This window comes from Lipophrys pholis, assembly GCF_963383615.2.
Source record: "Lipophrys pholis genome assembly, chromosome: 5".
Lineage (NCBI taxonomy): Eukaryota > Metazoa > Chordata > Actinopteri > Blenniiformes > Blenniidae > Lipophrys > Lipophrys pholis.
The window spans coordinates 6,349,556-6,419,379 of record NC_137628.1 but is presented as its reverse complement, the minus strand read 5'-3'; the positions used below and the strand labels follow the sequence as shown (position 1 = coordinate 6,419,379).

Sequence of the window (69,824 nt, the reverse complement as noted above, 5' to 3'; positions counted from 1 at the left end):
CACTGAGCTCTGCTGTTACGCTGCTATTGTTTTATTTGATTTTTTGCACAGAGGCGTGACGAACCGGTGTCATAACAGACAATGGGACAAAGTCAGGCTCTGACCCCAAAACTAATTTGCCAGCTTACGCTCTTTTACCAAGTGGCAGCTTCACAATCACTCGGTTTGTTTACACCTTGTTCTTTTCTTTATTTGTTGTGTTCTTCCTCATCTTGAACTCATTGGATTATAAAAGGTTTGACAGACTTTTGTTTTGACCTGCATACTTTTCTACTTTAAGCAGATAGCTTTTCGATGTCATAGATGTCTCAAACCTTAACGTGCTCTCTACATCTCTTTCATCTGGTAAATAGCTCATTTGTATTTCACACAAAGTTGCTTCTTGTGTCTGCTTTTGATTTGGTTGAAGTGTCGTTGCCATAGATTTGCGCCACAACAGACTGTGTCTGGTTTCGGAGGGGTCAGAGGTTTTAGCTGAGTAGCCGTAAGCAGCAACAATACATGTGAAACTCGACACAGCTACGCACCATTTGTGTGTGATTACCTTGATTTCCTTGGGCAACTCCTGTCGGCAGCTCCTTACCCACACAATCCAATGCTCAATATAAAGAAATCCTCAAGGAAATCTGATGCCTTCATACTTTTTCTTTTGACACTATTATCTGATAGTTTCTTCATTCAAGTTGTGTTTTCAGGTAGTGAACGTCGTCTCGAGCATGTTTAAAAAACGCATTGGTTAGAGTGTGTGAATCGTTCAACATCTCTCTCATGCAGGACGTTGTATTACCAGATGTATTGTGTTAGTGGAAATACACACCCACAGGTCACAAAATGGTTCACATGTCATGGAGGTGAAAGTAACACATTACAAATGTGATCAAGTCATATTTTGTTGAAAAACAGTGTCATAATAACGTTTAAATATAAACAGAAAATGTTGACATTTTCACAACAACCAAAGAATTACACTGAAAATTACTACAATCTCAGCCTTGAGCAAATTTGAATGAAACCCTCTGAAAAATACAGTGAAATGTCTGAATAAGTTCTCCTATGGCTGTTGCATTATGGATGTTTTTACAAACTCGCCCTGACAGCATGACTTTGAGGCTAATGCCAGTTATCTTTCATGGCAACATCACCGATATCTCGGCTGGGTTCTCAGTGTTGTGCTGTCAACTCTTAAGAAATGAGTTATAGAAAAAAAAAATCTGTTTTCTTTTAAATGTTTGCAATTTCCCCGGTGGTTTGGCCGTCCGGGTTGGAGCCTCTTGCGGGCCAGTTTTGGCCCACAGGCCTTATGTTTGACACCCCTGGTATTTATCAAAAGAACTTGCCAAGAAGCTGATCAAAAGTCCAAAGTTTGCAGACAAAGTTGTCATAACCAACATTAGCTAATGAACACAGGAAAAAAGATCACACTTTTAGAGTCAATTCATATAAATACTTTATTACTAGATATGAAAACACTGCAGTTTTTGTGGCGAGCTACCGATTTTAGCGTAGCTTTTTTCACACAGTTGCATCAGCCTCTTTTGAGATTTCTGACTTCCCACTTCCCTAATAGAAACTCCAGTTGGCAGCATTCCGATCAGTTGCAGCTTGCCAATAGAGGGCGTCAAGGCCCCCAACACAAGAAGCAGAAAAACAAAATTATGAAATAGATTAATAATCTGTAATAATGTCGAAATATGTTTATGCCAACAAACTAACAATGAGCACGGAAACTCTATGCGCTTCATTTTCTATAGATAATCTTCAATCAAAGAGAGGATTTCTTGATTTCTCTCTCTCTCTCTCTCTCTCTGGAGTGTGTGTGTGTGTGTGTGTGTGTGTGTGTGTGTGTGTGTGTGTGTGTGTGTGTGTGTGTGTGTGTGTGTGTGTGTGTGTGTGTGTGTGTGTGTGTGTGTGTGTGTGTGTGTGTGTGTGTGTGTGTGTGTGTGTGTGTGTGTGTGTGTGTGTGTGTGTGTGTGTGTGTGTGTGTGTGTGTGTGCGCGTGTGTGAGCTGCCTTGGGAGCTCCAGAGATCATCCAGAGGAGGTGCAGTTTAGTCGCAGATTCACCAATTAGTACTGAGCATCAAATAAGTGACTGACATGTAATTAAACCAATCGCCATTGTTTGGTGTCTGAGACTTAGGGCACTTTTTAAATTGGCCATAGCCAGACCTGCTTGGTGATTTGCTTAAAGTTAGTTTTGGTTTGTTCTTGTGTGTTCCTACCAGATGTCGAGATGTGGCCATGGAGAAAACAAGCAGTGAGTCCCTATTTATTAAATCTGTAACGTCTCCTCTAATTTACCCATTTTAAAGGAGAAATTTGTCTCAGAAGCTTCAGGTCAGGTTCAACTTTCTCCATTGTAGTTAGTTTCAAATGAACACAAACCGTAATGTGTACAGAATTTTGCAAATGTGAGCAGGTTAAATATTTAGATATGTTTAGATATGCTCAGATTTGTTAATGACTGAAAATTATGAGCTTAAAGCTCTGCACTGTTTATTTTGCAAGTCTAAAATATTTTTAAAGATAGATTGATGCTTAAAAATATGCCTGACGTTGGCTTTAGTTTTCCCTAAACTCACTGCAACTGTCATTTCAAGTAAACCACCACCGAAACAGATTCATTTTCTAAAAGAGACTAAATAAGCATCTGCTTGTATTTGTTGACAAGTGTGTTTAGAGAGTCATCTTAAATACGTGCTCTCTATTCACGAGCTGTTTAAAAGAACAATAATTGTCATCACTGGGGGCCTCTCGGTCTAAAAAAAAGACAAGATTGTTGTGATGTGGTTTATAAATGCACAGTATTTAAATCAAGGTCACAGATTTATTTTGCAAAACGGTTAAAAAAGCAACTCTTACCAAAATATTCTTATAGCTGTTTTTCCAGCAGTGCTTGTATTCCACCTCAATCTCTGAAAGTAATGGTTTTTGGGACTTTGACCGGTATACTCGTTCTATAACCTCAGGGAGAAACGTTGCATTGGACGAAGCCCCTCTCTGCTCTCCCAAATCAGAATCTATGATGAACCAAATCAGAGACTGAGGTAGCATCCTGGTCTGACCTGTTCAGGACTAAAATACAATCTGGTAATTAATTACCTTAGCATAATGGACAGAAGATACACAGACAGACAGCATATGTGTGCAGACACAAACACAATTAGTACTCGGTAAATTATCTGCTTTCTGGGCAGTGAAATGCCCTGAAGCCATGTGACCGCTGAGACAAATATAAAAGCGGAAGATGCAGACACTGTGGAAGCTGTTTCACTATGAGTCAGACTAGAAATAAGGAGAAAACAAAAGACACAAAAGGACAATATAATTATTGACCTCAGTGCATTTGAAATTGGAGTGAAATTTTAGGTGCTTTTTTTATAAAGCATTGTTTATTTACACGTCAAATTGGATTCTGTATTTTTGTCCTCACGGATAAGCAGGCGGCAGATTCACTGTGGGAGTATTTTTAAACCTGACCGATCCAATGCCCGATGTTAAATCGGGGTGATGAAGTCAAATGCTAAAGTTGAAATGTCATTCAGTATAAATGTCAACACTTGAAAAAAACATTTTGGACCATTCACTCCATCACTCAGGAACGTCTTTTGTGTCTGTCCTCACAGGGAGCGCTCCGACTTGCCCTCCGCACTGTTCAGATAAAACTTGTTTTTGTGATCTTTCCCATCTCAGCCCTTTCAGGTTTTTTTTTTTTTTTTGTTTGTTTGTTTGTGACAAGCAGTGGAGTAAAAATGCGGTTGAATAAAGTGGTTGTTACCCTGAGGCCTCTGATGTTCCTGCTCCTTCTGCTGCACCTCGCGTCCATTTCCTTTCTGCTCCTTATGCAATGTTGAGAAGTCGACCATGTTGTTGTTTTTTTATTGTTCTACAAGGCTACCAAGTAGTTGGCTCAGTGAAGAGGAATGGGAACATGAGACAGTAGTATTTATTTGGTAACTTATAGTCATTTAATTAACAATGTATGCTTGATTGTAATTGAGTAAGTGTCTGAAATTGTCAGTCTTATATTTTAAATGCAGTGCGATGTGGATTTAAGAAACTTGCCGTTAAGTCTGACGACACAGTGTCGCTCTCCAGTGAATTGGAGGTAACACCCACAACCGCACGCTTAATTAAGCAGGAGAAACGATGTTGTCCTGGACGCCATCAGCGTACGTCATCCAGTGCCTTCAGGAAGTAAAAGAAGTGAATCATGAATCGAGTAGTTCGAGCAACATTTTTTCGGATCGCCACTTAATTTTCTCGTTGTTTTCAAAACGTTGCCGTCCAAACACAAAACATTTCTGAAATTAAAATGCAAAAAATTGGGTATTTTCACTAGAAACATGACCGGACTTTAAAAGCAAAGTTACAAAAGCACTTGTGCCATACATATTGCGTCGTATAGAGAAACTATACTGTCAGCAGTTACTTTAGCAGTTAGTTTAATAAAGGGTTAAATTGAGTAATAATTCAAGATATTACTTTACTTTTGTTGTGAAAAAGCACTGTCGTATGTTGTTTATGTATTGCACAATGGCTCAAATTATATCAGGAAAAACGACAAGATGTTCAAATAAAATCCATCAATAACATGCTCAGACGCAGTTCCCACCTTTCCTTCTTTGAAACTTTCCCACACACCTGGCTGGGAACCACTGCAGTCGAGGAACGTCCAGGATTCAACCTTTGGAAAATCTAAGAGTCTAAAACAGAAAAGTGTCGACAATGTGAAGCACAAGTGTTACCATTTTTTACCAATGCCAGAAATTGTTCACAAAACAACATCTGTTTCGGTGTTTAGAGACACCGTTTAGCGATGTAATTTGTAACTGCGATCAATTTACTGTTGGTTTGGAAGAAATGCAAAATTCACCAAATGTAGTCAATTATTGGAGGATTACACAGTGATTTCTCGATGTAACTGTTGAATTCTAATAAGCCTGCGTAGCTTGGAAACTGTTTGGGTGGAGGAAGTGGAAGAGCAATTTGTCATGATTTGGAAATGAAAGATCCAGGCAGCATGTGTTCTGAATAAACACAATGAGGTTTACAGCTCGAACACCAATTAGCCATAGCGTCATGACTAGTGATGTGAAAAATGCTGATTATCTCTTCACCGTGATGCTTGTTTGTGGGAGGGATGCATTAAGCAGCAAATGAACATTTTTTTCGTCAAGGTTGATGTCTTAGAAGTAGGAAAATATGTGAGAGTCGGGGCCTGAGTGTGTTGGCTCAGAGATAAATGGTGGGATGACCGGATCAGAGGATTTCCAAATGTTCAGCTCTTGTCGGGCGTTCCCTTGGTCTGGTGGAGTGGCCAACAGACGAGCTCAGTCTGCTGCACAAGTTAATGCTGGTTCTCATAGAAAGGCTGGTGGGTATTTGGGCTGCACACTATTGGGTGAAAATAGTCTTTATGAATAGTTTCAGTCTGGTTTGCGTCCTCAGCACAGCATAGAAACAGCCCTCATTGAATTCACCAAAGACCTCGTGACTGCAGCTGACTCCAGATCTTTATCCATCCTCCTTGATCTGAGTGCAGCCGTTCAATTCATACCTCTCTGGTTGCAAATCTTTTACATTCCAGCCTCTCCCCTCTCCTCTGGTGTCCCCCAGGGCTCTCTACTAGGCTCCATCCACTTCATTGACTCCCTTGGCCATGTTTTCCATAAATGCAATACACAATTTCAGTACTGTGCGGATGGCGCTCATCTCTACCTTTCCACCAAACAAACCTCCACCCTCCCACCCACCTTCCTCTAAAACTGCCTGCAGGACATTAAATCCTGGTTTTCCCTGAACTTCATCAAACTCAACAGTGACGAAACAGAGGTTCTTCTCATTGGCTCACAGTCCATCCTCACTGAAGTTAATAGGTTTTCCCTCAACAGCTCCTGTGTTTCTCCATCCTCTAAGGTGAAGAGTCTGGGTGTCATCAATAACTTGACCTGGTCAGAATACTTCCACCTTCACCCCTCCCTCTCCCCCAGCCGTACCCCCACACTGGTCCATGTTCTGGTCACCTCCAGGATTAAGTTAATTCCCTTCTGTCTAGTCTCCCTCTCAAATCATTCCATAAACACCAACTGGTTCAACAGCATCATCACCAGAACATCTTCCATCCACCACATGATTCCAGTTCTTCATAAACTCCACTGGCTCCCAATTCAGCAATGCATTCACTTCAAAATTCTTCTGATTTTGCTCCTCCAGACCTCACTGACTGCTTTGGGATGTGTTATTAACCTACTTTATGTAGGTTCTTTGAATAGCGGCGTAACGCAGAGCCGCTTCAGGTAGAAACCGGCAAATCAACCTGTGCCGTCTTGAGTGCTTTAGCACATTGTTGACTAATTAAACTGCTCGATGTGATGTCAGAATTAGCCAAGTTCCTCTTTCCACACATTTTCCTCTCGTCTCGTCAATTGAAACAGACGCCTCAAAAAATCGGACTCACACCGCGATCATGATAAATCTCTAATATATTGTGCCACCCTAGTTATCTTATAACATGACTAATTGATTGGTTGATCTGCACTGATGAGCAATGAGTCAAGCTGTAATAAATATTATAAGAGTTATATTGAATGCTTGCCAAGTGCCTCGTGTGTACTCTCACATGGCCTTATAAAACAAAAGCCCTTCCACACATCCTAGCATTTAACACGTCACTTAACCTCACTTCAACCTGAATTTCCCTTCAAGACGTGTCCACGGGCTGAAGACTTTGACAAGGCCATAATTACTCAATAAACAGACACCAAGATCATCGGCCCTGCTCGCCGTTAAGGCGAGCTTTGTTGGTCACATTTCCTCAGGGAGAGGGGAAAAAAAAAACCCAACATAAGAACACTTTAAAAGTCAGCAAAGGAGGAGAGTGAATGAGGAAAAGCCCCGAAGGCAAATGGCAGGAAACATCAGTGCCGTTAGACGGAGCTACTTTAGCTGTCATGCAAGAGTATGTGAACGCACCAGTGAACGCACACAGTCAGCATCACTGCACACACACAAATAGCCACAGTGGTGGTGGTGGTGATGCCAAGCTGCTTTTTTCTTTTATTGAAATTAGCTTTGTTGTATTAACATCATGTCATTTACTCAGAACAGCACTATCAGGGCTTTCTATCATATCAGGGAATTAGTATTTCAGTATGATATTTAAAAAAAAGAGAGATAAAGAGGTTACATCGAGTATTGTAGGATGGATATTAATGATTATTAAGCTTTTATACTTTCGGCATTGGCTAATAAAGACCTCATTAATAATTTCTATATAATAGTTTAAGAAATGTCCAAATGGAAAAACAAACAAACCGAAAAAAATTAATAAAATGTACGTACTGCTCTGTTGATTAGCTTCAAAGTCATGCTGTCAGGGTGAGTTTGTAAAATCATGTATAATGCAACAGTTATAGGAGAAGTTTTTTCGACAATTCACAGCAACAGAAGGTTTCATTAAAAATTATTATTTTTTTTTTAAATATCGACATTTTCATCACGTAAAAACTATACATTTAAAAGTTATAATGACACTATTTTACCAGTTCAACCCACTCAAGAGGAAATTTCCCTGTTTGTGGCCCCTGGACTAAAATCAGTTTGACACCCTTGCCCTAACATTTATGTTACAGTAGCTAAATTAGTAAAAATCTACCTCATCGTGTTTTTGATGCTTTGACAATCACTCGGGTTCACACAATATTAACAATTGAGTGATGTTCCCTTACATTAAAGTCACTCAGCTGACCGCAAAATTCATGAATAATTAGGCAAATGATGATAAATCAGCAAGCAGCTTACCGGCGTCGCGTTGAACAGGCAAGTCCGTGAGCATGTTGAAAGGCGTGACTTAAAAACTGTGATCTCTCCATCAACCGTGCATCATCTGACTCATTGGTTGTGATCTGACACACTTTTCTGCACCCGGTCAGACACCTGAGACGATAACGCGCACACACACACACACACACACACACACACACACACACACACACACACACACACACACACACACACACACACACACACACACACACACACACACACACACACACACACAGAGTTTTGGATAAGGTTTTATTTCTGCCTGTTTCTCTGGTTAAATGGAAATTAACTCAGGCTTCACATGGCTGCTGGAGAAGCCGCTGACCTTAATGCCGTGCAATCTGCTGTGCAGCTAGAAGTCAACCGACAAGTCAACCCAAGTGGTGTAAATTCTCCCGAGATATTTGGTTTGTCAGAGCTGATTAGACCCAGAGAGGCAGAAGCAGACACTCGGGCATAACACGTGGTGGCGTTGAGTGGAGCCGCTGGCCTCCGCCTGTTTACTGGCCAACGTTTCAGGGAGCGGAGACCTCCAACGGATGGAGACGATGCTTGATTTCTCCCACACAAGTGTCTCTCTCTCTCTCTCTCTCTCTCTTTCTCTCTCTCTTTCTCTCTCCCTCTCTCTCCTAATCTCATTGTCTGTAATGACACTTTCTGTTTCATTTCTCAGCCAAATCTCATAATCTGGCAGTTTTGTTGGTTGGTGCAAGCAAGCGTTAATCTTCAGTGTGAACCTGTTTCTTGTGTGTGTGTGTGTGTGTGTGTGTGTGTGTGTGTGTGTGTGTGTGTGTGTGTGTGTGTGTGTGTCCACAAGCACATTTTCACTAACGGCTGCATGTTTGGGACACGATGACTCGTTTACATCCAGTAAAAGGGAAAAGAGGGTGGGCCGCCCCCCCCCGTACCAATGTGTGTTGCAGGGAGACACTATAGAGCTTTTTGTCACAGCTCATCATCCTGCAAGATCACACAACACGATGTGACAGCACGCAGTGCAGCGCAGCAAGTGGTGCTGGGACTTTAATTGATGTTAAAACCACAAGTACTTGAAGCGGTGATGGCTGACGAGCACTGAGGACACGAGCGCTTGAAAACAAGGACACTCAAACGCAGGAAGATTTATTGGAGACAATGCAAATCTGACCTCATGTGTGTCCACAGCTTATCTTGAGAGTTTCTCGAAGGAAAACATGATTATTTTATGATAGTTTGACGTTTGTCAGCAGTGACGCTCATTGATTGTGACACTATCAGCAGCAGTAACATTTATCATGCTAAAAATGGCAAGCAGTAGTGACTCTCATGTTATGAGCCTAAAGTGACGATGAGCCGTCGTGACATATTCAACAAAATGTGAGCTGGTCCCATGATTTTATTAAAGTATTTTGAAAAAATAATAATGTGTCAATGGACCTTAACTCGGGATGTCAAATGTAAGACCCATGGACCAAAACCGGACTGCAAGAGGCTCTAATCTGACCCACCAAACAACCAAGCAAATTGCAAACATTTCAAAGAAAATATATATATGTATATTTTTTAAACAAACTTTTTAAGAATAGCGTACACAACACCACACTGAGACCCAAGGTGAGATTTTGCTAATGCTGTCATGAAGGTTAGTTACCTTGTTGCTATCAAACTAACCTCTGTGTGAGTTTGTAAAAACATGCATAATGGTACAGTTATAGGAGATGTTTTTTGGACATGTTATTGTATTTTTCACCAGAAAATTGACTTTATGTTAAGATTTAAATATTTTTTTAATAGTAATTGTTAAATGGTCAACATTTTCAGAATGTATACTATGCGCCACAACAAAAAATGAAAGGTTATTGTGCCACTAGTTTAGGGATAATCATTTTGTTGTAATCAAAGTTATATATAAATTTATTCATAAATAATGACATCCTCCTCCCTTGACCAGACAAAAATGAAATAGTTGAATTGTGTTAATTTTGTTGTTCTAACTACGTATGTAGAGATTCTTTTTACACGATGGGTACTCAACTATTACGAGGAAGGTTTGGAAATGACGGTGTCAAAATCTTCCGCCGATTGGAGAAACTGGAGAAAAAGCGAGCCCGCTTCAAGAACCACCTTAAATACAACCTCCGGTGCAGAGACAAGGACACAACACCGAAGAGCCTCAACATCAAAAATGAAAGCTTATCACTTATTGTTGGTGTTAAAATCATGAAAAAATCATGTTAGATGTACGAGGTGGTGAACCGGACTGTTATGAATCTTAGCTTAATGTTTCAAAGCAGCGATACAGTGCAGCAAATCCACTTGACAGTTTGCTCTCCATGGCAAGCAACAACATTAAGTCATTACCCCAGCACTTCACTCTTATTCCTCTGAGCCTTCAAACTAGTTAAAGCCAAATCCTCTGCATATGACCTTCTCTAATCTTGTATTGGACCAAAGTGATCCTCTGTTAGCTTAGTGCATTGAGCTTATTACATGAAGATGAACTCACTCACGCTGGGTTAAGTCAATCGAAGAGGAAACACATAGGTGCACTGAGGGGAAATTAGCATAGCTTTAGCTTAGCCTACCATAGCTTAGCCTGGCAGCTATTGAAAAATGCTCTTTTAGGCTGACAACAAAGCTAATATTAGCTTAGCATTAGCGTTAGCAAACAGGGGGCTTAATCAGGCTGCTGGGCTGTCAGAACGTATAACCGCATGCTTCTGAGGTTCCCTTTGGAGTTATAATCCCGGGTCTCGGCAGGCGATGACCTCATGGGCTGGACTGGTGCCTGTGGGAGGATTGGGTAAACTGTGTGTGTCTAGCGTGGAGGTTTTGTGTGTGTGTGTGTGTGTGTGTGTGTGTGTGTGTGTGTGTGTGTGTGTGTGTGTGTGTGTGTGTGTGTGTGTGTGTGTGTGTGTGTGTGTGTGTGTGTGTGTGTGTGTGTGTGTGTGTGTGTGTGTGTTTAATATGGCTGATTGTTTTATCAAGGCAGAAGACACAAAGAGACCACTACAGTGGCGATTTGAACTTTGCAAACATGCTCGGGCAGAGAACTCCAGCTGTTTTGTTTGGGCATTTTTGTGCAGTATCTCCTGGAGATCCAGTGTGTGTAGGCCCCGGGATATGAGAGCAATGATATTTCAATTGTCTCCATGCCACATCGCATTAACGGCATGGAGCGTTTTTCCCCGTGGCTACGAGATAATTGAAAAGGTTAACCTGTCAGTTTTATCTTATGTTATTTGTCTTTGCTCAGACTAAAATAGTGGTTAAGGACATCTGTGGCTGCCAAGATGGCACGCTCACTGGAGCCCTCTATGACCAAAGGGCCATCTCGTACACTCAGAAATGATGACAGTGCTGCTACAAAGCCAAACGAGGATTTTACTTCAGGGAGAGGGCAACGTTAACCCTGTCAGACAGGGAAGAAAAAAATAAAACCAATTAAATGCAATAGTAGAACTACAACTGCAAGCTTCCTGTGTAACTTTCCTCTCCTGTAGTTTTCGAGAGTTTTTGAGAGAAAACACAAAACTATCATTGCCTTTTGGTGTCTCATTACACAACAATCAGTCATGTAAACGGGCGAAAATAAAGGCTTCGGGCTCCATCCTGACTAGATGGCGTAAGCACTACTACTGCCCATCCATACTTCAGCAGTAGTAAATAGTTCTTCTGCACATGCTCAGTAGATGAATGGTAACAGCAATGGCAACCATCGGAGTGTCTTGACTCCCAGTCCATACTCTCTTGGGACTTGGTAGTTTTATAGTTGACAGTCACCTGTAATAGCAATTCAAGTTGGTTGTCTTTCTATTTGAATGCCAGTGTATTCGCTTGTTAATGTTTAGAACCTCTTGTTGTCTCCAGGCATGTGTGTGTGTTGTTTTATTACTAAAACAACCAACGGACATTGTTTTTAAAACGTTGCCGTGTAAAAATCTAACTTTTCTGCAACGAAAACACAAAAATTATATGTTTTCAGTTGAAACGTTGTGTAAACAGGCCCTGAATCATCCAAAAGGAGAGTCGTGTCGTCCAGTCAGACCACCTCTTTATGAAAAACCGAGATCTAAGAAAAGAGAGGCTTCAGGGTTAAAATAACTGTTTCTCCACACACGAAGATAGATTGGTAATTAAAAGTCAGTTGACTGAGTTAAATGCACACACACACACACACACACACACAGACGGTGAGTCCAGGGGCTCTCGAGGCAGATTCTTTTGCTGTCAGTGTCGGGCTCCAGCCAGCGGCTCCAGCCATCCATGGACATCGTCAGCCAGAGACGCAAAGGACTTACTGGCTCCACCGATCTGCATGGCAAAGGGAAAGCGTTTGCTGCAGGTGGCTTTGGTCGAAGAGTTAAGACCCTTTATGAAGCATAGAATATGACTGATGAAGTGGTGAAGCTTCGAGTCACAAAGACAATCAGAACAATAGACCACCTCAATCTGAATGCTGTGACTGCTGCAGATCTAAAATAAGAAGATTGAAGCATAGCTGATCATACAAATGAATGCATTCTTTACGTTCCTCTACTAGTCGTGATTTGCTGTGTAAACCTGGCTGGTTTTTACTTGATGCCACTATTGGAAAATTCAGTCAAGACTCAAAACTTAAATCCACACATCTCCAATGTAGACTACATGAAAATGACCAGCTGATGACTATTTAAAACTGTAGGCAAATTTTGTTTTGTTTTCTTCTATATCTCTTTATCTAACTTAGGGTGGCTTGGGGCTAGAGGTGAACCTAGTTAACACTAGAAGAATTTTGAGTACATCCTGGAAAGGCCACCAGTCCACCTCTGGGCAAACACTTCAGATGCATGTTTCTGTGTTGTGGGAGGAAAGAAACAGTACCTGGAGCGAAATACAAAATATATTCACAGGGACAACATGCACATTTCTCAAGAATACTCACCAATAAAACACTGTTCTATTATTCTTTTGTTCGGATTATGATTTGCATGTGGACTTGGAGCACCCTTTTTTTTGGAAATATTAATGATATTTAGATCATTCGGCTCTTTCTTGGTGTGCGTGTCAATAAATTTGTCGTAATCGGATCAATACTGTCCTGCTGCAGTAGATTGGGTTGACAGCAGATTGGATTTCGCTTACTTATTTTTAGATTTACCCATTACATCTTACCTGATGGCAACACGTCTGAGGTCTGAAGTACAAAAGCACAAAAATCAAGGAAAAACAACTAAAAACAACAAAGTCTGCTTGGACAAACTAGAAAGGTCCATGTGAAGAAGAAAAAAAGACAATCAACTACGTCCTTGATGTGTTTGAATTGAAAAAACTAGTATTATTTGGAAGCAGAGTCATCTATATCATTTAACATTCATTTGTTCCAAGTCATAATTGCAATAATCAATAAATTGTTGCATCTTTAATTAAATGGATTGTTGTCTACGGAATGCTGAATAAAGTTGGAATCAAGTCTTTCCTGATGCAGAATACATAGAGGAGTGTGTAGTGTTCATAAACTATAATTTTTTATAAACTGATCACTGTGCCTTCGTGGAACTCAACTTGTTAAAAAAAAGGATAGAAAAAACATCAAAGTCCTGCTGACTTAGCTCCCGTATAGAGAAAAGTTTCTTTAGAGTGAAGACGAGGCTACATTGAGTGTGTCGGTCGAGTGGGACGTTCAATGAAATAAGTCAACTCGTAAATCACGAGTTGACTTATTTCACTCTAAAACTGTGTGCGTGTGTGTGTGTGTGTGTGTGTGTGTGTGTGTGTGTGTGTGTGTGTGTGTGTGTGTGTGTGTCTCCATGCTCTCGCCATGAGAACCGGCCCTCTGGCCTTCCAGCTGAGTTCACAGATCCAAAGTGGAGTTAATCTGGTTTTACCTTTAGCCTCAAAAACAACACAGGAGTAATCCAGGAACAGCTGTAATCAGCCATGAAGCCAGTGATGGCTGCATGCTAGCTGGGGTCAGGAAGCACAACAGGAAGAGACCTCGAGAGAGAGCTCTGGGACATTGAACTAATAGTGAAAAACGATGTGGGTGCGTTCTCTGCTCCGTGGATCACCTGAACGGATGCATGTTGAGCCTCAGAGTTTGTGACAGCTTTAGTCTTTCTTTTGCTTGATTTTCATGCTGCCTTGAACAGATTGCTCTCCACGAACCTACACTCATTGAACTTTATGCATCATTTCATTCTGCGTCTGATGGATGTTTTTACATTTTGACATGTTTTTTTTTTCCTTTATTGATTGTACCTACATTATCTTTTGTACCAACAGTCCACCAGATTGCCTGTCAGAATGGCTGCAGACCGCCCCTCCAATCGGAGTGAATATAGAGGCACAGAAAGCACAAGAATCCAAACTAAAACCAACAACATGTTTCGCAGGTCTGCCCTGGATTTTAGGAAGTGTTAGTCAAATTGAATCTAATCTTGATAACCTCACATCATGTCAAGTGTCTAAAACCACCCAAAGGTGTGTTTAAAAAGAGATTAGCTCAATCTTGTCTGCACAGTTTGACGCCTGTTCCATCAAAATGTACTTGCATTTGGTTCAACCGTTCTTCAATGAAAATATTAAAAAGGAAATTACACGCTCATTTCAATTTGGGCAACTGTTTACACAGCAGCGGTTGCAGTCACTGAAAATGCAGCTTTTTGAAAACACTGCTACTGTGAATGCACAGCATGGGTGTAGCACATGCTCGAGTCGATGGACAACAACAACAACAACAACATTTCACCGTAATAACAATCAAACTTGGTTGTCTGTCTTTACAAATATCCGCATGCTCCCATTGTTAATGTTTGTTAAAGTTTATTGTTTTATAGTTCTCTGCATGCATGTGTGTGTGTGGTTTCATGGCAAAACCAAACAGCACCAACTCCTGGCTTAACTTGCACTAACTGCATCATTTTCAGCATCGGACAACTTTTACTAAACGTTGAAACTTTTCTGAAACAAAAATGAAAAGATGATGTGTTTTCACTTGAAATGTTGCAGTTGAGACGGGGCCTAAAAAGACGAAAGAAAAAGGCCTTTCAATGAATGGTGTTTTGATTTTCACCACTGCAGCTCATCCTACTAAAGCAATACAGTTTCTTTACATCACATCAATGCTACTAGAAAAATGGCTTGATTCTCGGTTTGCCTCGTTTATTTTCATTTTACATTGTTTTTCATGCACACTGAAGTACATTGTTGAGGCTGTCACATGTGATTCAATGGAGAGCAACATGCTGCAGTCAAACTTCCTGTTGTATAATAAACTCATAAGCCGTTCAGTCTGTCGGAGTCTTAAGTGTTGCAGTGTTTTTGGCAACAGGTCTGGGATATCCGTGGTTCGGTGCTATCTGTCAGAAGCGAAACGGTTTGGACTACTGTCAGCAAATCTGTGTCTCGGCACACTCGGAACAATTATATAAGGAGGCTCGGGAGCGAAAGAGAGACGAGTGCAGCGGCGAGAAAAGGAGGGGAGAAGCATACAAACAGATGAATAAATGAGTTAAGTGGAGAGAAGGGAATTTGTGCCCCCCCCCCCCCCCCTTCTGTTGGACAGTTGAGTGTATGCTGTAAGTGCTCCCTCCCCACCCCACCCACCCCCCATTACACCCCCCCGACTCCTTTCGCTTCACTGCCCCTCCGCTCATCTCCCAATAGAAATGGCGCCGTGGCATTAAATATGTAAAATTAGCATTTTAAGTAGAACACATTTCTGTGTCGCGCCCCGCTCTCCCCACTCCTCCCTTCAGCCGGCTGCCCAGCCCTGAGCGCATCAGCCACACAAACTCATGCATGCATATGATATGCATTTGGTCATCTCCATGGCAACACCGGTGGGGGAGGGACGGGGGCTCGGAGATAAAAGGATGAAAAGGTGTAGCCGCTGAAAGTAGATCACATTGTATTTATTTCTTATTTAGTGAGTTTATTCAGAGCGTAAGTCATACCAGCACTGTTAATGTGAAGAGCGATATGCTATATATATATATATACACACACATACACAATATGCCATGATAACACACACTTTTCCACTCAGTGCAGGCTCAGGTGGGATTTCAATAAATCTTTTACTGTCATCTTCATGTGACGATAGTGAAAGTTTCAATATTATGATGGCGATCTCCTTTTCACTCACATCCACCAACACACAGAATGACCCATTAACTTTTCGCCCTCACAATTTCGAGTCAGAAGGGCTGTGAAGTGAACTGGCACACAGTGTCTGTGGAGACATGTGGCCTTTGGTACCCCGACACCCCGAGTCCACCTCTAATTCCACAACACCTAATCCGACAGTGATACATGCACACAAACACATCGACTCCCTTCGTGCTGTAAGTGCATTTAGTGCCTGTGGGTCACATCACCCTTTTATGTGTACAATTCAGTATACGCCAGGCAGCATGGCAGTCGAGCTGCAGGCGGCTCACATCACAACGTGTGCACCACAACAGAAGAGTCATTTACAGTTATATAAAACAGAAAAACAAAACAAAACATGTGCTTACATTCATGAACCTACAACCAGCGAATCCCTCACATATTCGCTTGATAAACAAGGCGGACGATGTACTGTAATAGTGATTGCAAATGTTGATTATTTATTAACAGAAAACATAGCAGTGAGAAATTGACGGAATTTGATATAGTTTGTCCGTATAAGGCTTATACTCCCAATATCCCAGCAGTTGCAGCCAGATTAACAATTGCATGACTAGATGGACGTTTTGATGTCATTCAGGCAGCTGCTCCATAAAATTCCTGGGGCAGTGATATAAATTATGCATCTTCACAAAAATTCACATTAGCAGCGAAGCTAGCTTTTTGCACAGGATTTGGAAGGAGGTTGTTGGAATATGTGTACTTCTCTGCGCACGTTACACTGCATGCAGAGCTTTAACCGAGTCATCTGAGTGTGGTGAGGAAAATATACACGGTAAAACATAAACTCTTTTATTCAAAACATGTTTGACCACCCAACTTTCATCAGAATGGACAAATTCCATGCAGGTTTCCAATCAGTGAAATTTGATAGATAGATAGATAGATAGATAGATAGATGGCTTCGAGCAGTTGTTGAGGAACCGTACACCCGAAAAGCAATAAAAGTTTTCTGATTTCAAATCTGAATTATACCCACACTAGTGAGTAATGTAATATTGGCACTCTAGGACTGCACCTCAATAGATTTTCAAGCATCAGTACCTGAGTATTTATCTGCAACTCTTTAATAATTCCCTACATTTGAGCAAAACGTATCGGTACTTTTTGCTCTTTCGGTTCTTCAAACTGACTCGTTCCTTGTGTTGCTGTGTGGAAACACACAAAGGGGCATACAATTACTTCACACCTTCGTGGAGGTGATTTCTATATAGGTTGAAGCAGCTGATGGTAACATTTATCCACAATTAAGTTGTAAAAGTGACCAACTTGGATGTCCTGTGTCCCTTTTAAATGAATAAACAATTCTAAAATGATAGTTTCAAATTGAATTAGTAGTGTTTTATGTTAAAGTGCAGCCAGGTTGTTATCAATTATGGAAATAATTAAGTTTCTGGCTGAAATACAAATTCAATCATGATCTGTGACATTGCTTTATCCATTCTTACATTGCATCACAGAAACATTTCTCATGTATTAATAGCACAAGAAGCGGTTAAAGTTAGCTTATAAGAGGAGATTGTGTATCAAGAAAGACCAAAATCCATTTTCACCAGTGACCTTTGTATTTAAGTACGTTTCAGAACTTCTACTTTTTGACTGAAATACTTTTCTGAGTTCAGTAATCTTAGTTTAATCACTTTCTTAGTATCGCTACAGTGAAGAATGTGTTTACATTCTTCAACCCGTGTTGAATGTATGTACGGAGACAAAACCCTTAGTTCACTTGAATTTGTTACGAAAGCTTGTTTTGTTTTGGTTCTATGTCCAAAAAGTTACAGATTGTTTCTATATTCTTCATGTTGGGTCGTCAAAGGGTAATTTTCCTCTTAAACTGTTTATGAAATAAACACACTTACTTCTGCTCAGTGTGCAAAAGCCTGAAAAGAAAAAAGCAACGGGGGAGTGAGAGAGATGTGAGTGTGAAGTAATTTTATGCTCCTTTGTGTGTTTCTACACGGCAACACACACACACACACACACACACACACACACACACACACACACACACACACACACACACACACACACACACACACACACACACACACACACACGTCTGCACACACTGACCATGTGTTTCTGTTTTATTCAGTGTGTGTGTGTGTGTGTGTGTTTGTGTGTGAGATGGCCTCCAGCTTGGCTCTGTGAACCAGCAGCTGCAGACGGGATCATTACAGCCTCATTCATTAGAGTCATCATTCACCTTCCGATCTGCCGTTTGTCCAGCGCGATGCCACTCCTGAAACGTCTGCTGACACACACTCGCATCCTCATCCTCGTGCATGGTACACACACACACACACACAAACACACAAAATGCAACATTCTTCTCCGGTCTGCAGCTTCTAATCCGAGTCATTAAATTGAATTTCCTGTAATGTTGTTCTGTTTGTCTCAAAATATAAAGACACCAACTTTCATTGAAGCACCCAAAAAAAAAAAAAAAAAAAAAGCCTCAAAATAAACTTTGGCAGGCCTTTCCGTCCCGAGCGCCCACATAATCAATCATAACCGGGGCGTACAAATTCATCAGCTTGGATCCATTTTGCCGTAGTTAGAGATCAAAAGGTTGCCAGTTGACTATAGGAAGTCCAGGTACTAACCCAGACTAATTTATCTAACATGGGAGAGATTTCGCCCCCCGAGGAGAAGGGGACATGGTTTTTCTCCATCACGTTGAATATCCTCGATGGGGCTCGAGGGCACTTAGTCTTGCCGCAGCATATCCTGTACGCCGTTTAACATTCCATTGATCAGATTAATTGCAGCTGATTGTGTCCTGTGTGAGGAAGCCTGTGAAAGTACACATTCAAACCAAATTATTGATGCGATGCGTCAGGCGCAGGACGGCGGGCGTCGCGTCTTTTTCAGACGTTTGGTTATGAACGCCGAACCTGAATAAGGGGGCTGATCTTATGGAGCTTTATGGCAGGTAGCAAATAGTTAATGATCATTTAAAAATGAATCGTAAAATGTGCATTAGATAAGGACCTCGGTATGAACTCCTTCACCCTTCACTTGTGTTTTCAAGCTTGTCTGGCAAAAATCTTTAAAGTCGCTTATTGAGTTTGTCATTTTGTGGGTTTCTCAACTTTTCCTACTCTCAGCGATGCACACACACACACACACACACACACACACACACACACACACACACACACACACACACACACACACACACACACACACACACACACACTGTTTCCCTGCAATTATGAATAATTGTGACTGTTGAAATGTGTGTGTGTGCCTGGAATCCCCTGCTTCTCCTCACCGCTCGAGGGGGCAGTCACCCCTGCTGCATTGGTTTGGTGTGTGTGTGTGTGTGTGTGTGTGTGTGTGTGTGTGTGTGTGTGTGTGTGTGTGTGTGTGTGTGTGTGTGTGTGTGTGTGTGTGTGTGTGTGTGTGTGTGTGTGTGTGTGTGTGTGTGTGTGTGTGTGTGTGTGTGTGTGTGTGTGTGTTTCACACGTTCAGTGAAAGGGCACCGTTCAGGAAGTTGTCGCTCTTTGAAGGCGGCAATTCATGTTTCCAAGCGTGGAGCACTTATTGGAGGTCAGACTGGGGGTCTATTAGGACTCTCATATTCATTACGGAGGGCGAGAGGCGAGAGATCCAGGGAACAGAAATACCCCCTAGTTACCATAACCTCTGGACTCAGGATGTTTTTCTGTTGGTTTTTGGTTGTTAACTCCTCAGACTCGGTGATTACAGGCCACAGTTTTGGGTTATGTCGGGTACGTTCCTCTTCTGTGTCGAGGAGGAGTTATTACTTGAAATATTCGTCTCTGCGGTCTCTTTTCAGGTTGTGATTTCTGTAGGAAACCAATAATGGAGGGAAGTTTGGTATTTTAGGAACAAAAGAGAGCCAGAAGGCAAACGGCTAAGAATGTTTGAAAGACGGTGGTGAAAATCATCGTGATGATTATAGTCCAGACATGGAGGGAAAGGCCATTTCAATTCACTGCCTGAGGATTAATGCCAGTGAGTATTTCCTCACTGTGCCTTTGTGTGATTGTGAATGTCTCTTTTAGCTTGCTCTAATGTACCATTTATATGCAGTAAAAATATCTGTTAGAGCCTTTCTCTTTTTTTGTCTCCGTTACATGCCGGCAAATATGCCAAAACATACAAAGCTCAATTACACATGACCACAGAGAGTAAAATACATTCAGCAGATCAAACGCACACCTCTAGAGCCCCTTCAGGGATGATATTCTACACCACGAGGCCTGAGCACGTCTCCCTCCTGACGCAGTATCACGTCCAAACCTCCAGTACCTGGAGTGTGTGTGCATGTGTGCTAAGCAGACACGTCAGTTTAGACTAAGGTGATCAGGCTGCTCCGGTCCGGCTCAGGCCCCTCGGGGGTATCCCAGTGTCCCGCTGTCCCGGTGTGGGAAAGCAGAGTGTTGGATGGGGTATCTCATAGCGCCTGCCTGGCTCCTGGGCAGCAGACGGCTAAATCAGTCACAGATTGGATTATGAACGACGAGTTATGAATACATCTTTCTTAAATTGCACACACAGGAAAACACAAGCAGTTGTGAATGTGCCGCAGCTATTTATTATGACTCCTATTACCGTGTAGACATAACATGCACACCAGCACATTCAGATTCATTGAAAGCCCTTTTTATTTCATAGCTCTGTGATTTTTCTTTTACAATTTCACTGTACAGAGTTTGTCTTTCTTTGATTCCCTCTCAACCAGTTTTTTTTTTTCTGCTGTGTTTCCACCCTCAGGTCATAGACTCAGTTTCAAAGTGTTGATCCTCATCTGAAATCTATTGCAATCAGCGCAGCACCGAACATAAAATACAAGCCCATGCGATCTGATATGCTCGTGTCTGTGTGCGTTTAAATGGCTTTCTGTTACACATTCAGTCCAAAATAATCAATGCTTGTGAAATATGTACGCTTTTTTTTTTTTTTTTTTTTTAAGTGTGTGCTATTCCTGTTGTTTTTATTGACATTTTTCTTTTTTTTTTTTTTACTATATTTGGGATAAGTCAAACTGGTGTGTTATGGGCATCAAGTGTTAACCAACACAATAACAAACAGCAACTTCAGTATTTTTTCAAGGTATTTTTCCTCAAAGTGTGGCACAAACATGAATGTATAGAAAACCTGAAAGTTCACAAGGTGATATTGATATCTTATGGCCTTTTTTCATATTTTTCCAAAAGGTGAGCCAAATAAATCTGATATTCGAGTATTTCATGTTCAAAACCAACACTGCCTTAGTAATTGCGTGGAATAAAAGCCACAATCTCGACATAGGTTATTATATTTATCAAAACAACATAATCTATACAAGTAAATATTTTAGGATCTTTTAAGAGAGTTGACCAGCATCATCAAGAGTCGGCCTGGAGAAAACAATACATTGAATTGAAAATTTTTATGGTCAGAAATGACTAGTGTGGCAGTGTGTAGAGCAGGAATACAACGACACATCATCGGTAGGGTGAAACTAACCTCCAGATGTAATCCCAGGTCACGTTTAGTGGGTGAACAATCCAGTGATTCAAATTTAGAGGAAGAGCCGAAGTGGAAGGATCAAAAAGTAACGGCGCTACGAACACTTGGCCGCCACAAGCCAGTTCTCCCCGTGCTAACTTTTCTGACACCTCCTGCTTAAAACACGAAAATTTCTGTCCTGAAAACATTTTACTTTGATTAATATTTTGCAACGATCTCTGTTAAAGCCTGTGAAATTACTAAAAGTTGATTCTGCACATCAACACAACTTTAAATCAAGCAATGTTTTGATTGCATAAGAATAAACAGTGTGGTTCTACTGAACCGGCTGCACCTGTTCTAACGAGAAAAAAAAAGACTTTTGTTAGGTTGAAACTGTATGTATGTACTTTATATTGACTAAAACTACAAACATAAGAATCAGGTGAACAATTACTAAATGTACTTGCTTGGAAACATCTCCACTGTGAAATGTGGATTCAAGCAAAACATACATGTTTTAACCTCTTGAATTTATTATTTTAATAATGTAAAGCAGATTTAATTAACAGAACACCAAATGAAGAAAACCAAACTTGTGCTTGGGCCTATTTCGAATGCTCTTCAAGAAGTCAAGAGGTTTTAAGGCAAAATATAAAAGAGCCTTTGTGAGCCGGATTATTCCCCAGCAGGGTTATTTTGACTGTCATCAGCCCCCATAAGACGTTTTTCAGTCATTACTGAGATTATAGTAATTCATACAAATATATTGTGTGTGTTTTTAGCGCGGCCCGAGCAGATATGTATGGCTTTATTTGTGTGTGTGATCCTTGTGTGTGAGGGTCTCTGATTCCCCCCCCCCCCATGTCGGGTTTTGAGTATCCGTCCTGATCACCAGGAGCTGATAAGATGAGTGTAGTTGTTGTCTTTCATCACCTCGGATGAAACATTCCTCTGTAATAGTTTGGATCAGCCTCACAGGCTGTTAACACAGGTAAGATGAAGACACACGGCACAGTGGAAGCTCGCTCCACGATCACGGAAAAAAAAAAAGCTTCAGTAATACACATTTGTGTGTGTAGAGTCAAGAAAGTGTGTTCTGTTTACTTGTGTTGGACGTGTTAATAATATAATGTTAAACTTTTCTACTGTTATGTACCCCCCCCCCCCCCCCCCCCCCAAAAAAAAATCACTTTATTGAAAATATATTCAAAAGTGTTATTTATAACCTTTGTCAGCCTTCAATCCCTTGTCAGAAAAATAATATTGAGCCCACAACATGACAGTTTAATTGACCAAGCGCTTCCCTCGGGGTTGACCTGTCTGATGTTTCTGAAAAGCACCAGCGGCAGCTCTTTATTGTCTTTGTCCGCGGTCGCTCGGCTCGTTTGCCAGCTAAGTTAGGAAAAGGCCAAACAGCTTCTTTACATTGTTAACAACATTTAATCAAAGCTCAATCAAAAGAGCTACCTTTCCCCCGACTCCGTCCCCCGCCGGAGGTAAAGTATGTCTGTCGGAGGGCGTCTTGTCTCCGTCCGCTGACAGACAACCAAAGAGAGGCCTCGTGTGTCCTTATCTTCATCTCACTCTGCTGTCAAATCAACCTGCACATGAAAGAGAAACAAGAAACAACCGAACCCGGCACCACTTTCTTCATTGTAAGAACTGAACCGTAATAAAAAGCAGATAACATTGTTTCATTGTACGTTGGAGAATTAGAACATTCTGGGAAGAGTTAGAAAAGATGGTTGAAAACACATTTTGATGGATCCCAAACTTGTCCTCGTGGGTTTATACTGGGAAAATCATGCTTATGATAAAAGACACTTATAAAGCTGAGCCTGATCAATGCAAAATGTTCTGGAACTCAAATTTTAGACCAACTGCCAACAGATGAGGCAAATGTTGTCAACATCACCATTAGAAAAGATAAGATATAGACGAAAGGCTTAAATGGCAGACCTTCGGCTGACTCTGGATGAACTTTATTAACTATATTAAGTATTAAGTATTTAGATCTAACCGATTTAATGAAAGATAAAATATAGTTTTTATGAATTGCACCTCAGTTATTTACTTATTGATAGTTATTTTTCATTTTGGAGTGTGGCAATACCCCGATGTGCTCTTATTATCGATCACTGCTTAATTTAATCTGGATTGCCACTCGTTATAACAAGCAGCAGTTTATTACTGTGTAATTACTGTGTATTGTGTATTACTGTGTACTACTGTGTAATTTGTAGCTTTATAAAAGTTTGAATAAAAATAACTTGAAACAAATTAAAAACAGACACACTTTTTAAATGTTTCAGATGTTTCAGTGGACTCATCTTGGGATGTTTTTCTTATTTTAAATCCAGAAAGTTTTTATTTATTTTTTACCCACACGTTTCATCTTTTCAGCCTTTTCTTTTATTTACAGCTAATTCGCTGGAGCACAAACAATAAATGCACTGGATAAAGCGCAGATAGTGTTTCCCATATGGGAACGGTCAGACTCGCAGCTCGGGTTCCCGGCCCATATGCTGACCACTCCGAGTATCAATCACAGCAACCGAATGACTTAAAAGAACCATATTGATTACCAATAGTAGCATCATAAATCAAGATGTAGACACTTTTTTTTCCCCTCCTCACTGTCTCTCAGTTTCTCACATGCACAAACACTGGCTCGCGAATTCATGGCAATAAATCTCGAGGACGAGTTTCGCAAGACTGAGAGAGTCACCCACGGGCTGAAATCTGACTGACGGTTAGAGACGAAGTGGAGATGTGCGTGATGGATAGCAACGGGATGGTTGGCGTCGGGCATTTAAAACACCGTCTATTACCGAGAACAGTGTGTTTTTCTGCTTCCTCCAAAGCGACGGGTTTGTGTCTTCAGTGCATTCCCGCTCTGTAATGGGACACATGTTCCTCTGCTGCTTGGCCAGAGGGCGAACATGCAAAGTCTGCAGCTATAAGAGCATTTCAGCCTCCAAATGTGTTTCATCCACTCATTTATTTATCCCCACAACACCCCTGCAAAATTGATTGAGTCAAGAAGATGCCACGGCATTTTATTTGTTCTGTAAAAGCTTTTTCATGAGATTTGGAGATGTCGATGGCTTCAGGAGGTTTCCAGACTTGTTTTCTAAGACGGAGAAGCATTTTGTTTCCCTTCTCATAGCGTGTGTACTATTTATGTCGGTTTCATCCGTTACGTGTGTTTTCCGCCTAAATTTCCTTCTTTCTCCCACAAAGTACACACAGTCCACTTCAAAAACAACAAACACAACAAGCGCCGTGCAATAAAAAGTATCCCATCTAATATTTATCGATATAACTCCGCTTCGACGCTGCAGATCCAGTTGTGTTCTGCCACTCGATTTAGTGTGAAGATGGAGAAAGTGCTGCGTGCTTGATGATATTTTTAGGCAGTCAAACCTGTGCAGCAATGCTCAGGAAGCAGGCAGGGATTGTGCCTGTTTCCGTTTGGCTTTGAGATTTTAGGTAAGTCGGAAGAGCTGCTGTTGATTGCTATTTCTAGGCCCTGGAATAATGCACATTTTGGTGATTATATCATTTTAACCACTTCATCCAGTCCATAGATGTCAGAAGTAGAACATGCAAACTAAAAGTGCAAATGCCAAGTAGAATCAGAATTGTCTTTAATGTCATTAAAAACTGAATAAATGTAAGTGCCCTCCATGCGTGTGCCACATTATAAATATAAACGGAACAAAAATATAAACATTTTTGTTTTTGCTCCAATTTTTCATGAGCTGAACTCAACGATCTAAGACTTTTTCTATGTATGCAAAAGGCCAATTTCTCTCAAATATTGTTGACTGATTTGTCCAAATCTGTGTTAGTGAGTACTTTTCCTTTGCCAAGATAATCCATCCTACCTCACAGTTGTGGCATATCAAGATGCTGATTAGACAGTATGAATATAGCACAGGTGTGCCTTAGGGTGGCCACAATAAAAGGCCACTCTGAAATTTGCAGTTTTGCTTTATTTACTCAATGGGTGACATGTCCGGTGAGTGAAATGCACTTGTGTTCGTTGTCCATAACATACGCCTGCTCATACCATAACCCCACCTCCACCATGGGCTGCAATTTTTGAGGGAGCGTGGAATTGGCATGCTGGCGTATTTTATGGACAACAAACACAGGTGCATATTATTGTTGTAATTGTAATTGTATTGAGATACCGTGACGAGATCCTGCGGCCCATCGTTGTGCCATTCATCCACGACCATCACCTCATGTTGCAGCATGATAATGCACGGCCCTATGATGCAAGGATCTGTACACAATTCCTGGAAGCTGAAAACATCCCAGTTCTTGCATGGCCGGCATACTCACTGGACATGTCACCCATTGAGCATGTTTGGGATGCGCTGAATCGACGTGTACGACAGCGTGTTCCAGTTCCTGCCAATATCCAGCAACTCGGCACGGCCATTGAAGAGGAGTGGACCAACATTCTAAAGGCCACAATCAACAACCTGATCAACTCTATGCGAAGGAGATGTGTTGCACTGCGTGAGGCAAATGGTGGCAACACTCCATGGGAGGGTCTAGCACATTTTGTTCTATGCATGTGTGTCTAATGCCATTACAAAAACAAATTGCGCCAACTAGTGGCCTGGCATTCCAACTACATTGTTTTCAGTGTTTCTACCGTTTTCAAAAAGTTGACTTGTAAACAAAATATTTTTCTGAGATGAAAATACAAAAAAAAATAAAAATAAAAATCCTTTTTTACTTGAAAAGTTGTTGTGTAAACAGGGTCAAATCACACCCCGCTCACAAACACAAAGACCATAAAGGAACGTTCGCAGTGGCAAAGAGAACAAATGCTTTCCTTAATCAGCATCAGTAACACAGGGCAGCCACAAAAAAGTGTTGGTTTCAAATACAATTAAACACATCCACATGCAAAACGATGAATGTAGTGAAGACAGCAATATTGCACAATTGTATTCTTATCCTGATATAAAAATAATTCATCATCTTAACAGGTTTTAGTTCGAAATAAAACCTTGTGAATGTAATTATTACTTTGCTCCTCTCTTCATCTTCTCGGCTCTTATTCATCTCTTCTTTCTCACGGATTTACGCAGATGTGTCAAAATTCTTGACCTCTTACATATGAAACGAATAACGTTGACTGTTTCATAACAGCAGCAGCTTTATTGCCTGGGAAGTATTAAACATTAGTAGACTGAGTGGCTCTCTGAGTCAACATGATGTTAAAAACTGGCAAGAAGGGTCTGGAGAGAACATTTTTAGATGCGAATAATGAAGTTGGATCATCTCAGAAAATGCTAAAACTAGTTACTAGTAAGCCTTAGTGTTTGCATATCAAAATAAAAGTTCACCTTTAACAATTTCATATCAGTACCTTGGCAAGTTTCCAGAGCTGTTTGGAATGAATGAAAAGAGTAATTGTTTTTGTGCTCATTGTTTGACTTCAGTCAGATAGTTACACATTTCAGTGCTCACATTGCGATTGGGGATGAGAGGATTTGGCGGCACTCGAGGCGAGGAGCATCGCCGTCATTAAATTTGCATGAAGTTAAAATACACACACGTACGGTGCATGTTCCTACACAGAGAAACACACAAGAACACGTGTATGCACTTAAAGAGCTCACAATATGCTTTGTGTTTATGTTGTGTGCTCGAGCTTTAGACCAAAATCAGTGGATCTGAGTGTGATCGCCCAACTTTTGTCTCGAGGCTTCTGAATATTTTGATATTACAGACGTGTACTAAACACGATTCCGTCTCTTATCAACACTGTGTTAATCTCCTCTGTTGCTGTTTCTTAGTTTTGCTCCATCTGGTCTCTCTTATTTCTGTTGTCCACCCCCCTCATGCATCCTCCCCCTCCTCCTCCTCGCACCCTCCCCTCTCTGGTTTATACAGTCCAGGTCACTGCTCTCCCATGTGGAAATGTGAAAGTCAGTTGCTGCTCTGGCTCTTGGAGCTCACTGCCTGCATGCTGCAGGAGTGAGAGACTGCTCCGAGTGTTGGAACTTTAATGTGCATTGCTCACGATAGCTGTGAAATAGATCAGCTCTTGATGACTGAGGGTGGAGCAGTCTGAGGTCAGTGTGTTCATTTAGGCCGCCTTTACATGAAAACGCGTCGTTTTTCCGTTTCAGTTTTGGGAAAGTTTCACATTTACACGGCAGCATTTTGAAAGTGATGTCGGACATTTGTAAAAACAGATGATAAATTGGATTCTGGGAGTCGTTTCAGTGCCTCCAAGCACTGTTGTCATGGAAACGGAAATCCAAACACACAGCAAGTTTTGCCCTTCCGCTTTGAATTGTAGCATAAACGGGCCCTTAGTTTTGATTGTACGTTTCTACTGAATCATACAAGTCACTTCTGTGCAAGACATTTGATAAATCTCTGTAATTTTGTGATTTAATTCAAGAACGTAGTTGGTTTTAGCTTTCTTTGAGTCTTTTCCGAGAAAAGGTGTGTACTCTCATTTGAAAAAAACAAAAACAACAAAACACCGTAGTCTGGTAAGAATGGTGTGATAAATGATTGATCCGAGTTTTATAAAGGAAACATCATAAATACTTCAGTGACTTTACATTGTCGATAAAGCAGAAGTGGACGGGGAGGCCGTGGGAGAGGGGAAGTGTGAGAAAGGGCCTCGGAGATCAAACCCTCTGTTGTGAAAACACAAGAATACATCCGACAGGATTGTTGGAGACGTCACGGCCAGAGAGTGGGGATGAAAGAAACACAAAACTGGACTTGGGTTTTTTTCTTTTTTTCTTTCCCATCTTAAGCCACAAGTTGGTTCCAGTATCCCGATGTTACTGACGACCGTCTGCACACTGCTAAGAAAATACCGTTTAACCATGCATCTTTTTCATTATGTTTCAAATGTGGTCGGTCAAAGTGTAAGTTTACATTAAGTTTACATGCATTTGAAGGTCAAAGGTTTTAGCATATTTATATGTATAGCAGTTATAATGGAGGTTTTCCATAGTTACTGAAAATGAGTTATCGATCACTGTTCAATCCTTCGAATCTATACAATCTTGGATTGTTTTAGAAATAACCACAAAGTACCTTTACATTAGTTGTAGTAGCATCTTTCATAGCCACTTTATTAGGGAGAGTTTTTCAACAATTCCTTAACACAAATAGCTGATCAGCTAGTCACATGTTGAAGCAAACATGAAAAAGGCGAAGAAAGAGGATTTAAGCCACTTTGAATGAGGCTTGGTTGTTGGCACCAGACAATCTGGTTTGAAATGATCGAAAGAGAACCGTCACAGCTCGTTCTGCAGAAAATATTCAGTGACTGAACTGGTGGCCTACAGCTGCAGAAGACCACACCGGGTCACTAGTGTCAGCTAATAACAGGAAACTGGCACGACAGGTCACACACTGGATGATAGAAGATGAGGAAAACATTCCCTGTTCTGATTAGTCCTGATTTTTGCAGCGACATTCAGGTGATGGTCAGAATTTGGTGAATCTACCTGATTCAGGCTTTGAGTTAATTCTTGGCAGCGTTTAGGTTCCTTTGTATCAACTTAGACCATGTTTACACGTTTCATGTGAAAATGAATCATTTTTGCATTTTTTTTCCAGAAAAGTCTTGAGTTTACATAGCAACATTTTGAAAACAATGCGTAAATGCTGAAAAGTATTTTTCTGGACCGCATAGTGCACCTTGTTTGCAGACATGGCAGCTCTCATGAAGCTCATATTTGTATAGGACTGCTTTTTCATCACACTTACTGGGAATTAGAGGCTGAGGTTATGGTTGGATATCTCTTGGAACAGTCATTTAACGCTAATGTGTAACAACTCATAGAATTGAGCTGCAATCTATATACATCACCACCGCATTACAGGAACAGTAGTTCCAGTCGTCATGGAAACATGAGGTTCTACCAGTAGATGCAGTGTTTGAAGGAGAGCTGCAAAAGTGAGTGTGAACGTGGACCGAACCAAGGCCTGGTTTACACGATTTTTCAAGTAAAAATTCCACTCTTCTACGATTTTATTCGAGAAAAGTTTCACAATGTCGTTTTTCCATGTCGGGGCACTAGTGGGAGCTGTTTGTTTTTGTAATGAAACTTCATACACGTGCACACAGAGAACAATACACTATAAACATTAGCAATGGGAGTATACAGACATTCATAGGGACAGACGACCAAATCGGATTCTTATAATGATGACTGTCAACTATAAAACTACCAAGTCCCAGGAGAATATGGACTGGGACTGAGAGCCATGGCACTATGGAGGCAAACATGTGCATGTGAAGAAGAACTATTTACTACGCCCGTGGTGCACATGACCAGAAGTATTATTTTCCTCCAGAGACGGAGCCCAAGAATTTTCAGAAAGTTGTGTTTTCCCCCGTTTCTACAGAGTCTGTGAATTTTCGAAAGGTTCCACCAGGGGGAGCCATTTTTGGAAAGTTGCGTTTTCATTGGCTCAGAGGACCGTAGTCATGTAAACCTTTGCGTTTTTCGAAAACATCGTTGCGCAACTGAGTCCTCGCTCAAAAGTAATAATGTTGCCTCTTGTTCACTTCACTAAACACCACGAGTCGACACTTAGATTGAGCAACATGAAAAGTCGCAGAATCACTAAAGCTATTCTGAACACAACAGGGTGGTTTGTGTATTGAATTACATCTGATAAGTCTTTAAGATGCTGCTGCCCAAACCAAAAAGGTCAACCTGCTTCTGGTGCTGCAGGAAAAGTCAGAGGAGCCCTGAAGTCCGTAGGCATGTTTCCCTCGTGAACATGGATATCTGTATCAAATGTCACGACTCCCACTGGCTGCTCGGACAATTTAACATGAGTCAAAGTGTCGAATCAGCTGATCTACAGATCCGAATGGTAGTGTTTTTTTCATATTGCCCCTGATTAAAAACACAGATAAAAAAAAATGAAGTGAGCATGTAAACACATATGAAGCCCTCCACAGATTACAGAGTGAGATTGCATGAAGACCTGTAGTCTATTCTGTGCTCCAATTTAAGTGTCTGATCTGAGCAGAGCAGACAAGCGAGAGCAATGTGCCCTGGAGTCATGCAAAATGCAAAGGAATATACTACTCTATTAAAACCTCCTGATAGCACAGACAGCCTGCACACACATTGTCAGAGACTCACATTTCTATGTTTGTCCCCAAAGTGGAATCCTGCTCCTCCTAAACTTATTGTATAATCTGCTGCATCATAACATCCTTGCTTATGAATGGGATACATTCATAACAAATGCCTGAAGGTTTCCATGCAGTGAGGGAAATATCAAAGCAGCGAGTGTACATCTCGTAACACAGATTAATGTGATTCAGGGAGTGGTGTGTGTGTGTTTGTTTAATTTAAGTTGCGATAAAGACAAATCTGTTTCCTGGACTGACGGAAGATTAACCCAGATCCAGAGCGGCGGTTTGTTAACCATCTTCCTGCCACCTCCTCGGTGCGACTTGTCATCCAGTATCTCTTCCACAACACTTTTGAGTGCACTCCTAAGTGTACTTAACTCTCGCAGATCCACATGTTCTTCTTACATTATTAAACCCTCCCAACAGTCTATCAACTTTTTATTCTGCCTCCTGCCAGAAGTTGGCTCTTCCCAATGTTCTCCGGCAGTCATCCGAGCCACCTAACCCCAAACGACACTTTAAAACACTTAAGTTTGAAACTGCTCCTCAAGCGAGGGACAAGAAATTTCCTCCCATTTATTCGATTTTTTTTTTTTTTGTCTAACAACAAGCAGGGTTTGTCTCTTTAATAGTGAAAGTGCAGGTAGTTTTGTGGGACAGTTGTTGGTTGATATGTTTCATTGTAGGAGGCTCTTGTGAGACATTGACATTATTATTGAGAGAAGACGGTTCTGCCGCAGGCTGGAAATGGTTAAAGTCGGCATTTCTCTCGAGTTTATCTCGTTGCTGTTTACTTAATTAGTGTGCAATGTAGTGATGAACGTGACCTTTGAGTTGGTGTACCAGAGGTTAACCAGGATTCCTTCCAGTGCTTTCTAGTGTCTCTGAAGGCTGAAATGACACACAAGCACATTTACCCCACACTCCCTGCTTGTGATTTAGACATAGATCAGATCACATTTTATAGCGGATGTGTCAAACACGTTTGGGTTCAGGGGTTACATACAGTCCAATGTCAACTTGAGTGAGCCGGACCAGTAAATTAGTGCCAGAATAACCTTTAAATTCAAACTTTAATCTTTTTCCGTCTCGTGTTGCAGAGTAATTTGTCATGGAAATGCCTATATTTTCACAAAACCAAACAATTACTCCAGAAGGTGACAACAACCTCGACATAAAGCCAATTCTTAATGAATGATTCTGTTGCAAAATAGTGACATGTCCCCAAAAAAAACCTGTACAGCTGTTATAATATGCATGTTTTTACAAACTCACCCTGACAGAATAGCTTTGAGGCTGATGCTAGTTTTCTATTGTTGATGGCACTATCCCCCATATCTCAGCTCGGGTCTCAGTGTTGTGTTGTGCTGCTATACTCTTAAGAAATTTCTATCAAAAAAAATTCTATGTTTTATATAGAATTAATGCTGAAGACTTGAAAATTGCTAACAATTCATTTTTTATCGTAGAGCCCCAAAATATTTGGATGATTTGTAAAATGTAAATACAAAAAGATGCAATAATTTACAGTTATTTGATGAACAATATATGTGATGTTAAAATCTTTTCTTTTTTTTTTTCCATAAAAATATTGGCTAATATCAGTTGAATTCGATGGCAAAAACGATAAAGGCATTGTATAGCTTCCCTTATTAAATCAACAGTCTGTCAATGTCTTTCAGTGACGATGCAGGATTGTTCAGCAACTTGAACAAAACGTCCGACAGGAAGAGGCACTCATCTCTTGCATCGTAGTGCACTGTTGGTGATATTTTCTTCGTCATCTCAAAGGTTTTTGGAATTGGAGTCGCGCTCTCTTAAATCCGCATGTACACAAACACGCTGACACACAACATCTGGAGGCTGCTCGCAATTAACAATCTGTAAAGAAAGCTGTGAATCTCGGAGCACTTCCACAGGCCTCCGTGTGACTATTTTGGGAGTCTCGGCTCGTCTCGGCTCGTCCCGGCTCGTCTCATCTCCTGTGACTCTTACAGTTGGCTCTCGCCCTAAAATGTTTGCTCACCCCGAGCCACTTGTTTATCAGCCTAATGTTTGTTCTTGTCGGGCACAATATGTTCTCTCTCCGCAGCAGTCTACTCAGTTATTCTTCATCTGGCCCCTGGGCTGTTCTTAGTCAGCCCGTGTCCCCAGACACCTCTCCACTGACCAATGGAGGGTTTTAACTATTTATGGCTGTTAGGTATAGGCTTCATACCAGCAAATTAGGTAATGGGGGTGTACAGAGCACTTCAGGGGAAACCCAAGTGTTAAGGCATTTTGTAAACATGGCCTGAGCAGACCTGTTTTTTTGTCATCACATGGGAATGTTGGAGGTAAGTACACATTTAATTTTCAATAAACTTCAGCAGGGCAAGTGGTTTGTGGTTGTAATCAACCTTAAGGTCCCGCTTATTTGACTTTTCTAGTGAAAATGCATAGTTTTTTTGCATTTTTGTTTAAGAAAAGTTTTGTGTTTAAATGTTTTGAATGTTTTGAAAATGATGTCTGTTTCCGTGGAAACGGCAGAAACACTGAAAATGATGTAACTACCATGTCAGGCCGCGGGTTGCAGCTGTGTTTGTAAAGAAACTACACAGGAAAACAATACGTTATAAATGGGAATACACAGATGTTCTTTTGGATGGGCGACCAAGTCATGCCACTATGGCGGCAAATGTTGTTATTGTCCATCTGCACGCACACGTGCAGAAGAACTATTTAGTATGGCCACGGTGCACATGCGTTGTAGCAGCACTTCCGCCACCTACTCAGGACTGAGTCGGCGCGTTTCCGGCGATACCGTCTCCATGGCGACGGCGTTTCAAAAAGTTGCAATTTCAGTGCCTCCGAGCACCATTATCGTGTAACCAGACACCCAAAACACTTTGAAATTTACGCATTTTCATTTGATATCGTTGCCGTGTAAAACGGGCCCTGAATGGCCTTTGCGATACCACCAAAAAAATAAAAAAGTAAATAATAAAAGTCATCCTGAAGGAATTCACTGAAAGCATCTTTACAAAGTCCCAGTTGAGGCGTCACAAATGGAACGTGCTTCGGAAGCTTCCGGACCAAAAGGAATTTGCCTTTTTCATTTCCGTTCACTTGGGAAGCGATTTCACACCATTAACCCTCATCCCCCCCCCCCCCCCCCCCCCCGACCTTCGCACACACACCCACCCAAGCCGCCCCACCCACCTCACCACCCCCACACCATAAATATTTCAACCTCTCAATCTATATTCATTATAAAACACATGCCCAATGCAATATGTGGTTGTGAGGACACAGGGCTTTTATTTATTCATCTTATTTATTTATATTTCTTTCCTGAGGGCCAGACGTTGGTTTCTATCCATCTGTGCTGATTGCCAGCTATTACAGAGCACTTAGAGCCTCCCCTGAACTGGCCAGAGGGGAGCCCAAGCCTCAGGAGATCCACTCGTTTCAGGGCTAAGAGGTGTGTTTGTTGTGCGTGTTTTATCGGGAGTTATCAGAGTGATCGCAACTACAAAGCGACAAAAGTAAAACGGAGTTTACTTGGGTTCATTTAGTTCTCATCACACGTCAACTCCGGCGATGTTCAATCAATTAAATTTCACTTCCATTTAATTCATACCTTCTGCTTGAAATATTCCCTCAGATGTGATGGATGGAGAGATGTTCCCCTCCAGTCATTTCCTTGGGTTTCACCCTGTTTATCTGCTATTTTCTTTATATAAAAGAGTTCTGAACTGAAGCTTTAAAGCCCTGTTTTTTATGACAACCCTTTCAAGTGAAAATGCAAGACTTTGGTTGCATTTTTGGGCATCTGTTTACTCGACAACGCTGCTCGGAGCCACTGACAGTATGACCTTTTGAAAATGGCTACTAAGTTGGAAGTTTTCGAAAACCCCATCTCTGTGTAGACGGCAGAAATGCTGTGGTAAATAGTTCTTCTGCTCATGCATGAGTAGATGGACAATAAAGGAGTGTCATGACTCCCAGTGTATATTCTCCTGGGACTTGGTAGTTTTAAAGTTGACAGTCACAGTATTAACAATGCAACTTGGTCGTCTGTCCATACGAATGTCTGTGTACTCCCGTTGTTAATGTCTATAGCGTATTGTTCTCTGCATGCATGTGTGTGTGGTTTCATTACGCAGTTCTTTTATTGAAATTTCAGGTTTGTCATGTGTTGTAAAATGACAGTTCATTAAATATGAACTTCTTAATGATATTCTAACACTTTTTAGCAATAAAACAAATACGGAGATTTAGAGTTGTAGTTATTTATATTTCATAAAGTAATTATTTACTTGTGCAGCCCACCTGAGATCAGAGTGTGCTGTATGTGGCCCCTGAATTAAAAAGAATTTGACACAATTTTATTTTCCTTTTATCATACCAGTACTTTATCTCCACTGCTTTTTTGCTGCTTCTCCTTGTCTTTCGTTTTTATTTTTATTTTTTGCATGACTGCTGAAAACTGCAGCCCCACCCACTTTTCAGCTCACGCAATGGATTTTAGTGACTCATTAGCTCAAACTGAATGAAGTCACTTGTTGGCCCCATCGTCTCTCTTCCAGTTAACTCATTTATCTTAAGCTGAACTCAAGAAGGGAATCCGTCATTAAACTGATCCACAATGTGGTCACAGCTCTGCTAATGTGTAGCCTCAGTTACACTGCATTAAAACAGTTCCTAATTGAGATGAGACGATAAAAAACAACCACACAATGTACTTTCCAAGTAACTTTCATCGATTAGTAAATCAACTCCACAACTTTTTAAGGACTACAGACTCATTTTCAGTCATTTGCACAATATTGAACAGTTCATTTCCTGATGAGTAAAAAACTCAAAACCTAGAATGTTTAGTTTTTACTTTTTTCTGCTTTTCGCAGACTTTACAAGGCTGCATGCGATTCCAGTTTTTATATCCAACTCCTTTGATGTCGGTTAAGATGCAGATCCATGAATTTTCAAGTGAACAACTGAAAAATCTGCACAGTTTCACTTTAATTGAAGTTTCGATAACTGCACAAAGTGAGATACCTGCAGCATCAAACTGGTTGTGGACATTAGACTGCTCTTACTACTCTCAGGTTTGAAAGCCAAATGAAACACAAGAGGCGCATGGACTGCGACTGAAGTCTGTTTAATCACAGGTAAATCTCCATGATTAACACCCAGCAGTGCTCCTCTGCTCGTCGTTTCCCACATTTACCTCTGAACAGTCTGGTCTGCAGCAGCAGTAATTGTTTGAGACTGCTTCCTCTTGGTTTTACGGTTGGAAACCCTCCGTACCACATCAAGCTTACTGCCTGAGCGTCCTGGCTCATGTGTGCTGGAGGAGCTGTCCATCTAACAGAATCCAGTAAAGCTCAGGAAGTACGCTAAATAAGGGGAGATTAGGGATTTACTGTGACTGCTTCAAAAAAATTGAGACCATGATTAGGAGTTGACATTTGGCCATACAAAGTGAATTCAGAATACAGTCAAGACAAATTGTGCATAATCAGCTTTATTGAAATATAGGTAATAAAACTTGGAAAACCTATTGTTTTTTGGAAAACCAGAGCAAGTACTGATGTCTTGATTTAAAAGAAGTGAGTGTCAGCAAGAAGTTTGTTCCACAAGTGAGCGTAGGAACTAAAAGCCGCTTCACCTTGTTTTTTCTGACTCTAAAACACAAAGTAAACCTCTTCCTGAGGTCCTCGGGGGTCGGGATGTTTCGTATTCTAGTATATCTGAGATGTATTCAGGCCTGAGACCATTCAAAGCTTCATAGACCAGAAGTAAGATTTTGAAGTGGATCAGCAGCAGTGCAGAAATTCAGGCTCCGTTTTCACGGCAACATTTTCAAGTGAAAATGGGAAAACTTCAGTTGCGTTTTGGAGGTCTGTTTCCATGACAATGGGGCTCGGAGTCACTGAAAGTACGTTTTGAAAATGCTCCGACTCTGTGTCAACAGGGAAAATGCAACTTTTCGGAAATGGTGCGACACCATACACCATGGCGCTCCATTTGTGCGAGTTAATGGACAACAACAAAGTTTTCCTCCAGAGTGGCATGACTCCCAGTCCTTATTCTCCTGGGACTTGGTCGTTTTATTGTTGACGGTCACTGTAATAACAATCCAACATGGTTGTCTGTCCATACAAATGTCTGTGTAGTTCCTTTGTTAATGTTTATAGTGTATTGTTTTCTGTATACATGTGTGTGATTTCATTACAAACAACATATTAGCTCCAATTCATGGCCTGGCATGAAACTACATCGTTTTCAGCATTTCTGCCATTTCTGTGTAAATGGACATCATTTTCAAAAGATTGCCGTGTAAATGCAAAACTTTTCAGAAACAAGAACACGAAAACGATGCATTTTCACTGGAAACATTGTCATGTAAACGGGTCCTGAAGCTCAGGCGCAATGTGCTCCTTCCTTCTTGAGTTGGAGGAGCTGCAGCTGTTGAGCAGGGCCCTGTTCCAGAAAGCGGGTTATGTGAAAATTCAGAGTAAGTTAACCCTGAATTGAGAGAAACGCTGAGTTTTCCGTTCCAGAAAGAGAGGTAACTGAAACTCAGTCACCATGGCAACCGACTCTCTGAGCAGAACCTGCTCGCTGGCAGGTTTTGTAGAGGAAACCCTGAGGTTCCACCTGTCTCCTCCAACCTGAAGCACGACTAGTAATGGATTGTCCAGTATTTCCAAACCTGATCAACATCGACACAGAAATAAATTGAGATAACTTACGTCCTGTTTTTTTATTTTTTGACTGCATTAATTCCCCGTGGGGATAATTCCTTTCCGAATTGATCCTGTGCCTCACATCAGAGCGCATTTTATGTGCAGCATTGCATTTTTTTCTGAAATCGGATTTTCCTTTATAATATTGGTAAAGCAACAGTGTGTAGAGTGGTTAGAGAAGTCACCCTCGCACTGAAACAACAGTTTTTTGGGGGGAGGGGGGGTTATATAAATAAAGAAGTGTGTGTGTGTGTGTGTGTGTGTGTGTGTGTGTGTGTGTGTGTGTGTGTGTGTGTGTGTGTGTGTGTGTGTGTGTGTGTGTGTGGTATTTTATTAATTTATTAATTTTTATTAAAGTGTTGATGTTCACATGGTCACATTTTAAATGACTTCACTATAATAAAAAAAAAGTCTAAACACTGTTAATTTACTAAGTATGATATTAACAGAGGGCGACTTCATAAACATTTTGTTACTGGTTTAAATTACTACTTGGCTACAGAATGTTTTTATTTTATTTACTTTAATAGCCTACATCAATTTAAATACTAAAATTAAAATCAAAATGAGGTACAATCAGAACATATATACATATAAGCCTTTTCATTCTGAAAGATGTTTTTATATTTAATTTCTCGCTGCTTCCAAGTTGCCTTTCTCCTGTTGGATTGCACCTAAATGAAGTTCTGATTTTACCTATTTATTATTTCTACCTGTATACTGCGATCTTAAGTTAAATGTTAAGTCAATAGAGTAGATCATTCAAACTTATGCGTTGATTCGTGCAGCAACTTTCTCCCATGCGGTCTCTCTCCTCCGCTGCCGCAGTGCTGGAACTTTTATGACAAAATAACTCTGTTGCCATAGTGACTCGTGGTATCGGGGCTCCATTGATGATGGTTTTTTATTCTGGTTGTGCGCGTGCCTAACTCAAGGTTCACATACTGAGAGTTGATTGAACTAATACAGGTCAGCTGTTCTGGAACCGGAAACTCTGAATTTCTCATCTCAGAGTCAGTCGACTCAGGCTTCAGGGAGAGACTCTGAGATTGTTGAACGTCCTTTCTGGAATACCCCCCAGACCATTGAAAATTAATGCATGAATCTCTGAAAAGCGTTTGGCCGGGTAATGTTATTTTACTGACACAAATAATAATAACCATAATGTCTGTTGTGGTTTATAAGAAATAAGATTATTTTCCCTTCAGGGCTTTTATTTGACATACATATCTTTAATGTATTCACTTGACTGTTGGAGATCTTTCTGGTGCCTTGCTGATCTTCGGGGATTCTGTTTCTGTGCAGCTGTTTACTCAGTCTCCTCATGTGAAGCTGTGAAAGGCAGCAGGCCCGGGTCTCCCCAAGTCTCCTGAGACTCGCTGTGTGTCGTGTCACTGTGGAGGCAGGCGGGTCAGCTTTCTACATGCACAATACATGTTTTGCTCCTCTTAGATCTGATTGACCGCATCCCGTGGTACAAGACCGTCGAGGTGTGCGAACGAAGCCTCGGTGTTAAAGGTGCAGCTTTGTATCTGTGTGTGCGTGTCGTCTTGCGGCTTCTCCAATTTTGTCATGCAGCCTCTTCGCAAACTATTTAAAGCTGTATACAGGTGTGTAGTGGTTTGCACTCTTGTCTCACTTGGAGGTTTTCCTCTGGTTCGAGTCCGGGTTTTGGGAATAAAACTGCATATAAAATGTGTCGATGGAGCAGATGTTATCCAGATGTGTGTGATAACCCCAAAGTTTCATCACAGGGTCTGCAGATTTCAAGACATTTGCAAAACTTGGACCATCTGATTTATATGAAGGGAAAAGCCTTTTCTGTTTTATTGCAAGATGTACATTTGGTTGAAATTGTTTGTTTTGGCCAAACAGACATCATTTTCAAAACATTGCAATGAAAACGTAAAAACCATGCTTTTTTTATTTGCAAGGTTGTCGTGTAAATGGGGTCTTAACCTAAGACACATGTTTTTGGATTGTGGACAGAAACATAACTACCTGGAGAGGACTCATGCATGCAGAGGAAGAACATACAAACAGAAAGCACAACAACTTATGATGCAAATCGTTATTATAAAATTGCATTTTCAAAAATGTCACTTTATCAAACAATTTAAACTTAATGCCACTTTACAGCAGATCTGAACCCTGAACTGAGAATTACATCCACAGACTAGTGAGCTTTTGATTTAGCCCGAGAAACTAAACAAAGATGTAACTGTTGTGTTCGTGTCAGTAATATCAGAATCAAGGCCTGCAAATGAAATGCAGGCAGATTGTAAGTCAGACGGAGAGGCGGTGATAGATGGTGGTATTTTAAAGAGCACAGGGAGGGGGAGCAGAAAAAGTTAGTACACTCTAACGACTGTGTACGTTGTTAATGGACCCGTATTGACTATCAGCATGAAACCACATTGAGTATTCTATGTCTGCACATAGTGGAGCTCATTCTCTGGTGTTATGGATAAGTGTTGATGCCCCCACACTCACTCAAACGCGTCCCTCAAGACCAGCAGCATCCCTCCCCTGCCTCCTGTCCTTCTCCTGCTTCCTTCTCCTCTTTCCTCTGCCTTTATCCTTCCATCTTACCTATTGATTAGCCAATAATGTGTTTTCAGTGGTAGATTAATGGCACATTACCCTGACAAGGGTGTCTGAGGGGACAGGACGTGAGGGAGGGTGATCGAGATGATGCTCTTTAATTGATATACAGTCTGCATGTGTCTGTGGAAGTTTTCAAACAGAGGAGTCGTGAAAAAAGGGAAAGTTTGTGTTGCCACATAGAAATGTATCGACGTTCATTTCTTTTGAATCATCTCAGAAATGTGATTCAGTGAAGCTGAACAAAACTTTGGGTGAGGTTTGATCACAGATTTTGTGTTTCTTATTCCACAGTTAAAGAAAAATGAGGAATGGATTCCAGCCGGGAACGCTTCTGTGTGGAGTTGAGATGTTATCCCCGTCGCTGTGGGTCTCCAGGTACTCAAACTTCCTCCTCTGGTTTATAGACATGCTTGTTAGAGTAATTAGGGATGCTGTATTGCCCGTAGGTGTGAATGTTTTTGTGGGTGATTGCCTGTCTGTCTGTCTGTCTGTGTTAGCTTTGTGATTGACTGGTGCCTTGCTCATCGTGTGTCATGCAGTTTTGGACAAACTGTACACAACTGTATGTTGCTCAGCACACGCTCTGCATTCACCAAGGATTTTGTGACATGCAGCAGTTTGGCAAAACAATGAAATCCTTAACATATAAATACTGCATCTCTCAATCATTTTGTCAGATTTCGGTAGAAATGGAGTTCATAAGAAAAGTGCAAAAACTTCTGGATGAGAACCTGAACTGGTTTAAAGAGCGGGCTCACATGCTGAAGACAAATTTCTCACACTTTATAATTCAAAGAAGCTAAATGCAAAGTGTTTGCCAAGTACACTTGGTAAGCCCAACTAGTGACGGGCGCCTGTACATGAAGTAGCCTTGTTACATGAATTGGGGAAGTCTAACCCCCATCTTTCTAGTGGGCAGGGTTAGAGGAAGTGAAGCAGTGCGCATTGAATTCTGAGTAGTAAACAAACTAGTGTTGTCACGATACCAACATTTTGGTAACAATACCGATACCACCATGTATTTCGATACTTTCGATACTTTTCAATACTTTTCCAAATAAAAAGAGAACACAGTTGCGGCCGTGTGGATGTAGCAGCAGCCATTGTTTCCCTTCTGTCTCTCTCTCGCTCTATTTTACTCCTCTCTTTCGCCAGCCTCTTGTTCTTTGCTGCTCCGTTAGTGATACACTTAATTTCTTTTTACGGAGTTTCCACGGGTCGTTTGAGTAAGTTACGCATGCGCACTCTCACATGGACGCAAACACCATGTCATTTACGCATGCGCATCCGGTATTCTTTTCAAAGTACAAGCTCGGTTGGGAGAAATACATTGTTTTGACTTTTATTTTGAAGTTGCGTCTAGGGATGTTGTTGGTAAATAAGGTCAAGTATGAAGCGCTTATTCAGTAATCAATATCGGGTCGGAGCGTGTGCGCACTCAGTCTCTGCCTTTTTTTTTCACACCAGAAAAAGAAAAAAAGAAACCGTAGCGCTGTTTTCTGCACTTACAATTGTCCAAAACATCCCGTAGCACCTGACTGACTACTCTCCTCGGTGCAAATTACAACACAGTGACGCTACGCAGTGTTGTAAAAAATAAATAAATAAAAGATACCGGTACCGGTACTGGCCGGGCCCAGTATAGTATCATTTTAAAGGCGTCAGTACCGTGATACCAATACAATACCGGTATACCGAACAACCCTAAAACAAACAAAGCTAACTGTGCGAATCAGAAGAAGCAGGTGCAGAAACAAAAAATTGGAAAATATCTTGTGGGCAGAAGTGAGGAAGAAGTGTAGAGGAAGAAGTCGCTACTTGAGTTCTGGTCTGAAGACTATCTATCGCGGTTGTTTGTGGCTACCCATTAGCCATCAGCTAACTAGCCTAGCCACCACAAGCTAAATCGGTGAGACCTCTGCTTTCAGTCCAGACCAATCAATGAACATGGAATCTTCTTTACTTTCTTTCTGGTCAGCGTTTTTTTCGAACGACAGCACCCCCAAAAAGAGCATCTGTTGTAAATATGTGACATTTTCTAGGCGGTTTGATCCGGTCTCAGAAGTGAATGTGAATGCCACCTGAACCAAATGAAGGTGTGAATAGAGATTAAGTGAACCGAGTCCCGGACCATCCGAATGTGAAAGGCCCCTAGAACCACCAAGTCCCAGAAGAATATGGACTGCGAGTCATGACACACTGGAGGAAAACTATCGTCATTGTGTGAACGGACACCCAAAACACAACAAAAATTGTGCATTTTCATTTGAAAACATTGTCGCAACTAAAACAACTAGCATTTGTATCACAGGTGCCAACAAGCCAAGGGGCTGAATGGTCAATTAACTAATTACTGCAGTTCATATGCTTGTGTTGTTTTTACCTTGGATGCTCTTCTATAGCAATAACAATGAGAAAAACTCATTAACCTAATACACAAATAAGCTGAAAATGTGATTGGATTTGTAATTCATGTATGGACGTAATGTCTTTAAAATGTATTTAAATGTTTCTTCTCGCATCGTGTGTGATGAGACCGGATTGAACTGAGTCCAAATTTTAATTGCCAAACAAGCTGCCACCTCTTCTCTCTGTATCACTGGCTTTTATCTGGTTCTGTCCCCACTGGCATCTTTCAATTTCCTCCACCAATTTGCATTATGGAGGGGAGAAAGGGGGTCTAAATAAGAGGATCAATAGGCCATCAAGTAGTCTTTAAGTGTGACACATACAAAGACTGTGTCTAAGGTTCCCCCCTCTAACTAATAGCCCTGTTGTTTACTCTCCAATGTGCTGTGTCATGTAGTTTTGGTCTCAGGTTGCCCTGCAGTGCATTGTGACGTCTCCGGGGATTTCATAGTGCCGACCGATGCTACAGCGCTCGACCACCAACTCTGTTTACACATGTCGTCTTGCGTCTGCTTTTAGAAGGATCTCTGATTGATTTGTGCAGTGAGACCGGTCAAAGTTATTATTTTTTTTGCTGAACAGTGAATGTCTTTCTCGTACAAGGTTATTTCCCAACAAGTGAACAGCAATGTGAACTCTCCCATGTGAAATCTCCCGGTGACAGTCGTCCCTTTGCTTTTGTGTCACAGAAATATGTTTGGGGACGGTCTCTCCCTTCAGCTTAGGCGATGACCTTTGTCAGATGACAGGGTGAGGTCAACAGAGGTTAAAGTAATCGGCGAGCTGAGAAAGGGGGCCCCCACCTAGTCATGCAGAAAAGAGCTGCCCGAGAGCGCACACACACACACACACACACACACACACACACACACACACACACACTTGGAATTGCTCTCCACCCAACGGGAACCGCACTTCTTTACTTCTGACCAACCAGACCTCGGCTATAGTGAAGCACGGAGCCGTGCCGAAATACAAACGTGATCGTAGTTTTTTCCAACACAAACACACACTCATCAACTGCTCCGGAGCGACCCCCCCCCCTTTCCTCTCCCTCTCTACCCCACTTTCTACTATACACTCTCCTTCTTAGTCCCTCTCATTCAGTCATAATCGCACACAGTCGGGCTTCAGTGCACAGATTACCGTGATGAGCTGTGACAAGGCAGGAGGCGAGAGGGCAGCACAGTAAGAATGGGAGAGGAGGACCGAGTGACAAAATGAAAAGAGCACAGTGGTACGAGCAATTAGCACTTCTTACATGCAGCACTGAGGAGGATTACTGCAGTTATGTTTGTGATGCATAATGAGCCAAGTTTTATGGTGAAACATTTTACCTTCCTTCATTCTCTGCAGCCCAGAGACGGAGGCTGGGCGCCTTCAGGAATGCATTATCTTCTCCATTAACTACGACTTAAACGTTAATAATATACCATTTGGCCACACCTCAGATCTTGACAGTCTGCCGTCATGTCTGAGGCGGTAGCCGCTGGGGATTGTGGGTACTGAGCAGTGGTGTGACTCTCCTGCAGCTCTGAAACACGAGACAGCCTGGCGGACATAACAGGCCTCTTTTTCCTCGCTAAACACACACGCTGCAGCGGACGTCTGCATCAGCCTCACAATGGGAATGCCTCTGAGGTTTCTTTTATTGTTTTCCACAGACGATCAATGATGAGCATGTAGTCTGGGTTTATAGTGGGATTCTGTTTGCATCATAAATATCTGGATTTTTATTTTTATTTTGTTTTGTATTATTAAAAATGTAAAGGTTAAGTGTTGAGGCAAAGTGCAGGAGGGGGCAAGAAGCAGCACAGACAGGGTCAGCTGACTTTTGACCCAGTGATTGCCACGAATGAGCTTTCAAAGCTCAACTCTGATTTTTATGTTCTGACTGTGGTCGCTTTCTAATTTGATTTTGTTTTTACAACATCAGTTGTATATTTTTTTACTGCTGTAAATAACTACTTGAGTTTGTGCCTGGCTTGTGGCGCAAACAGTGTGAAACAATTCCCTCCAGGCTCCAGTAAAATACCAAATTGTGGGATCTTGAGAAAATCATGTGGTTCGAAATACCACAAATTTACACTGTGAAGCTCTGTCACAATCGTTTTAGATATGTTCAAAGCTAGAATTCTAAGTTTCTTTAAATACATAGCAGTGGGAAAAGTTTTTTTTGGGGGTGGGGAGGGCTCATAAAAGTATTTTTCAAATATGTTTCTGGTTTAAAGGAAAAATTTAATTTGACACACTTGTTATGTTTTTCACAATCGGAAAATGTATTATATATGTGCTGACTGTGCAGTTTATGTTGTATTTTAATGTTTAGATTTGAAAGTGTATGCTCATTACATTGTTGATTATTTTATAAGTGACTGGATCAGGTTATTAATACATAAATTCCCTTGTTTATCCCTGTTATCCTTCATTACATCAACATTAGAGAACAGAGAGGCCTGTTTTCTCTCTTTTTTCTGTTTTTTTTCTTTTTTGGGGGTGGGGGGGGGGGGGGGGGGCGTGCATTAGTGTGGTGCATTAATTCACTCCAGACTATGAGGTGTATTTCCAAAGCACAAACCCAAATCCTTTGGTAATTCGACTGACACAATACTAGCTCATACGGAATGAAAGCTACCCCTAAACCACTGGCTTGGCTTCACAGGAGTGGAAGAACAGTTTTCCATTGTGTGCGCTTTAAATGACGCTGGGCGTGTGGGCACATCGGTCTGTGGTGAACTCTGGTCGGGTTAGAGATTCTAGTTTTCTTGCACGGAAACTTAAAAAAAATGGACGACCCTCACTCGAATTTTGGTTCTTAGCTGTAGGCCTTAATTATGTGGTTCTCTTTGACTAAATTTGGTACACCTCAGTGGATTCGAGCAGAAACATAGAAAATATCACCTCTGAATATGAATATGGACACACTTCAAAAGATACCTTAATAATGAATGACTATTTTTCTATTTTCAATAATACCCCAAAATATGGTTGGTTACATACAAAACATGTGATGATTCTGACCTTCATATAAAATCTACTGGGACCTGCATGCTATGTACTTTCTTTTAATTTGAGGTGTAGCATTCCAGAATAACACTTGATGAGTTATTGTATAATCCAGGATGTAGCTTTAAAAAATATAGCAGGGATAAATAGATGTATGTGGACAACATGTCCACCACAGTGGACACCTCAATGGGAAAGGTATTGGACTATATACAGCATGGCCTTACAGTGTCACCGTGGTATATTTTAAATGTTTAACTGGTGTGTTTTCTAAACGGTGTTAAATGTAGAATTACTACTATTTCTTAACCTGCTTTCCTCTTGATTACAAGGACGTTCATTATGTTATTGAGTCCGACACGATCACTGTGGGCCTTCAGAAGCATACATTGTCAACAAGGCCACATTTACATCCTAAGAGTTATTTAGGTTTAGGTTTGTCTTTAGCAAGTGTTTAGCAATATATTTAACAGATTATATGTCAATCTGTTGGTTCTTACTTTACAAAAGCAATACTTCATCCTTTGTGCAAACAGGAGAAAATATCTCTGAAGTGACCTGCTGCAAGTAATTACAGTTTGATGAAGTGGTCAGACACAACCCCCCCCTGAAAAATATCGAATGAGCTCTTTGGAAAAATATTACTTTGATGAAGATATTTTTTTAATTACAGTTTGAGTAAAAGGTGTAATGAGCCTATAGGCAAAACGTGAAATAAAGTAAAAATCGTAAGATACTCAGAAAAATAAAAAACATGCGTGAAAACGGAATAAAATGTTAATTACATTCATTTAAATACATAGATAATTTCAGTAATTCAAAATTCATCATGATACAGTTAAATGCATGCAAACAGGCTATGGTAATGTCTTTGGTGGCTTAGGCTGCTGGAAATGCTGTTGTAAATAATAATAATAATAATAATAATAATAATAATAATAATAATAATAATAATAATGTAAAAATATATCAAATGTATATGATAATGTTTAGGCCTCCCTCGGGATATTCTCATGATAGTAGCCTGCTATCTATAAACGGTTGTTTGTAACAATAGATTTAGTGTTAGGCCTTCAACAAAAAACATAATTTCTACTTAAAATAAATAATACCCAATCCGTTTAAGTGTGTGTGATATGTCAGTACTCCTTTTGCCAAACTCGCAGTCTTCATCCAGAGGGAAGCCCGCGACATCTAAACACTCTGAAATGCTTGAAAGTTGTCAACAGACCACCAGAAGTGTCTCTGTCGCGAAGTGGAAAGTTGAAAGCATCATACGTCCGCGTCGTACAGGCTGAAGTACTTGCTGGCGTTGGAGAAGCAGAGGTAAGGCGTGCTGCTGCCCGGGTACACGACGGGCAGAGGCATGGGCAGCAGGCATCTGCCCAGCAGGTTGCTCTCCTTGTACAAGGCCGGGAGCTGGCCCACCACCACCGGCTTCCCAGTCTCGGGAAAATCACTCACTGGTCCGTCGATTTCAGTCGATATCTGCCGTTTCAACTTATTCCTGCGGTTCTGAAACCATATTTTCACCTGCGTCTCTGTCAGCTGAAGGGAGCTGGCGAGACAGGCGCGCTCCGCGCTGCTCAGATAGCGTTTCATGTCGAAGGTAGACTCCAACTGAAAGATCTGTCTCTTGGAAAAAATGGTGCGAGTTTTCTTTTTCGTGATCATCTTGCTCTTTTTGCCCGGGCTGCCTCCTTTGTGCAGCTCCGTGGCCGCGGTGGTGGAGCCGCTGTCGTCGCAGCTGCTGTCGCCGCTGTCGAAGCGCGCCTCCGCCGCCTTCCTCTGGCTGATAATCACCGACTCTGCCGCTCCGCTGCGGGCTGTCATCAAGTCTGCAATCAAATCACACACCCGGTTTACCTGCTGCCTGTAACTTTGACACTGTTTTTGCAGCTGCGTTGACTTGCAATAATCGCCACGCTATTGTTTGGGACCTGTGCGTAATGGCGAGCACCGACGGTCTCCACATGAATTCACCAAAACACGCTTACCGCTTTCTCCGAGCCTGCTGTCGGCCGCTCCTTTCTCCTCGGCGTGGCTCTGGAAAGCATCTTTACGCATCGCCGTGGCCAGTTCATCCTGAAGTCCCGTCGGGTGACAACTGTCGCGGCTCCTCCCGCTCGTCTTCAGGTTCAAGATGCTGTCAATGGTGAATTTCAGAGAGGCGGCGGGTCGACATGGCGCTTCTACTTTATTCATATTCTCTTTTTGTTTTGCTTCCTTGACTCTATCAGTCCTAAACCGTTAACGCAGGACGTTAATTTCACCACTTGCGCACCATATCCGCAGCCACGGAGCGAACACTGCTGGGCCGGCCGCGCTCTGCATGCGCCGCCGCTACACGGGACGGATTGAGCGCTGTGTTCACTCCGATTGGTCAAGACGATTGTTTCGCACGGACCAATGGCAGTGAAGGGAGAGAAGAAGTAGAATGGAGGGCAGGACTGTGTGAGTATGCCCTCCCTTTCCAAACACAACACCCAGACTCCCCTCTCATCCTTTTACATCTGCAGCAGGGAAGACCCGGGTCCTGGAGACCCCAGAGAGGATATAAAATAGTTTAATTCCAACTTTTTTCACACAGTGTAGTGTATACACCATCTATATTTGATGTGGTTTTCCTCTTAACACCTCCCCTTTCCTCATTATCTTACATACAGATGCATGTTGAAGTGATTCGGGACCCCGAATCGAAATATGCTTATGAGATGAGATGAGATGAGATGAGATGAGATGAGATAATCCTTTATTGATCTCACCGACGGAGAAATTTACAGTTTTACCGAAGCAAAGCAGGATAGCACAAGAAAATCACACAGTGCAAAATTAAAATTACGTAAAAATATAGTCTAATAAAGTAACATCAATAAATAGTTAAAAACAGCCAGTAACTTAAAGATGTAAGTCTGTATGAGCGCGGAGCTGCTGTAACGTGCGGCCATAGGGTGATGTATTATTAAAATGCGAAAATGATTAATATTTATTGTTCTCCAGTTTACACATCATATCATGTTCCTCACAAATATGTTTTTTTCATTTAGAGAAGTATTTTAGATTGCAGAATAGTGTGCAGCTTTGGGGAATTATAGGAAAAACACCAAATGAAATTAAGCCAAACAGTTTGTTTCTATTTGGTGCACTTTAACTCCTAATAGATACTATTTTGGGTGGATACAGGGCTTTGCGGAATGCAACAATTACAGTATATTGCAGATTTATACCTGAAAGCAATAATAAACTATGTATCTATTTTTGTTATTATATGACTGAACCCTGAAGACTGTTTATTATTCACGTTATAGGCCTGTTGTGACTTATAACCAGGGCGCTATTAGCTATATGATATCCCCCTCTGGTTTATGTATCTCCTCTAATGCTTATTATTTATACTGCAGGGATGTAACCAATGATTCGAGTGAAGTGAAGCAGAGCTGTCACCTTCTACCCATCAGTACTTTATTCCAACAATACATTTATCAATTTATTTTAACTAAAAAAAAAGGTTGAAAAGCTTTTGTGTTTTAATAATAGATGCATTATGTTTAGTCACCATTTATTGCTCTTATATCGGATACATTTTCCTTTAATTCTAGCCCTCGTGCGTTCTTCACATCATCACAAATCAATTGTAACTACGGGATGAGATGGCTTTTCAAGATGTTTGTTATAGTGCTGCTCTTTCCACTTGTCCGGCATGTGTGAGATGAAAACAGTGATATTCAGACGGGATGAAATCCAGACAGTGAATACATTGATGCTCCTGTTTGTATAGAAACAATGTATTCTACACGCGCCGTTGCTTTTAAAATTATTATTTGGCGTTAATTTGACATCCTCTTTCGGGGGAGGTTAATGAACTCATAATTAAATAAAGTTACGTTAGGTTCATTGTTTTTAAATGTTATGGACTTTCACCTCACGCCGGTACCATGACAGGTTGTGTTTTTTTTTTTTTTTGGTTTGTTTCAGTTTATATATAGCGCAGTGCAATATGCTCTACCCTTGTCACAATATATCAAAGTTTGAGTGCAGAGAAGAAACCAACATGAGCCTATTAGCAAACAAACTTCATATTACTGCGATGTCTCATTGAGTCCTACTGTTGCTGGTTTGTCCTTTGCGTGTTTTGGGCAATATAAAGACTCCTTTGCGCAAAGCTTGATGCGTATACTTATCAGAAATAAAGACACATTAGAGGTCACAACAACATGAAAAACCAAACGAGAGTTTAGTGTTGTGTTTATTTCGTTTATTATGTGAAAAAAAAGTGACAAAGTTGGAAAAATCTGTGACTTTAAATATAAAAGTTTTTCAAAAATATGTGTGTCTTCAAACATACAGTATAGCTACATGAACCCTATGGCCTGGCCATGCTCGGTTGTTATAGTTTATACTGCACCAGCACGCAGTCTTGTAGAGGTTTATGAACATAGATATCTATATATAAAACCCATCACTTTGTGTTTTATTTGTATTGTATCTTTGGATGCAGTCCACACGAGTTATTGCACGACTAATAATCAGGTGAATGTTAACAAACGGCTTCACTGAGTGGCAGGCGTTTGCAGTCCTCACACCAGGCCGCTCATCTGCGATCTTAACATGCTCATGGAGTGCGCAAAGGACGTCAGGGGGTAGCTGATGGAGCTGGAGAAGCCCGCCGGGTGTCCGTTCAGGTTGAAGCCGAGCGCAGCAGCGGATGTGGGCCCTTCGTGGTAGAGGATGGGGACCCTGACGATCCTCTGAGTCGAGTTCGGGATGTGTGCAGCCTCCAGATCGGCCGCCAACTGTCTCTTCCATTTATTCCTGCGGTTCTGAAACCAGATTTTCACCTGCGTCTCGGTCAGGTGGAGGGAAGCTGCCAGTCCAGCTCTCTCCGTGCTGCTCAGGTATCGTTTCACATCGAACGTGGACTCAAGCTGGAACACCTGACTGCGACTGAAGACGGTGCGGGTCTTCTTCTTGCGGGTGGAGCTGGGCTCGGGTGATGCGTCCTGCTCCGACTGTCCGTCGAATGTGTTCTGCGCGTCCTCGCTGTCGTCCGTGAGGTTACTCTCCCCAGTTTTCTGGTCGGTCTCGTCACTGCCCTCCGTTATGGGCTCAGACACAGTGGGGGAGCCCCTGTCACTGGTGGACAGCGAGCAGCAGGGATCCTCTGAACTCCTCGGACCTTAAAATGAGATAAATCAACACGAAAGAGTTAATCAAGGTATAACGTCGGATAATCTTTCAAATAGGGCTTCATATCAAAGTTTCATTTCAATTGAACGTGTGAATTTATTGCGCAGTAAACAAACGCACGTGTAAATTTAAAGCTTCAACTTAAGCTGTTTTGCTCATCACAGAGTTTAGATGACTAGTTTGGCATTAAATGAGTTTTAGGAGTATGACATAACACATGTTCCAGGCAAAGAAGCAGTTCCAGACTAATTTATGACAAATATAAGTTCCTCGAAAATTCAGAAGGATAACACTTAATGTTTTCACATCCACAGGACACTGAGCAGGGAATTAATTCATTATTCACGAAAGAAAGAGATAGCAGAATTTAAATGTACAGTAAAAACAGAGGGAGGGGCGCTCTGTTTTGATTTGAGAGTGCGTGGAAGTGGCACAAATGTGGCACCGTGAGTGCGCAAAAGTGGTGTAAAGTACCCAGTGGTGCAGCTCTTCTGTTGTGGTTCGTATTCTGGGCATTTGTGCGTCAATCACGTGCGTAAAGTCGCGGAATGTGTCACAGATCTGACGACGACAAGCAGCTTGGAGGTCTTTTCCGTCCTTTAACAGACAGACGGGGTGTGTTTCACAGTTCAGACTCCGCGAAGGATGCATGCATAAAGCGCACGGCACATTTTAGTGAAAGAAAACGGACTCCACGATCCGCTCACCCCAAGTCTGTCAGCTTCATTTAACGGAGAGAGAAACGACACTGAATGTAATCTTCTATATTAACAACAGCGTGTCGACATAACGCAGTGAATGCTGACTTAAATATGGAATAAATGGGCCTTCCAGATGGATACAAACTTGAGATTAAACGAAAAAGAAACCACTCGTTTTCACTTGTTGTTGCTGTTGAATTACGTGTCATGTATTATACTGTAATTGTCTGTTAGTTTTACACGTAAATTGTTTTCTGCAGTCTGTTAGATTCATTATAAATACGAGTCCGCGGCTACAACAAACCTCCAGTGCAGTTAGTGTGTAAATGCAGACAGTCTAGTTTATTATATAAATAGTTTTAAGAGCGATGAAAAGACCTCCACACTTCAAGACTCCTGAGATGTGTCCAGTATACTCACTGTGAGGTGGGAGGTTGAACGAAGTCCCTCCGCGGAGCCACTGCAGCGGCAGCGGCGACTCTCTGAGCGGAGACGTGTCTGTGGAGCTGGAGCCGCTGCGCGCTTCAGCGCTCCTGTCCCAGTTATCATGTCGCTCACTGGAAATCGTGTCTGTCCCGGAATCCCCGCGGCCGCTGTCCGGTATCGACTCCTGGCAAATCCGCTCCTTGGCCAGCAGATTCTCAATGAAAAAGGAGGAGGACCGGGACGGAGCGGCGGTCTGGTTGTCCGTCAGCTTCTCCGGCATGTTTCCCCGATGTCACGGTGCTATCACACATAAAAAACACCAGGCGATTCGTGTCTTGATCAGAAGGCGATCTAAAGTCCAAGCGCTCATTTCAAGGGTTGCGGTTTCTTTGGACAAGGATTCATATCCGAGACGGGAATCTCCTCCGTGCCGCCGGGAGGAGAGGGAGACGGAGATGGAGGCAGCAATTCAGTGAAACGTCAAGTCAAACAATTAACGAGCCGAGGGCATCCAGCGATTGGACGAGCACAATAGCAAATGGGGGTTTTCCAAGGAAAAGAGAATCACTGTCTCATGCGTCACAGTGCGCCGCCGCCGCGGCTGCTGCTCGGTGCGCGTTCACGTGCGGGCCCGTCCCCTCGAGGCCACTCAGAATGGAGAAAACCTCTGTCCGTGGCACAGCGGTATCTCTATTTGGGTCAATTAGAGTGTAAATCGAAAATAATAATAAAAAATTCTCCAGAGCAGGAGTCATCATCAGGGTCAAGCTCTCCCGGTCCACTCGGAGGAAGATGCCCTCATTGGCACAGAGCGGACAGCGTCAGCAAAGACAAGACAACGAGCAGACACTGACATAATCTTTGGGGGGATATATATTTTAAATACCCATGAAACCACAAAGCAAAGTCAGACTTCAACTTTGAAATACAAACAATTAATTTTTTCCTGATATGCAAAAATAAACACAATAAACACAATATACATAATCCAGTGGTGACTCAGAAGGAATATGATAATAGCCTCAAAGACGCACGTGCTCACTGAACCATGGAAAATGGCACGTGAGACGCTGCGCCTTGGAATTGGCCCCTGTCAAAGGTTATCTAAACTTTGCGTAATGGCGCAGATATTCCTGATAATAGGCCTGTTTTTCTGTATCTGTGCTTCGTGTGCTTCTAATTAGACATAGCTGCACTCGCTCTCCCTTCTCTCAAGATTCTGGATCGACATTAAAATAACTGTAAGTGCCCATGATTGTTGCAGTGCAGTTTATAATTCACCTTTTCATGCGTCATGCGATGAGCACTAATGGGAAAAATAACATTACACAAGATCATGAAACTGGAAGAGCAAATATCCCGCACATCTTGAAAACCCTATATTTTCTTATGGGAAATAATAAATCCGAAAGTAAATGAAAGCGGTTGTTTGCCTTTTAAGTCGCATCGTTCAGGACTGGCAAGTAACTGATTATTTTTTGTATGTTTCGAGGCTTGTTGCCAAATTAAGACAATATTATCACTAGTAGATCATCTGAAACATTCATATGAGTGCTGACGGGCGTCTTTACCCTTTCCCGTGAAATGGCAAGACATTTGAGCTTTTATTTCCCTCAGTGGAGTCAGCTGGGCTGACCTTTCACTCGTCTCTCTCTCTCTCTCTCTCTCTCTCTCTCTCTCTCTCTCTCTCTCTCCCCCCCTTAAGGTCAGACTTACCCTTTGACAGAGGATCAGCAGCGGTGATGCTGCTCTTCAACACTCAGACAACAGAAACACGAGCCGCTGCGTGAAGAGCGCATCTTGCGCCTGCTTTGCAATAAAATTGAGCTCAGCATGTTGGAGGATTTCGTTTTGTGTTGTCTTGTCCAAAAAATGTAAAATAAGTAAGTAATTGAAATGCATAATTTAGCCCGGAGCCCGTTTAATGTCAGACTAAATGTAAAATAAATTACATATTATAATTCAGTTTGAAAAGAGACGGTATATATTAAAGGAAAGACTTCCTCGGGTGTACTTGTTTTTATTTTACACGGTTTAGTCAATCCCCGATAGTTATCAACTAAAGTCTAAAGTGTAAATTTTACAATTTTGTGGAAAATTAGAGTTTGGCTCGTGCCAATTCAAATATGGATCACGATTCGCTGTGAAAACTGTCTTCTTGTGTTCCTATTACTTTCATAGTTTGTTTATATATTTTTTTAAATCTTTTTTCTATATGGTCCACTCCAGCTGTCTCTAAACGAGTCTTTCAAATAAGCTTCACTTCAATAGTATTGGATTAAAACGGAATAAACAATAAAGTTGGGATGTTTTCAAATTTTTCAATTGAATCTTTTCCTCACAAAAATAATCTCACTATTCAGAAAGTGTTTCTACACATTTTTCCATTCATTATTATCTGTATATTTTTTCTGGTTCTCATTTCTCTTCTTGTTGCACCTTTAGATTCAAATAAGCTATAAAATTGAAAAAGTCCACCCAATTGAGCAATGGTGACAGTGAAGAGGGGCGAAACTCCCTTTTACCTTTTGAAAACCTGCAGGACTCAGAAGCAAAGATAAAACAGAGAACAGCCTGAGAAAAAGGGTTCAGACTGAAATTTGCTTGTTTCCAAAATCTTACGCTTACACCTAAAATGTTCCATGTTTGCTCTGTGTGGGCGCACAGAAGTGGTGTTTTCTGATTTTATATAGTCTTTAATCTATTACCCAGTCTGCAGGATCCTTATTCGTGGTCATTTCATCTAACAGGCTCATGTCTCATGGATCAATATTTCCATCTCAAATGTAAATCCACATCACAACTCGATGTTTTAGTCCCATGTTTGCATTGAAGCGTTGGAGTGTGCATTAGATCAGGTTTCTCTGTGTACACCACGCCGTCTGAATGATGTGGCACCCTGGCCAGCACCCCATGTCCAGACCCCGAGGCCTCTGTCTCTCTCTCTGTCTCTCTGTCTCTCTGTCTCTCTGTCTCTCTGTCTCTCTCTCTCTCTCTCTCTCTGTCTCTCTGTCTCTCTCTCTCTCTCTCTCTCTCTCTCTCTCTCTCTCTCTCTCTCTCTCTCTCTCTCTCTCTCTCTGATCTTTATCCAGCCTGGCATGCCCTTTGCTTCCTGAGGCCTGCTGGCCGGCACCACAGCCGCGGCCCCCTCCGTTCCACCACAGCTCTGAAACGCAGTCTCACCACACAGAATCGTATCATCAGCTCGTGCTCCGGGAGACAGCTGCATCAAATTGAGCATGTTCCTCTTGTTTGGCGGTGGCGAGTGCTTTTCGGCCGTCGGTGCTGCCCGGCCGGAAAGCAGTGACGCCGTGTCACAGTTTGTGTAGCCGTCATCCAAAAGAAAACAGAAGTCCTCTGTGAGATGGCACCTTGCTTTTCGAGAATCAAATTGACTGTGAGACTTGTATTATATGGTTAGTAGCTCTTGCACATTACTGCTATAGCACATTTTCCACCTCTGCTTCATCTTTTTTTAGATGACTTTGGGGCAGTGGTAGCCTGGAGGTTATAGAAGCAGATGTGGGATCAAGTGTTTGCAGGCTTGAATCCCACAGCTGACATTTCACCACTGAGCAAGACCCTTGACCCCCACCAGCTCCCTGGAGCACCTTAAAGTGGCTGCACCTCCGAATCCTAGAAATCGGATGGGCCAATGTGGAATAAAAGTAGTTTTCCCAAGAGGATTGATACGTTATGATTAGTTTATTTACTTTATCAGAAGCGTAAACTCTATTTCATATTCTTCACTGGATCAGAAAGGCTTCGCTTCACACGACTCGGTGGTGGGCGGGTTTTTAACCAGCCACATTCACTCTGCAGCCGCTCTGATATTACCCGGGTCTAATAATCCTTTTATAACCGCCATTACTCCTCCAAGTGTGATTTTAATGGCTGTGGAGTCTGCCGCTCCCTGCCGGGGTTAGCAGTCATTGAGAGTGGAGACCGTTTGACCTAGTTCATTTATGGAGGAGGCTTCGAGACAGACAGGAAGTCATGTATCTCCTTTGGGGCATTTCACAGCTCCCTTTACATTGTGATGTCTTCATTGCGACTCAGTGAAGTAGAGCGACCTCGGCTGACTTTTATTCGAGGTGATACAAGCATGCCCCAACTCGGGCACGTTTAGATAAACACACAGTAAACGCAGCCACTTACTTTGTATTTTATTTTTATAGGGAAGGGAGAAGGGAGGCTAAGCAGTTATATCATATTGAACCACAGAGACCTGTTAATGTGTACACACAGAGAAGAGACCTGCAGAGAGTCACGAGACACTTGCTTTGGGTTGCTAGAGGGCCCTCCGATGGTTAACAGTCTGCAGTGCAGCTCAGCTTCACAAATGCATCTCTTTAGTGTTTTACCTGGATTGTTTTTGCTTGATTTTATGTACTACTGTACATAAATCTACGATATTCTATCACAAAGTCTCCAAATGTCTTTAAATATTAGGATGAGCATAAAAATATCAGTCTGGCTCGGACTATTTTGATTATTAATGTATCCAAATAGACACAGTCACATCTATTACCATTTTGATTGCATTTGCTTAGAAAAAGAAAAAACGAGTGAAAATACAAATTTCAGTCTACCTTTCATACAACGCAAACACAGAAATGTGATGCAAATGCTGTGCTGCCTCTCTGATTTATATTATATTAGTGAGTGCACTCATTGCTGAGTGTGTGAACTCTACTATATTGTATTTCTTATTATTGTTGTTGTTGTTATCCTCCATCCAGAGTAAACATTTTTTTTTTTTTTTAAATACTGACTTTTTAATAATTAAATATTTCACCCATTTGTAACCTGTTTATAAACTATTTTCTCTGGTCTGCAATGCCTTTGAGCCCAAATATTAAGTGATCTCATTTCTTTCTGCTCCTACATGATGATTGAAGTTAAAGTTCTCATGATCTCTTGATAAAAACAATCTATTAAGTGATAGTAAAAAAAAAAACCACACACACAAAAAATTAATAGAAGTAACTTTCAGCCACATCTTGCATATCTCCTGAACATAATCCCAGCCTTTGTTTGAAATGTAATATTTCTTCAGTCAAACCGTAGGCAAGGTAGGTGTGTGTGTGTGTGTGTGTGTGTGTGTGTGTGTGTGTGTGTGTGTGTGTGTGTGTGTGTGTGTGTGTGTGTGTGTGTGTGTGTGTGTGTGTGTGTGTGTGTGCGCACATCGATTGATATCCAACCTGCAAATTTGTAGATGAAGCAAATTAAGTCACTAATTCAGACGTGTGGCAAAGTTTTTATTCCATTTCTGTGGTTTTTATTTGCAAAAAAAAAAATAAGTGAAATATTTTAGTCTCTTTCACGGTAATAAGAAGTCTTTACCTGCTCTCATCATGCCAACTTCACTCGCCGCCATTCAAAGAAACTCACATTGCATACCTACTTGCCTTATCTGGCAGGCCAGCTAAGCCTGACTGTGCTAGCTCTGGCATTAATAATTCACTGTACATAATAAGTTGATGCTGCAGAGTTTGTTCTCATTGATATTAGCCGAGGTGAGCATTCTTGGCCAGACTGTGTGACGCCAGCAGACCAGCATAAAGTGGGCTTTAATTGCCCATAATCTCTGTCGTTCTCTTTCCTCTCAGTGCAAGTCAACACCATATAGCCCATGAATGCCAGACCTTAGTGAGGCTTTTTCAGCTCTGCATCAGCGTGAGCCTCGCAACAATGCTCGGGAGAGATTTTCATCTCAGAACTCAGGAAGGATTTCAGACGATTTGGGGATTTTTACACCCACTCTCACTGTACTGGAATTTCACGTCAGCACACTCAGAATTGTGTCCAAAAGCCCAAACAAGAGGTTTACACCTCTGGGTACATTATTTTTCGACTTAAGACAAATGTTGCAGCACATAAAATGTGTTCCTCCAAATATGAGCCGCACATTAAGGAACAGTGTCAATTTGGAAAATAAGTTCTTACTCTGTTCTTGTCTTTGCACATCTGATCCATATTTACCTTTTAATTATTGGGGATACATTCAGACCCTGCAGTAACCTACTTTATTCCTCTTTCTACTTATTGGATTTGTGTCAGTGGGTCACTGGTTTGAGGTATCCAGCTTTTTAAACATATCAAAGACTAATCACAATCATCCCACAGTGTTATTTTAAAGGTCCCATGATCAGCTGTTTCCAACCGCTCCACACACAATGGATTTCATCAATGAGTCGTAACCCTGACACAAACACACCATGTCAAATTATGTTCACGTGTAGGTTTTTTTATGGGAGGAAATGTTAATTTTAATTAAGATGGACGAGTGCTGTGGCCGACTGTGATGTGGAGCTGATGGGGAGCTCAGAAATAGTATTGCTGTTGAGACTTTGCATGAATACAACTGTTCATGCATTCGCAGGTTTTACTGTTTTGATACCTGCAAGATGTTAAAATCAGAGACAATTGTAGAAAATCTTAATCCTTCACAAAAATCTGATTCTTCAGTAATGCTTGTCTGCCAGGAAGACAGAAACCTCAAGGGTCGTTTTGAGCATCTCACATCAGATTATGTTCATTATGTTTTATGAATGAAATGAGAGGATGAGGAATGAGGTCATGCATCAATAAGGCACAATAGAAATAAATAAATAAAGTCTCACACAAGAAAAACAATTGGGAATTAAAAAAAAAAAAAGAAGAAGAATACATTAAATGGTTGGTTTTCAACTTCCAAATAAACATTTAGGAAATAATTGATCAAATGTAGATAAACATTCACTGTTGGATAGTTGTAATGCCAGTGTGCAACACTGAAATATGTTTAATGGACAGTTTGTTTGTAAAGTTACCTGATAACAGGGCTGGAGCTCCCATTGAGGACACCCAGATCTAGACCTAAGTATTGTATGGAATTAAAACTAGTTAAAACAATGCTTTGGAACTGGGTGTTTTTATGAGTGGATTCACGCAGGCATAGTCACAACATATATTGAAATCACTTGTTTTTAAAGTTTCAATTTCAATTACATTTTGGTCTTCATTGCTGTCGCTACTTGGGATAATGACTGGTGGACCTCAGTATTTCTGAAACTCTGGCTACGGCCCTGCCTGATAAGAGTGTGTTTTTCAACTTGCACAATCAATGTCACACAATCTGGTGTCGGACCGTGTCAGCGAACCCCAAACTCAACCCAGTGCAACCACATAATATAAGAAAAACAGGGCAAAAAGCCAAAGTGAACCAAAAAAAAACCTGCAGATTGTCCTTTTAAAGTCCGAGCTCTGGTTTATATCACCACAGTAAGAAGCCTTCTGGATTTGTAAAACTCCGCGTTAACGTGGCCAAACTTTAAAAGACACAGGGAAAGTTGAGCTTCCAAACCTGGAGACCACCACTGTCACCTCATCGACTTATAAGGCCTCGTGTGTCTGGAGGATTTCTACCGGGAATGTCCGTTTGTTTAACCTCTTCACGGTACGTTAACCCCTGTCAGGACGCGCTCGTCAGCGCGCCACAAAGCGGCTGAAAACCGGGGACCTTTCCCCTTCAGCCGACCCTGCTTACATCCGAGCCCTGCACCATCCCACTGGAACAAACGTCCACACACAGAGCCTCCAAGCACTGCAGCGAGGGGGAACAATGTCAGAGCACGAAACGATTAAAGAAACACAGATGGAACGAGCGCGCAAAGAGACAGAAATATCCCAAAAGGTCAGTGGGAAGTTGACTTTAACCCCCCCCCCCCCCCCCCCCCCTTCTCCTGAGTTTATTCGTTTGATAATGTGTATCAGCTTCCCAGAGTGTACTGACCTATCGTGAAAAAAATTAAATAAATAGAAATTACCAGTAAAAGGTAGAATGTGCACGTGAACTTTTCCATTCGGAAGCTGAGAATAAATCCTCTCTATCGTTTCTTCCCACAATGCCTTCTGAGGCCGAGGTGTAATATTCCTCAATCATTTCTTCCCATAGTTGAAAACACGTGTCCCGGGGACTTGCTGACCTCCTGTAATAAGCTTATGGCAAAATAGATCCGTGTGCGTAAGGAGCAGAGCATTCAATACTGAAACACATTCAGACGCAATTAAAGGGCGCATATACGACACAAAATGGGGATTTTCAGAATAATCAGTGCAGTATTAAATAGATTTCTAACAGTTTCCCTATTTTGGGGGGATTTTTCCGTTAATTTCAAACTGCTAATTTGTCTTGATCGGAGCCAGTTTAATGCAAAACAAGCTTAATACACTAACAGAAAGGCCAGGCATCACTAATAACTTTGTTTTAGCCACTCGTACAAATCAGATTATATTAGATTGACCACAGTTTGAAATCTCATTACATTTGCGCCATGAACCAGATCCATCAAAGGCAGCAGTCATGTGAGTTTGGTTTGGTTTGGTTTTTTCCCCCTTCGGTTTATTTTTAAAGCCTGTTTATTCACCTCCACCACTTTACCCCCCGTCCCCCACCCACCCCCACCCCACCCCCTCCTCCTCTGGGTGCATTTCTGCTCCGATCACATTAAACGATCGCGTGAGAAAGAAGCGGAGCGCATGAGGACTGGGCGCACCCAGAGAGAGGAGGGGGTGGGATGGACGGGGCCGTGCGCGCTCCCGCGGCCGTTACAACTTTATTGAGTTTGCTGTGGTCCGCGGTGCTGTAACATGGTCAAGCAACATGCAGGTAAAAATGTAATCAACATTTTTTTAAAGAACAATTCGAGTTTGACTGAAAAAAATAACAAAAAACCTCCAAACAAACAATTAACGTGACTCATTCAGGTGTTTTACGGTTTTTCTCCCAAGTCTGAGATTTTTATTTAACCGAGAAACATTCCGAGGAAATAATTTCATTCAGTAAACAAATAATTTAAATATGTTGGTTTTTTTTTCATGTGGATTTGATGCAAAGCTTTTAAATGAGATGGCTTTTCTTGTTTTTTTTTTGTTGTTGTTTTTTGCATTATCCTCTTCGGATTAAACTACCACTGTGGTTCTAACATCAATTTATTACTATTTCTAGCAATGTAACCTAATATATATTTTTCAAATCACTAATTGAAATGGGAAACTAAAGGTTGTTGTTAAATTATATTTTAAGTTTGTTGTTTTTTTTAGTTTTTGTTTAACAGCATTAAGACATTTTAGGGGCGTACTCATAAAACACACCTTAAATGTTAAATGGACCAAAATCCGACATAACTCACAGTTTTTATGTGAAAGTTTTTCCTAAACGTTTTCATAACCTTCTGAATTAAAGTTAAATGTGCGAACATGGAAATTGTAAAAGTTAATTTTCCAAGTCAAGTAGTACTTCTCTTATTAGAGGTTTAACAACAATTATGTATGCTCATCATTCTTTACAAACTCCAGAAGTCCAGAAAACACAAATAGCACATTTCAGGGGTATATTGTATTATATGTTGCACTTCTTTTTTTTTTTTATATATATTTTCCAATTTTATTGGACTGTATTTTGCATGTATTATCTGCTTTCTTATTTTCATTCTATTTTAGGGAATATATTTTGTCTATGTTCTTTTTTTTAAATTTGTTTATATCGTAGGAGGACAAGTGAGATGGAAGTTGGATTCCACTGTGTGTCTTGTATGTACAGCAGAACCTACAATAAAGCTGACTTTAACTGTTACTAATTGTTTTTCTTATTTGCAGTTGTCATATTTAGCATGATTAGACATGAACACTTCCCCAATAAACAGTTAAAAAAAAAAAACGTTTTTCCTTTGCTTGTGAAGTAATCTGTGATTTATTGAGATTTTATTTTTTTTTATTGGAATTGGAGCTACATCGCTTCTCTACAAGCAAAGCTGTCAAACTCATTTCAACCACATAAGTTCCAGTGTGGTTGTGGAGTGAATCTGACCAGTGAAATGGCATCTACAAATATTTTCTGAGCTGTGAGTAAATTGTTAAAAATTACTTTGTGACTTTAAAAAGTTGAATTCTACCTACGGAAATCTGTGCAAATTCAACATTAGGCCAATTGTAGAGCCTTCACCTGGTACAAAATACAGTGAAGAGTTCAACAAGTTATCTTACTTCTCTAACTATGTGTAATTTAATCTTAAATACTGTCTATGGCAGTATTTTCCTTCACATGAATGCGTGCAGAAGCTTCCAAACATCCCAAAATATAGAAGCTAAACGAAGGTCATCCTGCTGGCTGACCGGTAGTTTCAGATGTTTGGCACTGCTGTCTTGAAGCACAGCAAAATCCATATATATTTTGGTTTCTATCAGGTGTTTAATGTTTGTATCTTATGAGAAGTTACTGACTTACAATATCAGAAATTGGTAAAGAAAGATATCTCCACAAGCAGCGCGAAAGCAACATTATGAGATAAAGGAGACTGAGGAGTAGCACACTTTATGAAAGGAGACTGAATCGTTTGAAATCAGTAGAAGCAGTTGAAGTGGAGAAAAGACATATTTTCAAACGTGGGATGAAGCAGCAGAGTGGTGAGGGAGAAAGAGGAGCAGTGGAGTAGAAACAACTGGAAGAGGAGGTGGGAGGGTCAGTTCAGCTAAAAGTGTAGGAAGGCAGGGCGGCCGGCCTAACCTGAAGCGACATAAAAGAGTAATGTGTGTGTGCGTGTGTGTGTGTGTGTGTGTGTGTGTGTGTGTGTGTGTGTGTGTGTGTGTGTGTGTGTGTGGTTGGATGCCAGACTGTTTTCTTCAGTCTTGTCACGCAAAGCTCCTCCAGGCCCCGCCCTTCTTCCACAACTAGACTTCCTGTGTGTGTGTGTGTGTGTGTGTGTGTGTGTGTGTGTGTGTGTGTGTGTGTGTGTGTGTGTGTGTGTGTGTGTGTGGGTGTGGGTGTGGGTGTGGGTGTGGGTGTGGGTGTGGGTGTGGGTGTGGGTGTGCGCATCAGTAACGGCCTATTTCCAGTGGCTCTCAGACTAAAGTGATTATGGTATGGACTCCATAGTTTGGGATTGAGCTGTTTGGACTCTTTAATGCACTGTCAATGAATTAGTTGAATACAGGGATCACATAAATCTGAACCCCCCCCACGCCCACCTCCCACCCCACCCCACCCCCCTCTGGGTTGAGTCGCCCATGTGGTGGGTGGGACACACTGTACATCGGCCCCTAATCTCCATCACAACCTATTGGGGGTTTATTCAGTATGGATCACGATTCATTATCGACATGACGCTAAATCATGATGCCGCATCAGTAGAAGAGAAAAAAGAACTGTGTGTGTGTGTGTGTGTGTGTGTGTGTGTGTGTGTGTGTGTGTGTGTGTGTGTGTGTGTGTGTGTGTGTGTGTGTGTGTGTGTGTGTGTGTGTGTGTGTGTGTGTGTGTGTGTGTGAGTGTGTGTGTGTGCGTGTGCATGTGGTTGACCACAATCTAATGCCAAGCGTCTTACCGTAAATAATAATAGGAAAAAAACTATGTGTCTGTCTATGTGTCAAAACACCAACTGTTTTGAACCAACTGGAAATGTAAATTGGTCTTTTGAAGAGAAAAAGTTAGATATTTTCAAATATCGACATTGCAAGAACAGCTTTTAATGACTTTACTTAAAGTGATTCAACATTGTGTGTCAGACTGTAAGTATTCAAAAATACTTTCAACTACTAAATTGGAAGAATGCAGTAAAAAGTTATTAAGCTAACTGATATTACTCATTGAAATCTAAGAGAGTTATTTTTCAATCATGTGTACGTTTTTGATATTTTAGCTGTAAAATATTTGAAGATAAAACGTTTATGGAATCATAAAATCAAATAATTTTTAAAGCTTTATAAAACAATTACACACATTTTTTTTTAATGTTTCTAATTGGTAAAAATCTACAAATCATATTATAATAATAAGCTTTTAAAAAAATGTCATGACATTAAGTTGTTAATAAGAAAAAAAAAGTTAAATAATAAATGCCATGAATAATAAAAAAAAAGACAAAACACATCCTTGGTGCTTAACAGCTGAATGCATAACAGTGTTTAAGATCCACTTCTGTATGTTTACGGTTAAATGTTTGTGATCAAAGTAAAACATTTTATGTTCATGTTTCATTTTTTTATCACCAAAGTTTAATTTTGTAGATCTTCAAATGCAATATGAATGGAAGACAAATTTCAAAAATTCCACATTATTGATCTTTAACAGTTTTTAAACCAATACATTTCCGATTACAGTTCGACACCAGGCAGGTTTAAACTGAATGAGCTTAAATACATGAAAAACGTTTCATTTTCACCACAGAAATCCATTTTTCTTCCCCTCTCAAAAAGTATATCTGGATTTAACAGATTACTAGTATGATACATGTTTTTCTTTGTGTGTGTGTGTGTGTGTGTGTGTGTGTGTGTGTGTGTGTGTGTGTGTGTGTGTGTGTGTGTGTGTGTGTGTGTGTGTGTGTGTGTGTGTGTGCGCGTGCGTGCATGCGCGCATCAGTAACGGCCTATTTCCAGTGGCTCTCAGACTAAAGTGATTATGGTATGGACTCCATAGTTTGGGATTGAGCTGTTTGGACTCTTTAATGCACTGTCAATGAATTAGTTGAATACAGGGATCACATAAATCTGAACCCCCCCACGCCCACCCCCCACCCCACCCCACCCCCCTCTGGGCTGAGTCGCCCATGTGGTGGTGGGACACACTGTACATCGGCCCCTAATCTCCATCACAACCTATTGGGGGTTTATTCAGTATGGATCACGATTCATTATCGACATGACGCTAAATCATGATGCCGCATCAGTAGAAGAGAAAAAAGCACTGTGTGTGTGTGTGTGTGTGTGTGTGTGTGTGTGTGTGTGTGTGTGTGTGTGTGTGTGTGTGTGTGTGTGTGTGTGTGTGTGTGTGTGTGTGTGTGTGTGAGAGGTGTGATTAGGTACATGGAGGCCTACTGCTGAGTTTTCTGACTGATGATTGGACGGAGCAACATGGCTTCCTCTCTCTCCACAGGTCCCTGGCCTTTGTCAAGACCTGCACTGTCAGAAGGCATTTGCACAGTATCTACTCAAATGCACACACACACACACACACACACACACACACACACACACACACACACACACACACACACACACACACACACACACACACACACACACACACACACACACACACACACACACACACACACACACACACACACACACATCATTCTGACTTTTTTTTTAATGATTTTTCTGCATCGAATGCAAACATTCTTCAGTCTTCAGAGGTAACAAACAATAATACACTTTATCTGTAGCACTTCATCCTTTCACACAATTCCCACTCATGCAGGCGTGCACACAAAAGCACAAATCACCAGATGGCACCAAAGTACTTGTTTTCACGAGTTCGCTCTGCAGCTGCAGGCCCAGTGATCCTGTCAGAGCTCATGCAATTTATTTTCTCTTCAATAAGGACAAATAATGATCTTGTCTCCAAATCCAGACTTTTATCTCCGTGCAGTACTTAAGTTATGGTTTGGTTCCAGACTGACCGCGCAGTGCTTTAGTGGTTTGGCGTCTTGTCTAAGAGCCAGAGGTTTTCTGCTTTGAGTTGTGGAGTTTTGCATTTCATCCCTTAGCCTTCGTGGGTTTTCCCATGTCACAAGAGTCACCTCCAACAGTCCAAAAACACATATTTGGAAGAAGCATCATAGAGAGAAAGATGTTCTGGCAGACATTTTTCCCTCGTGGGTGATCAATACAAGCCTGAACCGTAAGATGGCACAACAGTCCAACTAATGCAGCCTCCGAGCGTCAGCCTGGAGGCAGTTGTCATGGCAACAGGTATGCTTTTCTCGCCTCCTTGAAGGGTCTTAGTTTCCAAGGTCTTTCACTGTTCCTTGATATATATTTTTTTTTGAGAAGCCTGATGGTTTGAGTGCCTCTCATGAAATCACCTCTTATTCCCTCACGAAGTGAGCAAATATGCAACCGAGCACAGAAATAATTTTTGCTCTGACTTTGTGGCAAATTTCTGGATAGAAAATTTTTTTCCTACTTTGCGCAGTTGTCTCTTCCTCCTCCAAACAAAGAATGTTTTAGATTTATTCCTTTATTTTTAATGATTTAATGATTCATATAAACTTGAGTAATTCCTCTTATGCCGTCAAACTTCCAGCCTCTCCACCTCATGAATAATGTGTGAGGTTAAAATTATTCCATTACAGATGGCCCCAATCCCATTCGCCTCGTAATTACACATGTGATTTAAGTCAATGGTTCCCAGTTTCTGAGTATAGCTGAACTGTAATAGCTTTTGAATGGCAGGCAGAAGGATGTGGAGCCGTTTCAGGTCAGGAATCCAAAGCAAGAATGTGAATGTCACTAACCAGTAAAGGAATGAAAAATAGGAACTAATGAGGTGAGGTGATGAGGTGATAGGAATCAAGGGACAGAGAGGAAGTGGTAGAGATGGTGTGAATGCTGGAAGGAGCATGTCTGACTGTGAGACGCAAACGCAGTTATGAGGAGATAAAAATAGAAAATTGATTGGCGTGGTGGGGATGGTGAGGTTTTGGTGAATGAAAACTGTGAGGTAAGACTTGTTGGTCACCGGTGTGAGACATCAGATCAAGTTTTCTGAAAGTCAACACCCAAATGCAAGGAGACACGATGGATGGATGGATGGACTTTGCAGTTTATATACAATCTCTGATTGTTTCAGGATGTCTGCCCATGTCAGAAAATGTGGTTTCGATCTTCTGCAACTTGAAAAGGTTATTTTATCCATAATTTTTTAATTTATTCATTCTTTATTTTGTTAACAAGTGTCATCTAACTTATGGTAGCAGAGACCTGGAACTGAACCTGCTTACTCTGGGTGAAAGACGGGATACAAATCACCAATCCAACAGACAAACTAACAACTATATTCTCAGGTTTACACATTCACATATTTTACTCGTCTCAAAGTTACTTTGCAAGCATAAATTTCATTTTCAGGAGCATTTCCATTAGCTATCACGTTATTTTTAACTCTGTCACACGTACATTTCTCTGAATTTGTCATTCATTGCACTCTATTTCATGCTTAATTTTAAGTTTTCTTTCCAAGTTTTTAAGGAATATAATTACTCTTTCTATCTTATTTGCACATTTGCTGGAATGAATGAAAACCACATTTTAGTTTGGCTGTAAGTAATGTAAAATAAACCCTTTAGAATCCTGAATCTTGAAGAATTTCAAAGCAGAGGAGAGCACATAGTCTCCACTCATTAAGACTCTGGCAGCACTCGAGCAGGTCTTATCCCTCTAATCTTGCATGTAACTCCTCAGTGAGTTTATGTGAGTACAGTTACTACAAAGCTGATAGTGTGCCGTGTGGACGGCATCATTCTGGATGAAGCGCAATTTCTAAAAGTTTTTATTCCGCTCTCGCGCAGCAGTTGTAGTCAATGTGAAGAATTACACTAAAATGCTACTGTGGAGGCTAATGAAATGCCTCCGGTCAGAACAATGGGTCAAAGTTTATGAAACTTATCATTTTATGACTAACAGTTCATGAGTATCTGGGAAGTGGGAACGGTCCAAGGCATTCCTACATGTGATGTATTGGAGCACTATCGGGAGTATGAGTGCCTGTGCACAGAATAGGACTAATATCTCTATAACTAATATTTGTTCCGTTTACTGTATATGTGTGATGACATTTTTTATCTGCATATATTCTCCGGGCTGATTTCTTGGGTTTTAAACATTCCCTGATGGGTAATGGGATTTAATTTAACCAACTGGCAACTTTCCCAGATCCATGAATCATTAACTATTTATTAATTTCCACCTAACCATAAAGAACCTCTCAGAAGTTGTTTGATAAAAAGCATATTGTCATATTAAAAAGGCAGACTCGGTCACTGTCACTCACCGTGCTACCGTCCCATTTTCTCACCTTCTTAAAGGCTTATAATGCAAACTCACAAACACTCGAAAAGCCATAATGCGACATGCTCCCGGGGCTCAGACTTCAGGTGGTTGCTTACCCTGTTCCGAACTGAAAAACAGCTCTCCCAGCAGTGAAGGGAGTGCTGCAGCTTTTGGAGTCTGTGCGTTTCTGCTTTCAGCCATCCACTGAGTGATGAAGCTCACTGTCAGCTTTCCAGCAGCCAACAATTCCATTGCAATTTCCCCAGAAATCCTACCCTCTATTTAATTGGTATGAATATAATCAACAATCCAGCAGCACAGGAACTATTTTTCAGTCTCACTTTCATCCTTCAGGGACCTTTGGGTTACTTAGATTTTAACCGGCGTGTGTGTAAACAAACCAGCAGAAAGAGAAGAATGTGAGGTCGTCTTTGATATTGATTGATAACGGCCCTTCAGAGTGGAAATATCCAATAGGATTGCTTTACTTAAATCCAAGGTCAGTGTCTCTCTGTCATAGTGTTTTTTCCTATTTGTGTGTGTGTGTGTGTGTGTGTGTGTGTGTGTGTGTGTGTGTGTGTGTGTGTGTGTGTGTGTGTGTGTGTGTGTGTGTGTGTGTGTGTGTGTGTGTGTGTGTGCGTGTGACATCCACAGAGTGACATTGGAGACACATAAATTGTAGCCACCTTCGTGCCTGAAGATCGGGGTCTTTTGGGTTAATAACAAAGCAGCTCATAGGAATTTTAAGGCAGCAGTGTTCATCAATCAGTGTGTTTTGTGCTGATTGAAAACCTCACATCTTTCTGTCTGTGGCATCGAGAGAGGGTAGGTTAGTGTCTCGGGGAAAAAGCATGCAGATTTTACTGATCACACAACCTGTCACAGTCTACATGTGGCTAAAGGAATCGCAGACTCCATTTACACAACAGTGTACAAGTGAAAATGCACTGTTTTTGTGTCTTTGTTTCAGAAGAGTTTTGTGTTTACACTGCAACATTTTGAGAACGATGTCCGTTATAGTAACAACAAAAACAATGAAGACGAAGACAACGTAGATTTCTTGTAGGGCCACTAGTGGGTGCTGTTATTTGTTTTTGTAATGAAACTACACACACATGGAGCAGAGAACAATAAACTATTAACAATGATGACTACACTGAGATACGTATGGACAGACGACCAATTTGGATTTTTATTACAGTGACTCTCAACTATAAAACTACCAATTCACAGAAGAATGTGTTCTGGGAGTCATGGCACTCTGAAGGCAAACATTGATGTTATAGAGATAAGATAAGATGAGCTCGAACTTTATCAATCACACATGGGGAAATTCAGTCATCACATCAGCTCAACATTGCACAACTTACTTAAAGACAGTCAGGATAATTGCACATTAAAGAATAGACTATCACAGTCTCTGACTGTAGCAGATAAGTACCGGCAAACCACTGCATAGAAGATAGGTGATCCTACCATGGCATCATAAAATGTCTTTACCAAGGTCCCTGCAGACCCTGAAGGACCTCAGCCTCCTCAGCAGGTAGAGTCGGCTTTGGCCCTTCTTGTACAGGGTGTCTGTGTTGTCGGCCCAGGTGAGTTTATTGTTGAGGTGAACACCCAGGTATTTGTAGGAGGCCACTGTCTCTATGTCCAAACTCTGGAAACTCTCGGCGCCTTCCTTTGGAAGTCTATCACCATCTCCTTCGTCTTATTCCCTCCCAGACAGATGACAGTGCCCTCTACATCAATCCCTGCTTTGTCGGCAAACTGCAGGGGGTCCATGGTCGGGTTCACCAGGGGCCTGAGATGGTTCAGGATGATTGTCCATCTACTGAGCATGTGCAGAAGAACTATTTACTACGGTTGTGGTGCGCATGCTCAGGAGCACCGATTCTGCCATCAACACGGACACGGACCCAAACGTTTTCAAAAACGTGACTTTTTGTAAACGTAGGGGCTCTGTCCAAGCATTTTCGAAAAGTAGCGTTTTCCTGCTTTTTCATGGAGACTGAGTGGGGCGTCTCCAAAAAGTAAAATTTTCAGTGGCTCTGATCAACATTGTCTTGTAAACCGACACGAAAAATGCGATGGACGTTTTGCGTTTTAATCTGAAAATGTTATGTAAACAGGGCTTCGTAGCCTTGGAGGAGAGTACCAGCATTTGAAATGATTCATCATTGCACCCGTTTGTAGTCTTCGTCACTTCTGGTCTCTCGATTTACTGGACGCTTTTCACGCTGTTCACAGCGGTGGTCACTAAGAACAACACCTTTGAATGTTTCACATTAATAGAAAATGTATCACTCAGGAAGGGAAATGACTCAGATGATTCATCTTTTCTGAAAACTATGAGAAAT

General features: G+C 41.3%; 2 protein-coding genes across 2 annotated transcripts; both read right to left on the bottom strand.

The window, feature by feature from the left end:
- Positions 1-46,612: 46,612 nt before the first annotated feature.
- On the bottom strand, positions 46,613-47,545 carry hmx4 (H6 family homeobox 4; the record flags this gene model as incomplete). Its single annotated transcript, XM_080463589.1, has 2 exons — positions 46,613-47,178; positions 47,338-47,545. The coding sequence occupies 2 exons, from the start codon at positions 47,543-47,545 to the stop codon at positions 46,613-46,615; spliced, it is 774 nt and encodes a 257-aa protein (XP_080319715.1).
- A 1,767-nt stretch (positions 47,546-49,312) lies between these two features.
- Positions 49,313-52,193, bottom strand: hmx1 (H6 family homeobox 1). The gene is made up of 2 exons (XM_080462795.1): positions 51,649-52,193; positions 49,313-50,516 (listed from the first exon to the last, which is right to left on the bottom strand). Exons 1-2 carry the CDS (start codon positions 51,932-51,934, stop codon positions 49,918-49,920), a joined length of 885 nt encoding a protein of 294 aa, XP_080318921.1. The 5' UTR covers positions 51,935-52,193; the 3' UTR covers positions 49,313-49,917.
- Positions 52,194-69,824: the final 17,631 nt, after the last annotated feature.

Bases quoted from the DNA above. Each gene is read 5' to 3' on its own strand.
- hmx1 (XM_080462795.1), bottom strand. From the start codon at position 51,934: ATGCCGGAGAAGCTGACGGACAACCAGACCGCCGCTCCGTCCCGGTCC. The intron at 50,517-51,648 runs GTGAGTATACTG...TCTCATTTTAAG, and splicing joins GTTCAACCTCCCACCTCACA to GTCCGAGGAGTTCAGAGGAT.